The sequence below is a fragment of the Candoia aspera genome, chromosome 2 (assembly GCF_035149785.1).
Source record: "Candoia aspera isolate rCanAsp1 chromosome 2, rCanAsp1.hap2, whole genome shotgun sequence".
Classification (NCBI taxonomy): domain Eukaryota; kingdom Metazoa; phylum Chordata; class Lepidosauria; order Squamata; family Boidae; genus Candoia; species Candoia aspera.
In genome coordinates this window covers 16,807,336-16,863,559 of record NC_086154.1, presented here as the reverse complement: position 1 = coordinate 16,863,559, position 56,224 = coordinate 16,807,336, and the positions used below count along the sequence as shown (strand labels likewise).

The 56,224-nt window shown below is 44.8% G+C and overlaps 3 protein-coding genes across 4 annotated transcripts; 1 reads left to right on the top strand and 2 right to left on the bottom strand.

The window, feature by feature from the left end:
- Window positions 1-966: 966 nt before the first annotated feature.
- Window positions 967-14,984, bottom strand: LOC134488965 (cholinesterase-like). Its single transcript, XM_063291339.1, has 4 exons — window positions 14,771-14,984; window positions 7,562-9,038; window positions 4,084-4,247; window positions 967-3,043 (listed from the first exon to the last, which is right to left on the bottom strand). The coding sequence occupies exons 2-4, from the start codon at window positions 9,025-9,027 to the stop codon at window positions 3,015-3,017; spliced, it is 1,659 nt and encodes a 552-aa protein (XP_063147409.1). The 5' UTR covers window positions 9,028-9,038; window positions 14,771-14,984; the 3' UTR covers window positions 967-3,014.
- A 2,994-nt stretch (window positions 14,985-17,978) lies between these two features.
- Window positions 17,979-28,882, bottom strand: LOC134488964 (cholinesterase-like). Its single transcript, XM_063291338.1, has 4 exons — window positions 28,796-28,882; window positions 23,645-25,157; window positions 21,756-21,943; window positions 17,979-18,366 (listed from the first exon to the last, which is right to left on the bottom strand). Exons 2-4 carry the CDS (start codon window positions 25,129-25,131, stop codon window positions 18,344-18,346), a joined length of 1,698 nt encoding a protein of 565 aa, XP_063147408.1. The 5' UTR covers window positions 25,132-25,157; window positions 28,796-28,882; the 3' UTR covers window positions 17,979-18,343.
- A 17,137-nt stretch (window positions 28,883-46,019) lies between these two features.
- On the top strand, window positions 46,020-55,906 carry RPP21 (ribonuclease P/MRP subunit p21). 2 transcript variants are annotated; one of them, XM_063291361.1, is made up of 7 exons: window positions 46,020-46,111; window positions 46,273-46,385; window positions 47,198-47,246; window positions 48,470-48,570; window positions 50,396-50,478; window positions 53,629-53,775; window positions 55,192-55,906. In XM_063291361.1, the coding sequence occupies exons 3-7, from the start codon at window positions 47,199-47,201 to the stop codon at window positions 55,335-55,337; spliced, it is 525 nt and encodes a 174-aa protein (XP_063147431.1). In that variant the 5' UTR covers window positions 46,020-46,111; window positions 46,273-46,385; window position 47,198; the 3' UTR covers window positions 55,338-55,906. The 2 variants fall into 2 exon arrangements, with proteins under 2 accessions (XP_063147431.1, XP_063147430.1); XM_063291360.1 differs by having other exon boundaries at window positions 46,032-46,385.
- The last annotated feature ends 318 nt before the right edge of the window (window positions 55,907-56,224 follow it).

Below are 56,224 nucleotides of genomic sequence, written 5' to 3'. Positions count from 1 at the left end.
ATAGACTCAGACTCACAAGCAGGAACTTAATGATATCTGATTTATTAAAGAATAGTATGCAAATACAGAGAAAGCTGAGAATGAGCAAAAGCGCGCCAAATACAAACTAAAAACCCTCGGATCAAACGCAATCCCTCCCCTCGCCCCGCCGTTGCAAACTCCCCACCCCAGGTGCCGGTAACAGTTTCTGCTGATGTCCTGGGAAGGAAACCTTGAACACACGAAATAACCCAAACACATTCCAATCCAGCTGCATACAGATAACAAGCCCAGGAGACAGAATCCTCCTCCCTTCCCAAACAAAACACGCATCAGCAAAATGACATGCGAAACGTTACGATGCACCGTTAACATTGGAACGAGGGACATGACACCCCCTTAATAGAAGATATACTGGCTTATCTATTGAAATGTATTCAACCATGTATATTAATGTAATTCACCCTCCCAATGGTTGTGCTCTATCTTAGCAACAACATTCTTGATTTAAAATAAGAAAGAATCCAATTATAAAATATTCCCTTGTGCAGAGTCTGATATGAATGACTAATATGAAATAAATGACTAATAGTAAGGTTTTCCATCTTTTTTACCCTGATTGAATACCCCTGGATTTTGGAAAGCAGATTATAGTTAAAGGTAAAGGTAAAGGTTTCCCTTGACGTAAAGTCCAGTCGTGTCCGACTCTAGGGGGCGGTGCTCATCTCCGTTTCTAAGCCTTAGAGCCGGCGTTGTCCGGAGACACTTCCGGGTCATGTGGCCAGCATGACGACACGGAACGCCGTTACCTTCCCGCCGAAGCGGTACCTATTGATCTACTCACATTTGCATGTTTTCGAACTGCTAGGTGAGCAGGAGCTGGGACTAGCAACGGGAGCTCACCCCGCCGCGCGGTTTTGAACCGCCAACCTTCCGATTGGCAGCTCAGCGGTTTAACCCGCAGCGCCACCGCGTCCCGTTAGATTATAGTTACTCTTACCCAATGTCAGTTTTGGAGAACAGATTCCCACTTATAAAAATAGTGTCAATGAAGTCATAGCCAATCACTAAGCACCAATATATTCAGAAGTTTCCTGTTTATCTTGGACTTTCTTCCTTTTCTGCAGTACTTCCAAAAAATTATCTTGGGCTACAACCACTTACTATATTTGTTTTGGGACCTCTTCTTGATAAATAAAATCAATATTCAGAGGTGGCACTTTGCTTAGCAGGTTTTTAGTCTTAAAATTATTTTGTTGGTAATGTAGAAAAGTTAGATGGGTGCCAAGACCGGTCTGTTGGTGCCTGTACGTGTCATGGTGGATTATAGTTCAAATTTTCCAGTAATTTGTCTTAAGTCAGTCACATTAAGATTCCTTCAGGGAGAAAAGCTAGACATTAACTTGAGTTTCATTGCAAAAAGGCAAGCATTTGACTACCAATAAATGTTCCATAGATAAAATGACTAAGGATCTTTCATTTACTTCAATTAGGAATCTGGACAAAGTTGCATTTTGCAAAGATATATGAATAGGTAAGATGTGGTAGTTAATACAATTTTTAAACATCACAGAGCCAGCGAAGAGATAATAGACAAAACTTTCCAGATTGATAGCGGAATGGGCCCCTATTAACTATTGAGAGATAAATTATAGTATGGAAAGTAATGTGTATTTGTGGTTATTACATTATAATTAACAGGTTACTAATAAATCTTTTGATTTCTATATAGTTTTAAAAAGATTTCACAGAAAAAAAGATTGATATGCAGCTTATTTAATTTTAATTTTAGCATGCACTTTTGTTATCGTTGGTGACGATGATGAGGATGAGGATGATATGGAAAGCATTAAGATGTAAGGGAGATGATGGGGAAATGGGATTGTCCAGCTGAGCTCTAGGGTGCAATGGCATTCATAACAGTGGCCCACAGCTTTAGAGCTATTATGTGTTTCCTTCCCATGTGATTTAGATGTGAAGCTGCCCCAAAAGCACAAGCTAGCCATACTTATACTCTGCTGGTGAAAACCAAACTCACACTCCCCATCTGCCTCCCATTTTTAATTGGCCTCACTCTAAAGAGGCTGTATACATATATAGCATAAGATCCCTTTCAGGAGATGGGAATCCTGATTAATTAGGATTTCCCTTCATATAAAAAAAGCCAGTTGAGAGCCAGTTTGGTGTAATGGTTAAGGCAGTGTTTCTCAGCCTTAGCAACTTTAAGATGCGTGGAATGCAACTCTCAGAATTCTGGGAGTTGAAGTCCACCCATCTTAAAGTTGCCAAGGCTGAGAAACACTGCTCTACAGGCTTTGACCAATGGCACATTCATATGGGACATCCAGCTGTCGTGACTTTCTGGATCTTTGGCTTGCAGGGAAGCAACAGACAGGAACTTGGCTTCTTAAAGTTGGCAAGGTCGAGAAACACTGGGTTAAGGCACCAGGCTAGAAACCAGGAGACTGAGTTTTAGTTCCGCCTTAGGTACAAAGCCAGCTGGGTGACCTTGGGCCAGTCCCTCCCTCTCAGCCCTAGGAAGGAGGCAATGGCAAGCCACTTATGAAAAACCTTGCCAAGAAAACTGCAGGGACTTGTCCAGGCAGTCTCCAAGAATCAGACACGATTGAACGAATAAAGAAAGAATATATGAGCTATTCTTTAAGATGCCCAAAGCCCAGTGACTATTCCTCTAAAATTACATGAATGTAGTTGCACCCTTAGCTAAATACAGCTAGCCTATCCCCCTCAGACTATGCCACTAAAGACACACAGTCTAAGGTGGAGCTGGCGTGGCATGTGCTGGGGTGCTAAGAGGGGGACTGACAGACACCCACCACCATTGCAAACTGGGTTCACTCAGGGGTTCCTGTTGAACTCAAGCTGGCCAATTACCCCCCTGTCCTTCATAGGATTTTAGCCCTTTCCATAGGACAGCTAAATCGCGCTCATATCTTGATTCAACTTGTATTCTTTCTTTCACATTCCACTTTCCATCTTCTTGGTTTGACTCTTCACTTCTTTCCCTCCCCAATTCACGAGTCCGTGTGTTCTGAGGATTTCTCTGCCAATGGAAAAAAAGCAAGGGAAAAGTAAAAGAAACTAACTTAAAAGCCAGAGGGCCAAATAATACTTCATACAACAGATTAGATTGGTTCAATGACCAAATTGTGTTTTTAATTAAAATACATCCATAGAAACTTGCTAGCAGGATTGGTTAACCTTTATATTATTGCCAGCTGCTACTTGCCTCATAGCAAAAGTATTCTGGTCTCTAATGTGGGGCAAAAAGGGGCAGGGGGCAAATATCAATATGGTAAGTAGCATTTACAGAAGGGATAAATTCAGAGAGATATTACTGAATAAACTGGGAGGTCCTGCCGAGATATTAGAGTGAATAAAAGTGTCACAGCAGGTGTTAAGTGTACCACATGGTCATTAAGCAAATCATGGGGTTCCCCATTGATTTTGCTTGCCAGAAGCCGGCTGGGAAGGTCAAAAATGGCAATCACGTGACTAAGGGACACTGCGACGGTCATAAATGAAAACTGGTTGCCAAGCGCCCAAATGGTGATCACGTGACCGCAGGAACGCTACAACAGTTGTAACTGTGAGGACCGGTCATAAGTCAGTTCTTTCAGCACTGTCGTAAGTCCAAACTGTCACTAAATGAATGGTTGTTAAGTGAGGACTACCTGTACAGCACACTGGTTATTAGACCATTTCTCTGGCACATATTATACTATGCTAGCCATTTTTCTTACAATACCCTCACAATGAAGATGCTCCTCCTCTTTCTTATTGTCATGGTGCTCTAGCACCTCCATAAGACCACTAGGAGCTTCAGGTCCCCATTTCCTGTATTATTTGCCTGCACTCTTTCCCAAGCCCCCTTAAGGGGCAACTGGCCTTGATAAACTAAGCAGGATTGAACCTGGAACCCTGGACAATACTTGAGGAGAGACCACTAGGAAATATCTGGCCTGTAGGTTGGATGGAAAGTTGCAAAACCCTTCTGGAAGAAGGCAATTACTACTGAAGACTGAGTTGAGCTCAGCTGGAGTGAGATGATTTACTTACTCTTCCCCAAAGACCTCTACTCACCTGACTGTGTGGCATTCACAGGAAGCGTAGCCAGGAAATCACAGAGTGGGGCAGGGGATAGCTGTTTGAGCTGGGGTGCTCCTGTGCTGATGTGAAAGAAGTTCTGCTCTGTGGCATTGTACAGTGGCCATCGCACCTCATCTGACCTCGACCTCGTTGGATTCCTACAAGGGCAGTTAAGAAATTATACAAACAATCCCTTGCCTATTAGAATTACAGGTACTGGAGTCCATATCAAATGACTATTTTCAATTCTCAAGGGCCTGCCTTCCTTCCTTCCTTCCTTCCTTCCTTCCTTCCTTCCTTCCTTCCTTCCTTCCTTCCTTCCTTCCTTCCTTCCTTCCTTCCTTCTACAAGATGGTATCCACACAGTTGGTACTTCTATTGCCAAGAACCATCAGGCATGAGTGTCATACTACACAGCTGCCTTGTTCACCACAGCCTTTACTCCCATTTTTCCTGATCACTCCTCCAAACATTACCATAATGGATCACTACCTTTCCCCCATTACAGGCTATTAGGAAACAGCCATGCCAAGATTTGGGGGCAATTCTAGTCAGAGATGGTCAGGAAGTACCGTCACGCGCATTTCCTGATCGAGCAGTGGGCACTGCCTCCCACTGCCAGACTCCCATGTTCTTACGGTTGACTGCTGCTGCTATTGGAACCGCAGCGATATGTTGCTACCATTTTGACTTTTCACAATACAACTGACACAATAGTAATGGGAAATGGGAAATATAAATAGTTGCAAGACTCAGATGCTGGGTGCTGCCTGGAATGCTACAGTGGGAAAAATATTACAGGTAGTCCTCGACTTACAATCAGAGTTGGGACCGGAATTTCCATTATTAAGTCGCAGTCATAAGTCGAGTCACCATGTGACCAGACCTGATTTTACGACCATTTTTACAGCAGCTATTAAGCAAATCACCATGGTCGTTAAGCAAATCCAACTTCCCTAATGGGCATTTTTTGCCAGAAAATGGCAAAAGCATTGCAAAACACGATCACCTGACCTCAGGATACTGCACCCAGTCATAAATGCGAGCCATTTGCCAAGCACCCAAAATGCGATCATGTGACTGTGGGAGGTGGTGCAACATTTTGCGACACTCAGAATTGCTTTACAGGCTGTGAAAGCACCCACTCTGAGGCTGTCGTAACTTAGGACTGTCGTTAAATGGTCATGAGGACTACCTGTAATGGCACTCCATGGAAAATATCAGCAATAGCCAGCTTCTGAGAAAACCTTTCCCTAACTCTGACCCTGTAAAACTATCTTTAGATAGATGGCTATGTTACTAAATGGTGCTCTTGGACCCAGACTTTGAATTATTTGATGCAATTGTATAGTTTGGTCTAGTGGTTAAGGCAACGGGCTAGAAACCAGGAGTCTGTGAGTTCTAGTCCCCACAAAAGCTAGCTGGGTGACCTTGGGCCAGTCCCTCTCTCTCAGCCCAACCCACCTCACAGGGTTGCTGTTGTGGGGAAAATAGAAGGAGGAAGGAGTATTAGGAATGTTTGCTGCCTTGAGGTATTTATAAAAATAATAAAGGTGGGATCCATGTCCCTCCTGGCTGGTGAAGGCAGCTTGGGAGGTGACGTGTGGTTGCGTCCAGTCGATGGTAAATAGATCCTTGCAGGAGGGGGTGTTTCCAGCGGCCTTTAAGGACCCCCAAGTTTTGTATTGCTTATGTATGGTGCACCCCCTCCTCAAGAAACCATCACTGGACCCTACTATATTGGATAATTTTCATCCAGTCTCCCACCTCCCCTTCATGGGGAAGGTGGTTGAGAGGGTGGTGGCATTGCAGCTCCGGAGGATCCTGGAGGAAGCGGATTATCTAGACCCCTTTCAGGCAGGTTTCAGGCCCGGATATGGAATGGAAACGGCATTGGTCACACTTATGGATGATCTCTGGCGGGAGCGGGATGGTGGCAGTGCACCCATCCTAGCTCTCTTTGACCTCTCAGCAGCCTTCGATGCCATCAACCATGGTATCCTGTTGGGTCGGCTCAGAGAGTTGGGGGTGGGTGGTGTGGTTTTGCGCTGGTTCACCTCCTTTCTCCAGGGCTGGTCCCAGTCGGTGTTAGTAGGGGAGGAGAGGTCAGGCCCATGGCCCCTCCTCTGTGGGGTGCCGCAGGGTTCAGTACTCTCTCCCCTCCTATTTAACATCTACATGAAACCGCTGGGTGAGATCATCGTCCCCATGGGATGAGGTATCATCAATATGCTGACGATACTCAGTTATACATCTCCATCCCAGGGGAAGTAAGTGATGCTCTGGCTGCCCTTTCCAGGTGCCTGGGGGCTGTGGGGGTCTGGATGGGGAACAACAGGCTTCAGCTGAACCCTGGTAAGACGGAGTGGCTGTGGGTTAACGGCCCCTCAGCTCCTAGGAATTTGCCATCTTTAGTTCTGGATGGGGTTGCATTGCCCCAGACAGACTCAGTGTGTAACTTGGGGGTCCTCTTGGACTCACGATTTCTGCTCGAAGAGCAGGTGGCAGTCATGGCCAGAAGGGCCTTTGCACAGCTGCGTGTTGTGCTCCAGTTACACCCCTTCCTGGAGCGAGAGGCCCTTCGAATGGTCACTCACACCCTGGTCATCTCCCATATAGACTACTGCAATGCACTCTACATGGGGCTACCGTTGAAGAGTATCCGGAAGCTTCGGTTGGTCCAAAATGCGGCTGCATGAACAGTGATGAGTGCTCCAAGATCAGCACACGTAACACCTTTAACTGCGCGAGTTGCATTGGTTGCCAGTTTGCTTCCGGGTCCAATTCAAGGTATTGATTATCACCTTTAAAGCCCTACATGGCATGGGGCCAGGTTACCTGAGGGACCATCTCACCCCCATTACATCAGCCCATCCCACCCGATCATGCAGAGAGGGCATGCTGCGGACCCCGTCTGCAAGAGAACTCCATCTGGCGGGGTCCAGGAGGCGGGCCTTCTCTGCAGCAGCACCCGCCCTTTGGAACATCCTTCCCCCGGAAGTGAGGTTAGCCCCCTCCCTCCTGGACTTCAGAAAACAGCTGAAGACCTGGTTTTGCCGCCTTGCCTGGAATAGGGAGGGGAAGAGCCATTCTTGGGACTGGCTGATTCCCTAGATCTGCAGGGACGGGTTTTATTCCCTTATGGTTTGAATTAGATCCACCGTGACTTGGCCTTTATGGCATTTTATGCTGACTGATTATTGGTAGTATTTATGATTTTATTGAAATTTTAAATTGTTTTTATTGCGAACCGCCCAGGGTCCCTCATGTGGGGGAGATGGGCAGTGATAAAAACTTGATAAATAAATACATTAAATAGTTCGGACTATCTGGAAAATGGGGAAGTGGTGGGAAGTGAACCCCCATACCATTAAGGTTAATCAGATTCATGACTGCCCAAAATCAAGAGTATCGTTCATGAAACGGACGAGCAAAGACTGTGTTTTATGGGATGGAACAGGCAATTCCTTACCCACTTCTGGCAAACTCTGCCCAGAATCTCATCATCTGGCGGCTCAGTGCTTCCTCAGCCTCTGTGATCGATCGGTTTGTTTGTAAAGCTGACACCATGGTCCCAAACACATAAGGTATCTCTGCTCCATGGGGTGTCCCTACCCATTCAGGCCATACAGAGCCAGAAGGGTGGTGACTGAAGGAATATACATATACTGGCTTCCCAGCTTTTCTGATCTTTGCAGCAAATTCAGCCAAGGGACACACAAAGAAATAATCTCGAAAATACTGAGAAAATGCCAAACGGTATTGGTATGGCCCGTGACTAACTTCACTGAATTTCAGGGCTACGGACTCTGCAACATCGTTTTTGGTTCCCCTTTGCATAGTTCCCATCACGCCATAGAGAAACTGCTGCCACGTTAATATCCCACCATTTGTTTTTGTACTCGAATACATAAGCAGTACAAAACTAGACCCTTCATCAGCTGTGATACCAGTAAGAATTGGTTTTCCCTGAAGAATTGCGGTCTCCAGCAGCTTTGGGACTTCATCTGGGAGGAAATCACCATCTGTGGTTAATGAGTTGATGGTGGTCAGAAGAGAAAAGTTCTTGTGCCCAATGTCTATCTTCTCTAGGCAGCTCACCACAGCACTGTGATCATCTTCAGCACATCCCACTTCCTTGCTGACCATTATTGCATCTCTCTGGGCCTCTTGGGGGGTCTTCCAGGGCCAAATGGCATTGGGAACGCCACTCTGAAGCACAGCATGGGCAAAATGGGGCTGGCTCAGAGGGGAGAGGAGATGGCAACCCACTAAAGCTGCTCCTGCACTTTGCCCGACAAGAGTCAGCCGGGCTGGATCACCACCAAAGACATCTATGTTCTCCTTCAGCCACTTCAGGGCCAAATGTTGGTCCCACAAGCCCATGTTTCCTGGGGCATATGGCGGCAAATATAAGAACCCCAGAGCCCCCAAGCGATAATTCATGGAAGCCACTATGATATTCTCAGTAGCAGAGAAGATCGCTCCATCGTAGATATCTAGAGAGGCTGTGCCAGTGATAAAGCCCATACCTTGGAACCATACAAGGACAGCCACCGGTGCTGAGGGTCGTGGGTGGGGCACCCAGATGTTAAGAAAGAGACAGTCCTCTGAAAGAGGTGTATTGGCAACCCAGATGTCTTTATCAGGAAGGCCCGAAACATAGGTCTGGGGACAAGAATTGCCAAAGCTGGTGGCCTCCAATACCTCACTCCATGGCTGATGCGGAACGGGCTTTTGGAAACGGAGTTTCTTCACTGGGGGTTCGGCATAGGGGATGCCCAGATAGGCAGCCACAGGACCGGATCCAGTCAATATTTCTTTGCCTTTAATAGGGCCGCTGCTGGTGACTACCAGAGTGTCGTTTTTGGAAGTACATTTGCAAATCAGTGAGAGGAAGAAGAAAAGGCCCAAACGTGAACAGAAGAAATGAAGCATAGTGGCTATAGCTGAAAGAGTCAGAAATACAAAATGATTGGATGGATATAACTATGGTATAATGCAACATAGTTTGAATATATGAATATATGAATTCATTTAAATATATATATATACGTGTGTGTGTGTGTGTATATACATACACATACACATACATATTGGAAAGCTTAAATTGGTCTTGATGCAATTCAGCTCAACCCAAGCAAGACTGAGTGGTTCTGGGTTTTTGGACCTCCTGGTTCTGGGGGCCTTCCGTCTTTGGTTCTGGATGGAGTGGCACTGCCCCAGAAAGACCTGATGCACAATCTGGGGATCACCCTGTACTCACAGCTCCTGCTCAAAGAGCACACGGCAGTAGTGGCTAGGAGGGCCTTTGCACACCTTAGGGCTGTGCGTCAGTTGACCCCATACCTGGACTGGGGGGCTCTGCTCACAGGCACTCATGCCCTTGTGATCTCCAGATTGGACTATTGCAATGCACTTTACGTGGGGCTGCCCTTGAAGAGTATTTGGAAGCTTTGACTGGTGTAAAATATGGTGGCGCAAGCAGTTACTGGTGACAGTTACTCAGCATATGTGACACCACTGCTCTGAGAACTGCATTGGTTTCTGGTGTGCTTCTGGTGCAATTCAAGGTGCTGGTTGTCATCTTGAAAGCCCTTCATAGCTTGGGACCAGGTTGCTTACAGGACCATCTCCCTCCAATTGTTTCTACCAGTCCTATTTGATCTGACAGGAAGGGCATGCCCCGGGCTAGGGAGTGTCAGCTGGCAGGGCCTAGAAGGAGTCCCTTCTCTGCCATGGTACCCGCCCTTTGGAACATCATTCCCCCTGAGATCAGATTGGCCTTGTCCCTGTTGGCCTTTCATCAGGCCTTGAGAACTTGGCTTTGTGCTTGAGCCTGTGGCCCTGGGCGTGGGTTAGAGCCTGTCTCCTGATTGTATGGATGCTAGGTTAGAGATCATGCCCAGATGCTATGTGTTTTTATTTTTGTTTTCTATTGTGTATTTTGTGTTTTTGTTTGGTTTATTATAAGCCACCTAGAGTCACATAAAAGTGAGAAGGATGGCTATATAACTCGAGCAAATAAATAAATAAATAAATAAATAAATAAATAAATAAATAACTAAATAAAATTCTGAGATATCCTGAACTTACAGTCAGAGGGAGGGAGTGGGGAGTCTGTGGCTCCTTTGTATGAAAGTTCAAGAAACTCAAATATCAGGAAGAGTTAAAGAAATAGGGAGTTGGGAAAAGAAGAAGACAAAAGGTTCTTTGACAACGTTACTGTAAAGATTAGCTTGTCAGAGGCATCCGAATGTCAACTTTCCAGTTGACATTTTCAGCCTGCCAACATCCAATCAAGTTATTCACCCTCAGTAGCAAATAAACCTTCAGCAAAGGATCGTTACCTTGTCGTGGTGCTGGAGCTTGAGCACCTCAATGATGCCATGAGCTAAACCGTGAAGGGCCACCCAAGACAGGAAGGTCATGACAGAGAGGTCAGACTAAATGCGATCCCTGGGGAAGGTAATGGCAACCCACCCCAGTATTCTTGCCGTGAAAACTAAATGGATCAGTACAACCATCAGTACAAGATATGTCAGTATACCATCGGAAGATGAGACCCCCAAGTCGGAAGATGGTCAAAATGCTACTGGGGAGGAACAGAGGATGAGTTCAACTAGCCCCAGACGTGATGACGCAGCTAGCTCAAAGCCGAAAGGACGGCTAGCGGCCAACGGTGCTGGTGGTGAACAGCGAATACGATGTTCTAAGGATCAACACACCATTGGAACCTGGAATGTACGATCTATGAGCCAGGGCAAATTGGATGTGGTTATTGGTGAGATGTCAAGATTAAAGATAGACATTCTGGGCGTCAGTGAACTGAAATGGACTGGAATGGGCCACTTCACGTCAAATGACCACCAGATCTACTACTGTGGACAAGAGGACCACAGAAGAAATGGAGTAGCCTTCATAATTAATAGTAAAATGGCTAAAGCAGTGCTTGGATACAACCCAAAAAATGACAGAATGATCTCAATTCGAATTCAGGGCAAGCCATCTAACATCACAGTGATCCAAATATACGCCCCAACCACAAATGCTGAAGAAGCTGAAGTAGAGCAGTTCTATGAGGATCTGCAGCACCTACTGGACAACACGCCTAAAAGAGATGTTATTTTCATAACGGGAGACTGGAATGCTAAGGTGGGCAGTCAAATGACACCTGGAATTACAGGTAAGCATGGCCTGGGAGAACAAAACGAAGCAGGACATAGGCTGATAGAATTTTGCCAAGACAATTCACTCTGTATAACGAACACTCTCTTCCAACAACCTAAGAGACCGCTTTATACATGGACTTCACCAGATGGACAACACCGAAATCAGATTGACTACATCCTTTGCAGCCAAAGCTGGCGGACATCTGTACAGTCAGTAAAAACAAGGCCTGGAGCTGACTGTAGTTCAGATCACGAACTTCTTCTTGCACAATTTAGGATCAGACTAAAGAGATTAGGGAAGACCCACAGATCAGCTAGATATGAGCTCACTAATATTCCTAAGGAATATGCAGTGGAGGTGAAGAATAGATTTAAGGGACTGGACTTGGTAGATAGGGTCCCGGAAGAACTCTGGACAGAAGTTGGCAGCGTTGTTCAGGAGGCGGCAACAAAATACATCCCAAAGAAAGAGAAAACCAAGAAGGCAAAATGGCTGTCTGCTGAGACACTAGAAGTAGCCCAAGAAAGAAGGAAAGCAAAAGGCAACAGTGATAGCGGGAGATATGCCCAATTAAATGCAAAATTCCAGAGGTTAGCCAGAAGAGATAAGGAATTATTTTTAAACAAGCAATGCGCGGAAGTGGAAGAAGGCAATAGAATAGGAAGGACAAGAGACCTCTTCCAGAAAATTAGAAACATTGGAGGTAAATTCCAGGCAAAAATGGGCATGATCAAAAACAAAGATGGCAAGGACCTAACAGAAGAAGAAGAGATCACGAAAACATGGCAAGAATATACAGAAGACCTGTATAGGAAATATAACAATATCGGGGATAGCTTTGACGGTGTGGTCAGTGAGCTAGAGCCAGACATCCTGAAGAGTGAGGTTGAGTGGGCCTTAAGAAGCATTGCTAATAACAAGGCAGCAGGAGACGACGGCATCCCAGCTGAACTGTTCAAAATCTTGAAAGATGATGCTGTCAAGGTAATGCATGCTATATGCCAGCAAATTTGGAAAACACAAAAATGGCCATCAGATTGGAAAAAATCAACTTATATCCCCATACCAAAAAAGGGAAACACTAAAGAATGTTCAAACTATCGAACAGTGGCACTCATTTCACATGCCAGTGAGGTAATGCTCAAGATCCTGCAAGGTAGACTTCAGCAGTTCATGGAGCGAGAATTGCCAGATGTACAAGCTGGGTTTAGGAAAGGCAGAGGAACTAGAGACCAAATTGCCAATATCCGCTGGATAATGGAAAAAGCCAGGGAGTTTCAGAAAAACATCTATTTCTGTTTTATTGACTATTCTAAAGCCTTTGACTGTGTGGACCATAACAAATTGTGGCAAGTTCTTAGTGGTATGGGGATACCAAGTCATCTTGTATGCCTCCTGAAGAATCTGTATAACGACCAAGTAGCAACAGTAAGAACAGACCACGGAACAACGGACTGGTTTAAGATTGGGAAAGGAGTACGGCAGGGCTGTATACTCTCCCCCTACCTATTCAACTTGTATGCAGAACACATCATGCGACAAGCTGGGCTTGAGGAATCCAAGGCTGGAGTTAAAATCTCTGGAAGAAACATTAACAATCTCAGATATGCAGATGATACCACTTTGATGGCTGAAAGCGAAGAGGAACTGAGGAGCCTTATGATGAAGGTGAAAGAAGAAAGTGCAAAAGCTGGTTTGCAGCTAAACCTCAAAAAAACCAAGATTATGGCAACCAGCTTGATTGATAACTGGCAAATAGAGGGAGAAAATGTAGAAGCAGTGAAAGACTTTGTATTCCTAGGTGCAAAGATTACTGCAGATGCTGACTGCAGTCAGGAAATCAGAAGACGCTTAATCCTGGGAGAAGAGCAATGACAAATCTCGATAAAATAGTTAAGAGCAGAGACATCACACTGACAACAAAGGCCCGCATAGTTAAAGCAATGGTGTTCCCTGTAGTAACATATGGCTGCGAGAGCTGGACCATAAGGAAGGCTGAGCGAAAGAAGATCGATGCTTTGGAACTGTGGTGTTGGAGGAAAATTCTGAGAGTGCCTTGGACTGCACGAAGATCCAACCAGTCCATCCTCCAGGAAATCAAGCCAGACTGCTCACTTGAGGGAATGATATTCAAGGCAAAACTGAACTACTTTGGCCACATAATGAGAAGACAGGACACCCTGGAGAAGATGCTGATGCTAGGGAGAGTGGAGGGCAAAAGGAAGAGGGGCCGACCAAGGGCAAGATGGATGTATGATATTCTAGAGGTGACGGACTCATCCCTGGGGGAGCTGGGGGTGTTGACAACCGACAGGAAGCTCTGGCGTGGGCTGGTCCATGAAGTCACGAAGAGTCGGAAGCGACTAAACGAATAAACAACAAGCAAATAAACTCTGGCAAACAAAGTGTGGTTGCTTAAAAATGTGGGTTCTCCCTCTTACTAATTCTTCAGTCTGCCTTCTCTAAATCTGTCCTATTCTCATAGCATTCTAAGACCCATACTTTACTTCTGTCAAGGGTAAATATCTGTCCCACTAAAAGGAGATTCCATCTGTGACTAAGGATCCCCAAACTGTTTTTAACACTTTGTGTCTTATTATCTTTTTGCTTGCCCTATATAAGTCTCTTCTACTGGTTCTGGACTGGATGAAAATTTCTTTCACAGAACTTGCTAGAGGTTTGGTTTTCCTTCTCGTTATCCCTCCTAATCCATCCCGTTGTGTAAACATAATGCAAGCGTTCTGGAATATCCAGATATTTCAATGATGCCAGGGAAACTGTGTATACATGTGATATTCTGCTGGCTCTTCCTGCATTACTGTTGCCCATTAATTTGCCCCCATGAGCTCAAACAGATTATGAAGGGCAGTCTTTCAGTTCTTCACCACCCATTTGTTAAACCAGCAAACGTTCCAGGTAAGTGCTCTTTTTACTAGGTAGAAGAAATTTTTCAGAAGAAGGGGTAAGAAAACAAGGGCTAAGACTAAGCACTTCTGCTCTCTCTTTCCCTACCACCTCTCTTCAATGCTGGTAAAACACCAGGATTGAGAAAATAGTCCCGATAGCAGAGAATATCTGTAGCTCAGGGTTGAACCGTGGAGTCCTTGTTGGCTTGTAGACCCAACTAGGTAACATCACCAATGCTAGCACGGATGATGTTACCTAGTTGGGTAATGAAGCGTCTGCAAGCCAACAACCAACCTCGGAGAGCACCTGAGAAGATAATGTCCTCTACCTGAGGTAGCATGATTCATTAGGCAGAGTAACCGTTTAAGGACCATATGGTACACCCAGAACAAATAGCCAGATGGCTGTCACTGCTGCCAAATCCCCAGATCCTTGCTGTCTGAGGAGCTAACCCCATTCTGTCTAATGACAAGGTTGACCAAACACAAACCTAGAAGAATAACACCCCTGTTCTTTCCATGCCTTCATCTCCCAATGGCATTCCTATCTTGAACTCCAACCTGTCAATAATTAGAACGTACTCAGTTGTGTCGTATCATACCTGCTTTCTCATTGGCGCTTGCTGGGACTAGAGATTAGCTGGTGTTCTGTGGGCCCAAGAAAGTAAGATGTTCTTCAGTTTGCTCCTCTGTGCTCTCCCGCCAGAGTGTGTGTCAGAGAAGGAACCTGTTGTGCCCTTGTTTGCTCTTCTGCCTCCTCCTTCTGTTTGCTCTCCTCCCCTTCAAGCTTCATTCTTGTGTGTGTATCCGCAAAGAAAACTCTCCCTAACAAGCCAAGCTGCTGCTTTCCAGAGCCACTAAATCACCCAGACCAGGCTTCAGTGGAAGGCAGGCCGGTACACAGAGACCAGGACACCCCATCTCCATGAATATAGATCAGGATGTCTTCTACATCACCTTCAAAAGACAGTCCAAATAGAGTACATTATAATCACCCTGGAGGTCACTGTAAGATGTTTATGAGAGTTCCATCTAACAGCAAACTCAAAGACCTGATTCTGATTCTCTTACCACATAGCTGTCGTTCTGCACATTCTCATTATTTTTTCTGTGAAGAACAGAATCTTGTTCCGCTTTCACAATCAACCTGCCAAAATCAGATTCTGCCCTGTCCAACAGTTCAGAGATAAAAAGTCTATTTACTAACCTTGGATTCCTTCAGTAAACATTCTCTGATTATTCACCAATGTGGACTTTGGCTTCTATGGAATCCCATGGTATGCTTAATTACATTAAAAAACCCCTTGGTTACATAAAAAAGTAAATAAATTAGAAATGTGAATGGTGCGGCGGGGTTAATTTTTGTACCTCCAAGCTATGTTTTAAAATCTGAAACTTGTGGTAGTTTGGTCATAGGAACGGGGGTCAAATTGCAGAACAAATATTGCCAGACTCCACAATCAAATGATTGCTGAATCGTCTGATTGTGCTCATCTGCATGGATGAGCCAATGGGTCAAGAAGGAAGAAGGGAGGGGGGAATTGCAAGGAGTGTGAATTACTGCTGTTTGGGCTAAAAGGGGGGAGTCAAGGCTGTGCTGCCAGAGACATCTGTGGCTGGTATTGCTGACCATTAGAGCAGGGTGAGAAAGAGACAGAAAGGGGGGTGTTGGGCACTGGAATGAGTGACTTCAGGCGGGAACTTTCCTATCGCAGCTTTTCTTCTGTTTTGTGCACTTGCCTTCAATAAGCCTGCATTCTGCATATATCAATTGTGCATGAGTTGGGTCAATATTGGGACTAAGGGTGCCAGTGCTTACAAACATATAAAAGAAGACTGGATGCTTTGAGAGGAAGAGAAGGACCAAGGAAGTCTTAGTTGGATAAGTTGATGGGATTCTGAAAAAGAGAGGGCCGAGAAGTATAAAGGACAAAAAGCAGTGGTTGAAGAAGTTGGTCAGTAGGGTGGAAGCAAGAATGGTTTGCAAGGATAGAAAGGAACGAAGAGACATAGGGCAGATGTGCAATTTCTGCTTGACCACTCTCTACTATAAGGGGAAGAGCAGAAAGTGGTTCTTGAGTGCACGAACAAACAATGTCATCCTCCACCGATACACAGCCAACTGCAAATGCATCCTATGTCCTTATTTTCTATCTGTTTCCAACCAGGACTCCCTTAAGCCCTTCAGAATAGATGATCTGCAGTGCTTCCTTCCAATCTCGTGACAACCCCAGTTCTGATTGGTTACAATTCTTGGCATGCCTCCTTCCATCCAGTGGCTGATTGTTGCCCTGTGCAACCCTGGGCTTCTGGGCTGTGGTGTTCTCAGCTGGTCATAGCTGCCATTTTGTTATAATTTTGCAGTTAATACAACAACAATGGTTAAGCCAATGAACCTTCTGCACTCTGTCTTTTCCCTCACACTCTAAAACAGGGTTTTGCAACCTGGGCCACTTTACAATGTGTGGACTTCAACTCCCAGAATACCCCAGCCAGCTTGTTGAAGTCCACACATCCCACAGGGAGTTGAAGTCCACACATCTTAAAGTGGCCCAGGTTGAGAAACCCTGCTCTATAAGGTGCTTGTGCTCCATTCAACCCTTATATCTCTCAGTGTGCACACTTTGGTATCTGCATTTAAACAAGGGTGTCTGCATGGAATGATTTTAAAAAAGTCAAACGGTAGCCACATAAGTATGATCAAACTCTGCCAGTTTTTTATGTGTGTTACACCACCACGGCCACCATCTTGATTTTTTTTTAATCATACTCTGTGGATACCTCTGTGTTTTACCAATTATCAATTAATTTATCTAATTTTCTATTCTCCTCCTTAACTTCGTATGCCATTCTTTCATTTTGTTAAAAGGCAGTTTTTCAGTTGTAGACCTATCCTGCTCATCCATTCCTCCTGCAAATCATTCACGCAGTCATTTTTATCTTTTCAAACATTGCTACTTGTGATTTTCTGTCCTCTTGCAGCAGTACGTTCAGCCTGTTCCTTGGGCCCTTCTGACAAGGGTGTCTTTTATTATATTTGACAGTATTATCACTGGAATCCAGACTGAAAATACAAAGAGTGGAGATGGGTCTTCCCCAAATAATCTTCAAGAGAAATATTGGGAGTTTGGGGGGAGATGATGGAGGTGATTTCGGGAGGTAGTTGCTACGTGGAAAACTTTGAAAAGCCCAATTCTTAATGCTATGAACTTCCGCTGGCTGAGCGACAGGTGGATCTACCTTTCCAAACTAGGATGCATCTAAGATTGAGGCTGTTTTTAGGGCACATGAGAAAATATCAAACACTAACTGTGTTTCTGGTTTCTCCATATCAGGACTTATTAGAATAAATTGGAATGCAATACCCAGAGTACCGAATTTATTAAATTTAAGGAGGCTTGACCCTGTGGGGGAAAAAAAAAGATACATGACTCATTCCTGTTTTGTTTTGTTTTGTTTTTCCTTACTGTATCTGTTGGAAGTCCTGGCAAATCCAGCATGCCTCATTAGCATGTGAATCAGCATGTAAATTGAGTTGTCCCACAATGCAACTCTGAGGAAGCTGTTTGTTGCCGCTCCCACTTCCTCTCTCCTTTCCTTCTTCCACCCAGGGAGAAGCAAGCATGCTGCTCTGCTCTCTGTTCATCAGGGCCATGTGCTTGGGCCTTGATGAAGAATTCTGCCCCTTTCTTCCACACAGCTCTTGGCAGCTGTAGGGCTGAGAGTTTAGGGCAAACTACATATTAAGAAAGAAAAGGAGAACAAAGGACTTCATCTTTTCCTCCAAGATGGATGTAACAGAAGCAACAATAAAGTCAGTAAGATTCTTTTTATTTCTTAACCTAATATGTCTGAGCGTGTGATTCTTTATGCTTGGGAGGGCTGAGTGTGTAAGATCCACAACCTGTGTTTCTCTGGTATGCTCACTGAAGCTATCTAAGATAATTTTATTTTTCTGGGCCAACTTCTCAGCTGTGTTATAAGCTCTGCTCCATTCCAGTGGTTCTAGCAGGCCACTAAATTGGCTTCAGTATCAAGTTATTTCACAGCAAAGATCATGGGGGTTTTAGTTGGCTCCGTATTCATCTTCCGTGTTCCCACCAGCCAGTCCCTGAAAGGAGAGTGGATCTTTCTGGAAGGTTCTGTGGCACAGATGTCATCATTTCCCCAGGCTTTTAAGAAATGTCTTGATTGGTTCCTGAGAGAAACAAACAAACAAACAAATAAATGCTCTTCTGCAGGCCAACAAAATTGTAGCCAAACCTTGGGGATCCCATAGGGATCCTGCACATAGGTTGTATAGATGGCCCTTATTCTCCCACAAGCTTGCTTTTATTTACTTTTTCAGTTTTTAATAGCTGTGACATTGTTTTAATCGTTGGTGGTATGCATCACATTCAGTGAGATGGGTCACTGCATAAATTTGTCAAATAAATAAGTAAATAATTTCCACAGTGGAGAAAGTAATTGAGAAACTGAAAGTTCTACCACTGTAGTCCTCTCATTTTTTTTTAATCCATATAATCGTGACCGATTTTCGGAGACTGCCTGGACAAGTCCCTGCAGTTTTCTTGGCAAGGCTTTTCAGAGTGGTTTGCCATTGCCTCCTTCCCAGGGCTGAGAGAGAGGGACTGGCTGAAGGTCACCCAGCTGGCTTCATGCCTCAGGCAGAACTAGAGCTCACCGTCTCCTGGTTTCTAGCCTGGTGCTTTAACCATTGCATCAAGCTGGCTCTCGTAGTCCTCTCATAAAGGAATGCTAACCTTGATTTCTCTGAAATTCCCTTTCCATGCCAAAGTTGCTCAACCACTGAAAAGTTAATCAGCTTTGGGCCTTTCCCCTCTTGAATTTCCCCATAGTACAAACATCAACTGGTTACATTTGGATTCTGCCTTGTCCCATGATGTTGCCTTCATTTCATCCTTAGGCCTTGCATTTCACAGCCTTCCATCATCCTCAGCTGTACCAGTGTTTCGCTCATGGTTTTACCACAAACCAGCAGCAACAGCAGCAGCTTCAAGGTGTGTAGAATTTAAGACACTCCATTGCCCATGCTTTCTGCTGTGCAACTTGGTGACTTTTAAACAGGGGGATCAACCCAGCGCTTCATGTTGGCATGCCCCCTCCCCCAGCTCTTCAAACACTTTCCTCCATCACCATTCTGTTTTCCCTCCCCACCAAAACTCTAAGTACAGTTGTGGGCCACAGCTGCACCCACTGGAGGAGCTTCAGTCATTGAAGGAGGTGGAGACTGCCTGGACAAGTCCCTGCAGTTTTCTTGGCAAGGCTTTTCAGAGTGGTTTGCCATTGCCTCCTTCCCAGGGCTGAGAGAGAGGGACTGGCTGAAGGTCATCCAGCTGGCTTCATGCCTCAGGCAGGACTAGAGCTCACTGTCTCCTGGTTTCTAGCCTGGTGCTTTAACCATTGCACCAAACTTCCTCTCAAAGTCCTCTCATAAATGAATGCTTGGTTTTACCACAAATCAGCAGCAACAGCAGCAGCTTCAAGGTGTGTAGAATTTAAGACACTCCATTGCCCATGCTTTCTGCTGTGCAACTTGGTGACTTTTAAACAGGGGGATCAACCCAGCGCTTCATGTTGGCATGCCCCCTCCCCCAGCTCTTCAAACACTTTCCTCCATCACCATTCTGTTTTCCCTCCCCACCAAAACTCTAAGTACAGTTGTGGGCCACAGCTGCACCCACTGGAGGAGCTTCAGTCATTGAAGGAGGTGGAGACTGCCTGGACAAGTCCCTGCAGTTTTCTTGGCAAGGCTTTTCAGAGTGGTTTGCCATTGCCTCCTTCCCAGGGCTGAGAGAGAGGGACTGGCTGAAGGTCATCCAGCTGGCTTCATGCCTCAGGCAGGACTAGAGCTCACTGTCTCCTGGTTTCTAGCCTGGTGCTTTAACCATTGCACCAAACTTCCTCTCAAAGTCCTCTCATAAATGAATGCTTGGTTTTACCACAAATCAGCAGCAACAGCAGCAGCTTCAAGGTGTGTAGAATTTAAGACACTCCATTGCCCATGCTTTCTGCTGTGCAACTTGGTGACTTCTAAACAGGGGCCTTCTCTGCATTGCCTCCTGCCCTCTGGAACATCCTTCCCCCAGAGATAAGACAGTTTCCATCTCTTGTGGCCTTCCGAAAACAACTGAAGACCTGGTTTGGCCACCTTGCTTGGGGCAGGAAGGGAAGTAATCACCCCTGGAGATGGTCACCACCCTAAAATGGCCCTTTAGATATACATGAGCAATATTACAACTGTTATCGTCATCTGCATTTTATACTGCATTTATTGCTTGCTTTAACCATTCAGTCGTGTCTCACTCTTGGCAACTTTATTGTTATGTTATTATTTGTTTATTATAATATTATTATTATTGTTTAATAATATTGTTAAATAATATTAAATAATATTATTCTTTATTATTTGTTATTCCTTATTATGTTATCATTATAAAGATGTAATACGTATTTATTATGTATTTATGTATAAATACATACCGTATTTATACTTAATATTATACTTGTATTTGATATCTATTTATATTTATGGTATTTTAATGCTTTTATCTTTATTGTAAACCGCCCAGAGTCCCCCCTTTTAGGGGAGATGGGCGGTGGCAAAACTTAATAAATCAAATAAAATAAATAGAATTGGTTTTGATGTTTGTATTCAACAAAAGCTTAGACCGAGTGAAGGGGATGATTCATGCAGTACAGCCTAAAGGGTAAAGAAAACTGCAGGGACTTGTCCAGGCAGTTGCCAAGAATCGGACACGATTGAACAGATAAAGAAAGAATATACGAGCTATTCTTTAAGATGCCCAAAGCCCAGTGACTATTCCTCTAAAATTACATGAATGTAGTTGCACCCTTAGCTAAATACAGCTAGCCTATCCCCCTCAGACTATCCCACTAAAGACACACAGTCTAAGGTGGAGCTGGCGTGGCATGTGCTGGGGTGCTAAGAGGGGGACTGACAGACACCCACCACCATTGCAAACTGGGTTCACTCAGGGGTTCCTGTTGAACTCAAGCTGGCCAATTACCCCCCTGTCCTTCATAGGATTTTAGCCCTTTCCATAGGACAGCTAAACAGCGCTCATAGAAATGTCTTTTCCCTCACCCTCTAAAACAGGAAGCTGGCTGGGGAATTCTGGGAGTTGAAGTCCACACATCTTAAAAGTGGCCCGGGTTGAGAAACCCTGCTCTAAAAGGTGCTTGTGCTCCATTCAACCCTTATATCTCTCAGTGTGCACACTTTGGTATCTGCATTTAAACAAGGGTGTCTGCCTGGAATGATTTTTTAAAAAGTCAAGATGGCAGCCACATAAGTATGATCAAAGCTCTGCTATTTTCTAACATTCAGGTGAAATCACCGTCCCTTTATTCCGTGTCCTGAATTTCTGGACTCTAACCCACAGGTCTTGACCTTCCTCGGCGTGACATCCTTTGAGATGGGAATAAACAGGCCTCCTGCTTTGGGAAGCTGTGCATCCGTAAAGATCAGTTCGAAATAAAAAGAACGATTTCTTAGAAATATCTTTTTCATGAGCCGCTCCTCCCCTCCAAAGGCATACATACCGCGTGGGGAATGGCTGGACTTAGGTGCTTGTGCAGCCTCCGAAAAGTGCATCTTTAAAAAGTCACAGTGCCGGGGAGGCTGTTCCTCTGTATTCTGGACCGGCTCAGTATTGAGGAGGAAGACGTTCCACTCCGTGGCATTATAGAGGGGCCACTCGACCTTGGGGGCCGCTGACCCTGCGGGATTCCTATGGAGGAAGAAAGGCGCAAAAGCAGAATTCTGAGAGTTGAAGTCCACGCATCTTAAAGTTGCTGAGGTTGAGAGACACTGCCCAGGGGAGACTCCCCAACACAGGATCCTTTCTGATTCTATTTAAAAGCCTTAATTCTATTTAAAAGCCTTAATTCTAAAGCCTTAATGAGTGCTGCTTACAACTCTCCAACCAGCAAGGGGCTCTAGGGGGCATCCCCACCCCCCTCCATCCAACAGATCCATGATCAGCTTCTAGTTATGGCCAGACAGTTTTACTCTGCTACTTTCACAGAGCCAAAATCAAAAGAAAAACTCTTACTTTGCTGCTTACATCACACCAATTTCCATGCAGATCTACAACCAGTGGGTGGCATATCGACTAGAAGGATGATAACAACTGGAACTCAATGGGCTGGAAGATCAATGTCCGCAAGCTTGTTCACTGCCTTCCCCACCTCTCCCAGCAGTTTCCCGAAAGGGGCAATACATAATACATCGGCAGACTCATAGTACGTCCACAGCACAGTTCAAACTCTCGCTCTTGATATGGAGGCTTCACCACAGCAGCCTTGCAAAACAGCCTCCCATCTGGCTAGTTCAAATCTCTCCTGTCCCCTCCTTGCTGATCCACCCCGGGTCAGCTCCTCCTAGACTCTTGAAAGCTGCCAATCCCAGTCCGCTCCCCCGTTCCTCATGCCCCGGACGCCCTGCGTCTTGTGAGTTCTCCCTTTACCACTTACTCCTGGGAATCCTTCACTCATTCTCCTAATTGCACAGTCATGCTTTGTCTCTTATCTCCCTTGTGCCTTCTTTATTCTACATGTAGAGATAACATACCCCTAAATATGTGTGATACCACTGAACTGATAAGGGAACAATTGCCTATAAGTAACACAATTAAGCATCCTTAAAATTCCAGGGTTCTTCCCAGTATTAACACAACCTGTAAACGTAGGCAAAGAGGTGTTTAGCTCCTTGATGGGGCCAACAATAACATCACTATTTCCCATATTGAATTTTATATTATTTATTCTATATTACTTATTTTATATTTTTGTATTTTAATGTATATTTATATTGATATCATATCGTTTTGATGACATTTTATCCTTCTATTTCTAATTGTCTGCAAACCACCCAAAGACATCATAGTATGAGTTGGGTGGTAGAGAAATATGATAAATAAATAAATAAAATAGCATGCATTTCTTTATGGGTGCATTACTTTAGACATACAGGTAGTCCTCATCTTATCACCGTTTGTTTGACAACCATTCGAAGTTACAGCAGCACTGAAAAAAGTGACTTGCAACTGGTCCTCGCACATACAGACATCACAGCCTCCCCACAGTCACATGATCAAAATTGGGGTGCTTGGCAACCTGCATGTATTTACAACAGTTGCGGCATCCCGGGGTCATGTGATCACCATTTCTGACCTTCCCAGGGCGCTTCTGACAAGCAAAGTCAGTGGGGGAAGCTGGATTTGCTTAATGACTGCATGATTCACTTAACAACCACAGCAAACGGTGTGAAATCAGGGGTGACTCACTTAACAACTGCATCACTTAGCAATGGAAGTTCTGCTCCAAATTGTGGTCATAACTCGAGGACTACCTGTAAAGTACATTTTTTGAATGGATGGGCTTCTCTGGATTTAAAATACAAGTTCAAAGGGATAAAGTGAACCACATACCCAGTTCTGGCAAACTCTGCCCAGTAGTGCATCATCTGACGGCTCAGTCTAGTTTCAGCCTCTGTCTGATTGACAACCAACGCTGATTCCAGGGTTCCAAAGATGAACGCAATCTCAGAAGCATGGATTGCCCCGATCCATTCAGGCCAAACTGACCCTGAAGGGCGATGTGTGAATAAATACGCATATACTGGACTCCCGGTTTTTCTGATATTTCTTGCAGAGTCAATCAATGAACATGTAATTATGTAATCCGTATAGAATTGTGACAGAGCTGAGCGGTACTGTGCTGGACCATGGTTTCCTTCACTGTACCTCAGTGCAATAGCCTGAACGAGATCTTCAGGTGCATTTTGCACTGCCAGTCTTATCCCTTTCAGAAACTGCTCCTGATTGATTAGACTGTGGTTAGTGTCATGGAAAAAAAGAAGGACAAACGAAGTCGCTTCATCAGGGGTCCTACCTATAAGGACTGGTTTGATCTGAATTTGCCCCTCCTCCATGAGATTTTGTGGATCACCAAGCAAAAAATCCCCATCTGTGGTTGGTGTGAAGGGAAAATTCAAAAGGAAGCCATCTTCTTGGTACATAGATGTTTCACGCTGAATAAACTCAGAAGCATTTTTTGTCTGCAGGCAACTCACCATGCTGGTATTATGGTCCTCAGAGCAACCTAGCAAATGACCAAATTCCAGCGATATCTGCTTGGCTTTCTCAGGAGTCTTCCAAGCCCAGATAGCATTGGCTGTTCCACTCTGAATCACCGCTTGGGCAAAAAGGTCCTGGCTCTTTGGTGAGAGAAGATGGAAATTCACAGAAGATCCTCCAGCACTCTGGCCAAAAATGGTCACCCGAGAAGGATCTCCCCCAAAGGCAGCTGCATTCTCTTTGACCCACTTCAGGGCCAGCTGTTGGTCCCATAAGCCCATGTTCCCTGGAGCAGCTGGCGGTAAGAAAAGAAAGCCCAGAGACCCCAGGCGATAATTCATCGAGATCACAATGACATTCTCAGTGGCAGCTAAGGATGCCCCATTGTACAAGTCCAGAGAAGACGTGCCAATGAAAAATCCCCCTCCGTGTATCCAGATCAGAACAGGCACTCCTGAAGAAAGTTGTGGGTAGGGCGCCCAGATGTTGAGGGAAAGGCAATCTTCTGACTGTGGTGTTTTAGGATACCATACCTCTGCTTCAGGGACATCCCGAAAAATAAATTGAGGACAGGAATTGCCCAAGCTGGTGGCCTCCAATATCTGGCTCCATGGCCGATGTGGAAGCGGTTTCTGGAAGCGCAACTTCCCCAGAGGAGGCTCAGCATAAGGAACGCCTAGATAGGCTGTCACAGATCCAAGACCAGCAAAGAGTTGCTTGCCCTTAATAGGGCCACTGCTGGTTATGACCACTGTGTCACCATTAGAAGCAGAACTGGAAGCTAGTGGGAAGAGGAGGAGGAGGTGGCACAAGAGAGAAGGGAGCAGGAGACCAGGCATTGCAACAGTTGGACAAGCAGGAAGTCCTAGAAAAAGTTACAACCCAGATGAGATTATGCCATTTAGAAGCCTACCTTATGCCAATTCATCATTAATTTATTGTGATAGCGGGGTTACTTTTTGCTGAAGACACCAATTGTGGTCAGGTAATGGCTTAGTCAACTTTCTCCTTCTCCATGATGTATCTCCAACCTTCCAGAAGAACAGCTTAGAACTCCTGGCTCAGGGGATAGACAGTTTTCACACACAATTGCTAGTAGATCTTCTCCAAGGATACCAATACAGTGTTGTTATACATTGTTTGTGTTACATACATTATATCTTTCTATCTTTGTCTAAAATCCCATTCTGGAACAGGATGTACCAATTCCTATCTTCCAAATTATGGTTAAGACATAACCATAATAAATAACAATGTAAAATTACCCCAAATCAACATTTTTACTGCTCCAATCCTGTTTTAAGTCATCCAAATATACACTTGAATCACACACCTTTTTTTTTTTTTTAGAGTTCAGTATGAGAGAGGATTTTCCATCTGAGATCATGCCTATTGGTAGATATCATAGTTCTTGGCAGTGCTCTTTGGTTTTCAACATCTGAACAAATTTCCATTTTTTTTTAATTATTGAGCCATAAAATTGAAGTTGTTCACTTGTTGTTAATATTCCAAAACCCCATCCCTGTTAGCCTTTCAGAAGGCCCTAAAAATGTGGTTTTCCCAGCAACCTTGGGATCCCATGGGGAGCCTGTGCAATGGTTGTATTCTGCTTAGATGGCCGTTATGTTCCCACAAGCTTGCTTTTATTTACTTTTTCAGTTTTTAATAGCTGTGACATTGTTTTAATCTTGGTGGTATGCATCACATTCAGTGAGATGGGTCACCATATAAATTTGTCAAATAAATAAGTAAATAATTTCCACAGTGGAGAAAGTAATTGAGAAACTGAAAGTTCTACCACTGTAGTCCTCTCATATTTTTTTTAATCCGTATAATTGTGACCGATTTTCGGAGACTGCCTAGACAAGTCCCTGCAGTTTTCTTGGCAAGGCTTTTCAGAGTGGTTTGCCATTGCCTCCTTCCCAGGGCTGAGAGAGAGGGACTGGCTGAAGGTCACCCAGCTGGCTTCATGCCTCAGGCAGGACTAGAGCTCACCGTCTCCTGGTTTCTAGCCTGGTGCTTTAACCATTGCATCAAACTGGCTCTTGTAGTCCTCTCATAAAGGAATGCTAACCTTGATTTCTCTGAAATTCCCTTTCCATGCCAAAGTTGCTCAACCACTGAAAAGTTACAGCTTTGAGCCTTTCCCCTCTTGAATTTCCCCATAGTACAAACATCAACTGGTTACATTTGGATTCTGCCTTGTCCCATGATGTTGCCTTCATTTCATCCTTAGGCCTTGCATTTCACAGCCTTCCATCATCCTCAGCTGTACCAGTGTTTCGCTCATGGTTTTACCACAAACCAGCAGCAACAGCAGCAGCTTCAAGGTGTGTAGAATTTAAGACACTCCATTGCCCATGCTTTCTGCTGTGCAGCTTGGTGACTTTTAAACAGGGGGATCAACCCAGCGCTTCACGTTGGCATGCCCCCTCCCCCAGCTCTTCAAACACTTTCCTCCATCACCATTCTGTTTTCCCTCCCCACCAAAACTCTAGGTACAGTTGTGGGCCACAGCTGCACCCACTGGAGGAGCTTCAGTCATTGAAGGAGGTGGAGACTGCCTGGACAAGTCCCTGCAGTTTTCTTGGCAAGGCTTTTCAGAGTGGTTTGCCATTGCCTCCTTCCCAGGGCTGAGAGAGAGGGACTGGCTGAAGGTCATCCAGCTGGCTTCATGCCTCAGGCAGAACTAGAGCTCACCGTCTCCTGGTTTCTAGCCTGGTGCTTTAACCATTGCATCAAGCTGGCTCTCGTAGTCCTCTCATAAAGGAATGCTAACCTTGATTTCTCTGAAATTCCCTTTCCATGCCAAAGTTGCTCAACCACTGAAAAGTTAATCAGCTTTGGGCCTTTCCCCTCTTGAATTTCCCCATAGTACAAACATCAACTGGTTACATTTGGATTCTGCCTTGTCCCATGATGTTGCCTTCATTTCATCCTTAGGCCTTGCATTTCACAGCCTTCCATCATCCTCAGCTGTACCAGTGTTTCGCTCATGGTTTTACCACAAACCAGCAGCAACAGCAGCAGCTTCAAGGTGTGTAGAATTTAAGACACTCCATTGCCCATGCTTTCTGCTGTGCAGCTTGGTGACTTTTAAACAGGGGGATCAACCCAGCCCTTCACGTTGGCATGCCCCCTCCCCCAGCTCTTCAAACACTTTCCTCCATCACCATTCTGTTTTCCCTCCCCACCAAAACTCTAGGTACAGTTGTGGGCCACAGCTGCACCCACTGGAGGAGCTTCAGTCATTGAAGGAGGTGGTATGATATCAATAGATCTGCATCTGAGAACGCAATAATACAGGTCTAGTGGTCTTCCTCAACAATCCACCTCCAGAAGTCCACTGAATACAGCGGTGGCCCCACAGATACACCAAGCTCTTTTGATGGGAAGGAAAAGCAAAAGGGTGGTAGAACTAAAGAAATCAAGAACCCAGAAATCAGAAATAAAAAACATAATCCATTTACATAACCTATCTTTCTTGTTTTTTAATAAGCTATTTGCGTCTCTTTTTTAAATACTTGAAAACTACTGACATAGGCTGTTCTGCTTCCAGAGAGAGGGAAACAAAGGCAGAAGAATCCACCAACAGCTTTATTTAACCTGCCCTGCAGATGATAAATCAGGACACCCCCATTTGATGGCAAGCCAGAAAAGGGTTAAGAGAGGCAGGATTTCGATTGGCAATGGGGCGGCATATTTTATGTTGCAAGGGCTGGTTTAAACAGGTTGCAGCATAGGCAGTTGCCTTGAGCCTAAGAAAACTGGAAGACCCCTAAGTAGATGGGCCATCCATGAGTAAGCAAGGTTGTGAACAGCTGCCTGCCTCCTTCGGGATGAATAGGTTTCAAATTAAGCTAAAGGAATTTTATGGGAATTTGTTCACAGCTCTCTGTTAGCCAACAGACAGATTGGGCCAACAGGGCCATTTTGCTAAGCTCTTGAAGGCTCTGAGGACCTTTCTGAAGAAGGCCTAACTTATGATTTGTCCTTAAGGAGCAAGATATTCTGCTTCCAAAACTGAACCAACATGTCAGTCATACAGCCAGCAATATCACAGCAGAGCAAACAAAGCAAAGTAGAAAAAATATATTGCATAATGTACTCACTACATTCAATATGATTTACTCCCTAATAAGTGTTTTAAGACTGCAGACAAACACTGCAATTCTATCTGCATCTACCTAGAAGAATCTCTCACTGATTTTAATGGGTCTTGTCGCTAGACAAGGATGGGAAAAATCTGTGAGCACACGTCTGTCCCTAGAAGAAGTGGGATCCCAGTGGGGGATTTTGGTTCACTTCTTTTCATTCAACACCCTCTTTCTCTATGTCTCAAACTTTAGCAGGCATCACAAACCCTTTTCCTATTATGGCTGAAGAGGTTGTTGTCTCTTTATAAGTGGAATAGGATTAACTGGCCAGAAAAACAAGGAATTCCTGTCCCTTTCTTCCACCTCCCTGAAAAAAACGGATTTTTTTAAAATTCTGCAGACTTACCCACTTGACAGATTTAACGGGACTGCTTGTAGGTGTCGCCCTCAGCTCAGCTTCAGAGATGACCAGACTGTAACCTGCTATCTCACAAATAACTCCCATGAAAAGAGCAACGTTATATATTACAGGAGTGCGTTGACCATCTGGATTCTGCCCATGCAGGGGGAGGAAGCTTCCAGAATTGGGCAAATAGACTCCAAGGTCAAAGAGGTGGAAAAGCAGAGGCCTTCCTTGAAATGGGGTCAGGGACCTCCACAGCAAAGGGCAGCCACTCTCTCTGCTATGCCTCCCACAGCCTTGAAAAGAACTATTATGACAGCTGTCTAGATTTCAAAGCAAGTAAAGAACATGAAAGCAAAGAACAAATACCTGAGGCAGCCCTGAACTGGATCAGATCACCACCATGTTCGGTTTTCTTACTTCCTGATGGAAATTGTTCCTATTGAGAAAGGAATCTGGAAGGGTGAGTCTCCAAGTTTGTTACCGAAGGTTGACTGAGCCGAAGGCAGTGAGCCACGGACAAACATAGGCCAAATTAACCTGAGAGTACAACTTATGCTGCGGTTGCACATTTATACCATGTACTGTTGTGAATATTTAAAACAGAACAGAACAATATGACAAGAAGGAAAAGAACATGTTCAAGCAGCATTTCAGATAAAGCTTGGATAACATGTGGGTGGATGGGGAGGTAGCCCTCAACCTTAATTTGGGAGGACGTCCTACAATGAGGAGCGCAATGACCAATCTCGATAAAATAGTCAAGAGCAGAGACATCACACTGACAACAAAGGTCCGCATAGTTAAAGTAATGGTGTTCCCCGTAGTAACATATGGCTGCGAGAGCTGGACCATAAGGAAGGCTGAGAGAAGGAAGATCAATGCTTTGGAGCTGCGGTGTTGGAGGAAAATTCTGAGAGTGCCTTGGACTGCAAGAAGATCAAACCAGTCCATCCTCCAGGAAATAAAGCCAGACTGCTCACCTGAGGGAATGAAATTAAAGGCAAAACTGAACTACTTTGGCCACATAATGAGAAGACGGGACACCCTGGAGAAGATGCTGATGCTAGGGAGAGTGGAGGGCAAAAGGAAGAGGGGCCAACCAAGGGCAAGATGGATGGGTGGTATTCTAGAGGTGACGGACTCGTCCCTGGGGGAGCTGGGGGTGTTGACGACCGACAGGAAGCTCTGGCGTGGGCTGGCCCATGAAGTCACGAAGAGTCAGATGCGACTGAATGAATAAACAACAACAAACCTACAATGAAGCAGGAAGGAGAAGAAGAATGTATTTGGATTTGATGTTTGTATTCAACAAACGCTTAGACCGAGTAAAGGGGATGATTCATGCAGTAGAGCCTAAAGGGTAAAGAATGGGAGACCAGAAGTTCAAGGTAAGAACTTAGCGTGCTATGTGGCCTGTCCGACGTGTGCACTCAGGTTGTACTGGGTTACCCTGTGTCTGACTTCCAACGTTGACTAAGATTCAGTGGTTAAGTCAGTCAATTTCTTTAATGGGCAGAAGGAATAACTGTAAGAAACAGGAGGAAGAGGCTCAACCAAAACAATGGTCAAATAAAAGGAATCTGAGTCCAGGCCAGAATTGTAACCTGAGAGAGCATTTCAGACAAGTTCCTCGCTAGTTCTCATGAAGAGAAGGGCATTAAGACTCGCAAGATTCTGTTACTGTAACTTCATAATAAAAGTAGCATTAGCATTCATGACTTTGGTCCCCTGGCCTGGTCTACCTTTCAGGGCTGACAATTTCTGTATAGACAAAAGGAAGTTACCATATTTATATCAGGAGGCAACATCCCTTAGGCTAGCTGTTCTCACTTTTTTCTCCTCTGGCAACAGCTCTCCTGCCAGGTAGAAGATATGGCATTGGCCAACAACTGTGAGAATTCAGAGTGGTGCCACAGTGATGGTGGGCATAAGCATCCAATGGAAGCCATGATGATCTCTCACATATTATATCATCTGCACAATGGCATCAAGGTGTGGGTAATGTTACTTTCCCCCTTATTCCCCCATCCGAGGACACAAACTAGGCCACTCATTGAAAAAAAGGCAGTGTCACCTCCTTCCTGTGCAACCAAAATCCAATGAAGGCCCCTTCTTCCTTGGAATTTGAAGGCCAACTAGATTTCTGGCTTTGTTACTCACAGTTTGCATTCTCTTCTGCCTCAGCCTAGATCAGTGTTTCTCAACCCTGGCAACTTGAAGACGTGTGGACTTCAACTCCCAGAATTCCCTAGCCATTCCCCATGCTGGCTGGGGAATTCTGGAAGTTGAAGTTCACACGTCTTCAAGTTGCCAGCGTTGAGAAACACTGGCCTAGATGGTGATTCCCACCAAGAAGAGCTATGAAGAGATTTGGCATTAATACATTTACAACATTCCTCCCGTTCATCTTAAATGGATGTGCTCAAGTGGAGGACAGCCATCTGGTCCGGATGCTTCAATATGGATTCCTGCACATCCCCGTATAAGTGTGGTATGATATAAGATGGAGGAGTTAGCACCTAAAAGAGCATCAAACCATGACTGATTGAAGGCATCAAGCACTAGTTTGAACTTGTGTCATCACCCCCATCACTTATTTTATGTAAAATTGTTTCTCCACATTAGGATATATTAGGCTAAATTGGAATGTGCCACAGCATACCAAATCTGCTAATTAATTTGTTTTTAAGGGTCTAAGTCCTATGTAAATAGAGATCATCCTCTCCAATGTGACGTAGAACCATTAATGCTGATGCTCTTGGTATGGTTAGCCATCCAGGTGTGGACTCACCTTACTGCACTGCCATCCAAACCACATTTCAACTGCTTGTCAGTGAGACTGTCACGTGCAGCCTTATCAAAAGCTTTACTGAAACTGAGGTACGTTACAAGCATTTCCCTTGCCCACTAAAGTAGTTACCTTGTCAAAGAAAGAGCCAAGATTTGTTTCACATAATGGTTTTGGACCATGTTTTATGAGATGGGCCAGAAAACAGTTCACAGATCTTTTTTCTAAGGATACGCATGTGTATCTTTTCTGCATTTTCCCAGGTTTGTCTGCCTAATCTTTCCTGTAACGTCTACTACAGTTGTGCTCTAGTAGGGTAGAAGATGTCATATTTGTCTCACATATAAGGAGTTCCTGGTTCATCACAGGGCAGAAATAACTTTTTAGAAACGAGAAAAGGGAAAGGAGGGAGGGAGGGAAGAAGAAGGAAGGAAAGAAATGGGAAGAAGAAGGAAGGGAAGGAGGGAAAGAATGAAAAGAGAAGGGGGAAGGGGGAAGGGGAAGAAGAAGGAAGGGAAGGAGGGAAAGAATGAAAAGAGAAGGGGGAAGGGGGAAGGGGAAGAAGAAGGAAGGGAAGGAGGGAAAGAATGAAAAGAGAAGGGGGAAGGGGGAAGGGGAAGAAGAAGGAAGGGAAGGAGGGAAAGAATGAAAAGAGAAGGGGGAAGGGGGAAGGGGAAGAAGAAGGAAGGGAAGGAGGGAAAGAATGAAAAGAGAAGGGGGAAGGGGGAAGGGGAAGAAGAAGGAAGGGAAGGAGGGAAAGAATGAAAAGAGAAGGGGGAAGGGGGAAGGGGAAGGGAAGGGAAGGGTCTAGCATTTCAACTGAACAATGATGCACTGGTTTAAAAAAATGTGTGGAGGAAATCTGGGTAGCTCAGGAAAAGAAAAATAGTAATTAAAAAAGTTATTTCTGTCCAGTTTTGAACCTGTATGTGAAAGAAGTGTGAAATAAGTGCGATAACCACTATATTATTAGAACAGTACTGTAATAGCAGCTGCAGCACTAGAGATTGGGAAGCCAAACTGGAGAAAATGCAAGAAAGCAACATTTATCTGAAAGCTGTTTGCTGTCCATGCATGTGAGGGCAGTGCGATGCATTAACCTTGTAAATGGCTTTAAGTTTTTCAGAAAGAATACATAAGCAATGAACATAAACCAAGGCATTTGCTGGTGCAGAAATGATCACCACAACATTATGAAAGGAAAGCAATTGGCGACTTGCTTTCCTGGCACTGGCACAGAGGAATCCACCAACTGGGGGCCACGTTAACTGTGAGCTAGACAGAGCACCATTGCCAAAGTGGAGGAAGAAATTGAAATCCATTAAGGGATTTCTTGAGCCAGTTTCATTTCCAATTGGTTTACGCATAAAAGACAAGCAGCCAAACTCTGCCATGCAGAACCCTCTACCTCTCTCTGTCAGTCCCTCCTCTCTGTCTCTCTCATTTTGTGTAATACATAGTTCCTATGAAGAGCAGGAATTTGGATGCAGTTGGCGGTTGGCTCTTCCCGATTTATGGAATACTATTTCTTTTCTCTAGGTATCTATCAACTGCATACAATCCTCTCCCTTCATTAGGGCCATTTTGTTTGTTAATGTGTGGACTCTGATTAACCTGCCCTTCAGCTTTGCAACCCAGAGAAATGTCCAAATAAATGTTTTGATGGGCAATAAAACTGAAGTTGCATTTTCTGTAAGCATTTCAACACAGTACTTCCAGTTTCAGGAAGGTCAAACCCCCAATTCTGCAGATACTGATCGGCAGTGTTTTGTGGCTAGGAAGATGCCATTTATCTCTAAAGCTACAATGTGGACTATTGTGAAATAAATGCTTTAAAAAATTTTTAAAAGATTGCTGAAAAACTGACTTTTCTTCCACTGTAGTTCTCACTGAGATAAATCCTAACTCAGGTCATTTTGAAATTCCCTTTCTATAACCAAACTATCCCACAGGGTTTTTTTTACTTTTTTACTAAAATCTGGTTGGTTTTATTGCTATCATGAAATCTTTAAAATGATTCACAGTTTCAATCTTATGAAAACACTGAAGAATTGCAGTTTTACTATTTGTTACTAATAGTAGCCCAGCAACTATTGATACTATAGCAAAGCACAGGCAAACATAAATAAAAATAGTGTCTCTATTAGTTAATATTACTCTAAAATAGTGATGTTATATATATACAGTGTATCATTGCATTCTTCAGCAAAGGATCGTTACCTTGCCGTGGTGCTGGAGCTTGAGCACCTCAGTGATGCCATGAGCTAAACCGTGAAGGGCCACCCAAGACGGGAAGGTCATGACAGAGAGGTCAGACTAAATGTGATCCCTGGGGAAGGTAATGGCAACCCACCCCAGTATTCTTGCCATGAAAATTAAATGGATCAGTACAACCAGAGATATGTCGGTATACCATCGGAAGATGAGACCCCCAGGTCGGAAGATGGTCAAAATGCTACTGGGGAGGAACAGAGGATGAGTTCAACTAGCCCCAGACGTGATGACGCAGCTAGCTCAAAGCCGAAAGGACGGCTAGCGGCCGACGGTGCTGGTGGTAAACGGCGAATACGATGTTCTAAGGATCAACACACCATTGGAACCTGGAATGTAAGATCTATGAGCCAGGGCAAATTGGATGTGGTTATTGGTGAGATGTCAAGATTAAAGATAGACATTTTGGGCGTCCGTGAACTGCAATGGACTGGAATGGGCCACTTCACATCAGATGACCACCAGATCTACTACTGTGGACAAGAGGACCACAGAAGAAATGGAGTAGCCTTCATAATTAATAGTCAAGTGGCTAAAGCAGTGCTTGGATACAATCCAAAAAATGACAGAATGATCTCAATTCAAATTCAGGGCAAGCCATCTAACATCACAGTGATCCAAATATACGCCCCAACCACAGATGTTGAAGAAGCTGAAGTAGAGCAGTTCTATGAGGATCTGCAGCACCTACTGGACAACACGCCTAAAAGAGATGTTATTTTCATCACAGGAGACTGGAATGCTAAGGTGGGCAGTCAAATGACACCTGGAATTACAGGTAAGCATGGCCTGGGAGAACAAAACGAAGCAGGACATAGGCTGATAGAATTTTGCCAAGACAACTCACTCTGCATAACAAACACTCTCTTCCAACAACCTAAGAGACGGCTTTATACATGGACTTCCCCAGATGGACAACACCGAAATCAGATTGACTACATCCTTTGCAGCCAAAGGTGGCAGACATCTATACAGTCGGTAAAAACAAGACCTGGAGCTGACTGTAGTTCCGATCACGAACTTCTTCTTGCACAATTTAGGATCAGACTCAAGAGATTAGGGAAGACCCACAGATCAGCTAGATATGAGCTCACTAATATTCCTAAGGAATATGCAGTGGAGGTGAAGAATCGATTTAAGGGACTGGACTTAGTAGATAGGGTCCCGGAAGAACTCTGGACAGACGTTCGCAACATTGTTCAGGAGGCGGCAACAATATACATCCCAAAGAAAGAGAAAGCCAAGAAGGCAAAATGGCTGTCTGCTGAGACACTAGAAGTAGCCCAAGAAAGAAGGAAAGCAAAAGGCAACAGTGATAGGGGGAGATATGCCCAATTAAATGCAAAATTCCAGAGGTTAGCCAGAAGAGATAAGGAATTATTTTTAAACAAGCAATGTGCGGAAGTGGAAGAAGAGAATAGAATAGGAAGGACAAGAGACCTCTTCCAGAAAATTAGAAACATTGGAGGTAAACTCCAGGCAAAAATGGGCATGATCAAAAACAAAGATGGCAAGAACCTAACAGAAGAAGAAGAGATCACGAAAACGTGGCAAGAATATACAGAAGACCTGTATAGGAAATATAACAATATCGGGGATAGCTTTGACGGTGTGGTCAGTGAGCTAGAGCCAGACATCCTGAAGAGTGAGGTTGAGTGGGCCTTAAGAAGCATTGCTAATAACAAGGCAGCAGGAGACGACGGCATCCCAGCTGAACTGTTCAAAATCTTGAAAGATGATGCTGTCAAGGTAATGCATGCTATATGCCAGCAAATTTGGAAAACACAGGAATGGCCATCAGATTGGAAAAAATCAACTTATCTCCCCATACCAAAAAAGGGAAACACTAAAGAATGTTCAAACTATCGAACAGTGGCACTCATTTCACATGCCAGTAAGGTAATGCTCCAGATCCTGCAAGGTAGACTTCAGCAATTCATGGAGCGAGAATTGCCAGATGCACAAGCTGGGTTTAGAAAAGGCAGAGGAACTAGGGACCAAATTGCCAATATCCGCTGGATAATGGAAAAAGCCAGGGAGTTTCAGAAAAACATCTATTTCTGTTTTACTGACTATTCTAAAGCCTTTGACTGTGTGGACCATAACAAATTGTGACAAGTTCTTAGTGGTATGGGGATACCAAGTCATCTTGTCTGCCTCCTGAAGAATCTGTATAACGACCAAGTAGCAACAGTAAGGACAGACCACGGAACAACGGACTGGTTTAAGATTGGGAAAGAAGTACGGCAGGGCTGTATACTCTCATCCTACCTATTCAACTTGTACGCAGAACACATCATGCGACGTGCTGGGCTTGAGGAATCCAAGGCTGGAGTTAAAATCCCTGGAGGAAACATTAACAATCTCAGATATGCAGATGATACCACTTTGATGGCTGAAAGCGAAGAGGAACTGAGGAGCCTGATGATGAAGGTGAAAGAAGAAAGTGCAAAAGCTGGCTTGCAGCTAAACCTCAAAAAAACCAAGATTATGGCAACCAGCTTGATTGATAACTGGCAAATAGAGGGAGAAAATGTAGAAGCAGTGAAAGACTTTGTATTTCTAGGTGCAAAGATTACTGCGGATGCTGACTGCAGTCAGGAAATCAGAAGACGCTTAATGCTTGGGAGAAGAGCAATGACCAATCTTGATAAAATAGTTAAGAGCAGAGACATCACACTGACAACAAAGGTCTGCATAGTTAAAGCAATGGTGTTCCCCGTAGTAACTTATGGCTGACAGAGCTGGACCATAAGGAAGGCTGAGAGAAGGAAGATCGATGCTTTTGAACTGTGGTTTTGGAGGAAAATTCTGAGAGTGCCTTGGACTGCAAGAAGATCAAACCAGTCCATCCTCCAGGAAATCAAGCCAGACTGCTCACTTGAGGGAATGATATTCAAGGCAAAACCAAACTACTTTGGCCACATAATGAGAAGACAGGACACCCTGGAGAAGATGCTGATGCTAGGGAGAGTGGAGGGCAAAAGGAAGAGGGGCCGACCAAGGGCAAGGTGGATGGGTGATATTCTAGAGGTGACGGACTCGTCCCTGGGGGAGCTGGGGGAGCTGACGACCGACAGGAAGTTCTGGCGTGGGCTGGTCCATGAAGTCACGAAGAGTCGGAAGCGACTAAACGAATAAACAACAACAATCATTGCATTAGATATGGTTTATTCCCTAGGACTGGAGCCAAACAATGCAATCTTCTCTGTGTCTACATAGAAGAACATCCCCTTGAGTTGACTGGGGCTTGCTTGCTTGCTTGCTTGCTCATTTATTTATTTATTTATTTGATTTCTATAGCCGCCCATCTCAGCGAGTGACTCTGGGCGGCTTACAACAATAAAACTATTAAACAATTAAAACAATTACAATTAAAACAGTTAAAATATAAAATAAATACAAAATAAATATACATGCCTGCTAAGCGAGCAATGCATGAATGTTAATACAGCCAAGAGATGGGACCATCCACACATTTGAGGCCCCAGGCCTGGGCACAAAGCCAGGTCTTCATGGCCTTACGAAAGGCCAGCAGGGTCGGGGACATTTCTGGAGGGAGGACGTTCCAGAGAGCAGAGGGCAGGCGCTACGGAAGAGAAGGCACACCTAGTTCCCGCCAACCGACACTCCCTGGCTGACGGGACCCGCAGCATACCCAACCTGCTAGATCAAATTGGACGGGCAGAAACAACTGGGAGAAGGCGGTCCCTGAGGTAACCTGACCCCAAGCCATGAAGGACTTTAAAGGTGACAACCAGCACCTTGAATTGCACCCGGAAGCACACCGGCAACCAGTGCAGCTCACGTAGCAGTGGTGTTACATGTGTCAAGTACCTGACACCATTTAGTATCCATGCAGCTGCATTCTGCACCAGTTGAAGCTTCCGAATGCTCTTCAAGGGCAGCCCCATGTAGAGAGCATTAGAGTAGTCCAGACGGGAGGTCACGAGGGCATGAGTGACTGTGAGCAAAGCCTCTCGGTCTAGGAATGGGCGCAGCTGGCACACATCCTGAAGGTAGGCAAAGGCCCTCCTAACCACGGCTGCCACCTGCTCTTTGAGCAGGAGCCGTGAGTCTACGAGGACCCCCAGATTGCGTACCGGGTCTGTCTGGGGCAGTGCAAGCCCATCCGAGACCAAAGGTGGAAAAACCTTAGCACTGGGAGGCCCACAAACCCAAAGCCACTCAGTCTTGCTTGGGTTGAGTCGAAGCCCATTGCACCCCATCCAGGCCCTTACAGCCTCCAGGCACTGGGTCAGGACATCCACGGCATCACTCAGGCGGTCTGGGGTAGAGATATAAAGCTGAGTATCATCAGCATATTGATAGTATCTTACCCCAAACCATCGCATCACCTCCCCCAACGGCCTCATGTAGATGTTAAATAGGAGAGGGGAGAGAACCGAGCCCTGAGGCAACCCACAGAGTAGGGGACGTGGGCTGGACCTTTCCCCCCCTATCAACACCAACTGGAACCGACCACAGAGGAAGGAGAATGAGCACAACACTGTACCGCCCACCCCCAACCTCTTATTGCCAGATAAGATTGGTATACAGGTTTTGTTGTTTATTCATTTAGTCACCTCCGACTCTTCGTGACTTCATGGACCAGCCCACGCCAGAGCTTCCTGTCAGTCGTCAACACCCCCAGCTCCCCCAGGGACGAATCCATCACCTCTAGAATATCATCCATCCATCTTGCCTTTGGTCGGCCCCTCTTCCTTTTGCCCTCCACTCTCCCTAGCATCAGCACCTTCTCCAGGGTGTCCTGTCTTCTCATTATGTGGCCAAAGTAGTTCAGTTTTGCCTTGAATATCATTCCCTCAAGTGAGCAATCTGGCTTTATTTCCTGGAGGATGGACTGATTTGATCTTCTTGCAGTCCAAGGCACTCTCAGAATTTTCCTCCAACACCACAGTTCCAAAGCATCAATCTTCCTTCTCTCAGGCTTCCTTATGGTCCAGCTTTGTCAGCCATATGTTACTATGGGGAACACCATTGCTTTAACTATGCAGACCTTTGTTGTCAGTGTGATGTCTCTGCTCTTAACTATTTTATCGAGATTGGTCATTGCTCTTCTCCCAAGTGTCTTCTGATTTCCTGACTGCAGTCAGCATCTGCAGTAATCTTCGCACCTAGAAATACAAAGTCTTTCACTGCCTCTACGTTTTCTCCCTCTATTTTCCAGTTATCAATCAAGCTGGTTGCCATAAAATTACTTTTTTTGAGGTTTATCTGCATGCCAGCTTTTGCACTTTCTTCTTTCACCTTCATCATAAGGCTCCTCAGTTCCTCTTTGCTTTCAGCCATCAAAGTGGTATCATCTGCATATCTGAGATTGTTAATGTTTCTTCCAGCAATTTTAACCCCAGCCTTGGATTCCTCAAGCCCAGGATGTTGCATGATGTGTTCTGCGTACAAGTTGAATAGGTAGGGTGAGAGTATACAGCCCTGTCGTACTCCTTTCCCAATCTTAAACCAGTCTGTTGTTCCGTGGTCTGTCCTTACTGTTGCTACTTGGTCGTTATACAGATTCCTCAGGAGGCAGACAAGATGACTTGGTATCCCCATACCACTAAGAACTTGCCACAATTTGTTACGGTCCACACAGTCAAAGGCTTTAGAATAGTCAATAAAACAGAAATAGATGTTTTTCTGAAACTCCCTGGCTTTTTCCATTATCCAGCGGATATTGGCAATTCGGTCCCTAGTTCCTCTGCCTTTTCTAAACCCAACTTATCTGGCAATTCTCACTCCATGAATTGGTGAAGTCTACCTTGCAGGATCTTGAGCATTGCCTTACTGGCATGTGAAATGAGTGCCACTGTTCGATAGTTTGAACATTCTTTAGTGTTTCCCTTTTTTGGTATGGGGAGATAAGTTGATTTTTTCCAATCGGATGGCCATTCTTGTGTTTTCCAAATTTGCTGGCATATAGCATGCATTACCATGACAGCATCATCTCGCAAGATTTTGAACAGTTCAGCTGGGATGCCGTCATCTCCTGCTGCCTTCTTATTAGCAATGCTTCTTAAGGGCCACTCAACCTCACTCTTCAGGATGTCTGGCTCTAGCTCACTGACCACACAGTCAAAAGCTATCCCCGATATTGTTATCCTTCCTATACAGGTCTTCTGTATATTCTTGCCACCTTTTCTTGATCTCTTCTTCTTCTGTTAGGTCCTTGCCACCTTTGTTTTTGATCATACCCATTTTTGCCTGGAATTTACCTCCAATGTTTCTAATTTTCTGGAAGAGGTCTCTTGTCCTTCCTATTCTATTCTCTTCTTCCACTTCCGCACATTGCTTGTTTAAAAATAATTCCTTATCTCTTCTGACTAACCTGTGGAATTGCATTTAATTGGGCATATCTCCCCCTATCACTGTTGCCTTTTGCTTTCCTTCTTTCTTGGGCTACTTCTAGTGTCTCAGCAGACAGCCATTTTGCCTTCTTGGTTTTCTCTTTCTTTGGGATGTATTTTGTTGCCGCCCCCTGAACAATGTTGCGAACTTCTGTCCATAGTTCTTCTGGGACCATATCTACATTTCCAGTCCCTTAAATCTATTCTTCACCTCCACTGCATATTCCTTAGGAATATTAGTGAGCTCATATCTAGCTGATCTGTGGGTCTTCCCTAATCTCTTTAGTCTGATCCTAAATTGTGCAGTAAGAAGTTCGTGATCGGAACTACAGTCAGCTCCAGGTCTTGTTTTTACCGACTGTATAGATGTCTGCCACCTTTGGCTGCAAAGGATGTAGTCAATCTGATTTCGGTGTTGTCCATCTGGGGAAGTCCATGTATAAAGCCGTCTCTTAGGTTGTTGGAAGAGAGTGTTTGTTATGCAGAGTGAGTTGTCTTGGCAAAATTCTATCAGCCTATGTCCTGCTTCGTTTTGTTCTCCCAGGCCATGCTTACCTGTAATTCCAGGTGTCATTTGACTGCCTACCTTAGCATTCCAGTCTCCCGTGATGAAAATAACATCTCTTTTAGGTGTGTTGTCCAGTAGGTGCTGCAGATCCTCATAGAACTGCTCTACTTCAGCTTCTTCAACATCTGTGGTTGGGGCGTATATTTGGATCAATGTGATGTTAGATGGCTTGCCCTGAATTTGAATTGAGATCATTCTATCATTTTTTGGATTGTATCCAAGCACTGCTTTAGCCACTTGACTATTAATTATGAAGGCTACTCCATTTCTTCTGTGGTCCTCTTGTCCACAGTAGTAGATCTGGTGGTCATCTGATGTGAAGTGGCCCATTCCAGTCCATTTCAGTTCACTGACGCCCAAAATGTCTATCTTTAAACTTGACATCTCACCAATAACCACATCCAATTTGCCCTGGCTCATAGATCTTACATTCCAGGTTCCAATGGTGTGTTGATCCTTTGTTGTTGTTGTTGTTGTTTATTCGTTTAGTCGCTTCCGACTCTTCGTGACTTCATGGACCAGCCCACGCCAGAGCTTCCTGTCGGTCGTCAACACCCCCAGCTCCCTCAGGGACGAGTCCGTCACCTCTAGAATATCATCCATCCATCTTGCCCTTGGTCGGCCCCTCTTCCTTTTGCCCTCCACTCTCCCTAGCATCAGCATCTTCTCCAGGGTGTCCTGTCTTCTCATTATGTGGCCAAAGTATTTCAGTTTTGCCTTTAATATCATTCCCCCAAGTGAGCAGTCTGGCTTGATTTCCTGGAGGATGGACTGGTTTGATCTTCTTGCAGTCCAAGGCACTCTCAGAATTTTCCTCCAAAACCACAGTTCAAAAGCATCGATCTTCCTTCGCTCAGCCTTCCTTATGGTCCAGCTCTCGCAGCCATATGTAACTACGGGGAACACCATTGCTTTAACTATGCAGGCCTTTGTTGTCAGTGTGATGTCTCTGCTCTTAACTATTTTATCGAGATTTGTCATTGCTCTTCTCCCAAGTGTCTTCTGATTTCCTGACTGCAGTCAGCATCTGCAGTAATCTTTGCACCTAGGAATACAAAGTCTTTCACTGCTTCTACATTTTCTCCCTCTATTTGCCAGTTATCGATCAAGCTGGTTGCCATAATCTTGGTTTTTTTGAGGTTTAGCTGCAAGCCAGCTTTTGCACTTTCTTCTTTCACCTTCATCATAAGGCTCCTCAGTTCCTCTTCACTTTCAGCCATCAAAGTGGTATCATCTGCATATCTGAGATTGTTAATGTTTCTTCCAGAGATTTTAACTCCAGCCGTGGATTCCTCAAGACCAGCTTGTCGCATGATGTGTTCTGCGTACAAGTTGAATAGGTAGGGTGAGAGTATACAGCCCTGCCGTACTCCTTTCCCAATCTTAAACCAGTCCGTTTTTCCGTGGTCTGTTCTTACTGTTGCTACTTGGTTGTTATACAGATTCTTCAGGAGGCATACAAGATGACTTGGTATCCCCATACCACTAAGAACTTGCCACAATTTGTTATGGTCCACACAGTCAAAGGCTTTAGAATAGTCAATAAAACAGAAATAGATGTTTTTCTGAAACTCCCTGGCTTTTTCCATTATCCAGCGAATATTGGCTATTTGGTCTCTAGTTCCTCTGCCTTTTCTAAACCCAGCTTGTACATCTGGCAATTCTCGCTCCATGAACTGCTGAAGTCTACCTTGCAGGATCTTGAGCATTACCTTACTGGCATGTGAAATGAGTGCCACTGTTCGATAGTTTGAACATTCTTTAGTGTTTCCCTTTTTTGGTATGGGGATATAAGTTGATTTTTTCCAATCTGATGGCCATTCTTGTGTTTTCCAAATTTGCTGGCATATAGCATGCATTACCTTGACAGCATCATCTTGCAAGATTTTGAACAGTTCAGCTGGGATGCCGTCGTCTCCTGCTGCCTTGTTATTAGCAATGCTTCTTAAGGCCCACTCAACCTCACTCTTCAGGATGTCTGGCTCTAGCTCACTGACCACACCGTCAAAGCTATCCCCGATATTGTTATCCTTCCTATACAGGTCTTCTGTATATTCTTGCCACCTTTTCTTGATCTCTTCTTCTTCTGTTAGGTCCTTGCCATCTTTGTTTTTGATCATACCCATTTTTGCCTGGAGTTTACCTCCAATGTTTCTAATTTTCTGGAAGAGGTCTCTTGTCCTTCCTATTCTATTCTCTTCTTCCACTTCCGCGCATTGCTTGTTTAAAAATAATTCCTTATCTCTTCTGGCTAACCTCTGGAATTTTGCATTTAATTGGGCATATCTCCCCCTATCGCTGTTGCCTTTTGCTTTCCTTCTTTCTTGGGCTACTTCTAGTGTCTCAGCAGACAGCCATTTTGCCTTCTTGGTTTTCTCTTTCTTTGGGATGTATTTTGTTGCCGCCTCCTGAACAATGCTGCCAACTTCTACCCAGAGTTCTTCCGGGACCCTATCTACTAAGTCCAGTCCCTTAAATCTATTCTTCACCTCCACTGCATATTCCTGAGGAATATTAGTGAGCTCATATCTAGCTGATCTGTGGGTCTTCCCTAATCTCTTTAGTCTGATCCTAAATTGTGCAAGAAGAAGTTCGTGATCTGAACTACAGTCAGCTCCAGGCCTAGTTTTTACTGACTGTACAGATGTCCGCCACCTTTGGCTGCAAAGGATGTAATCAATCTGATTTCGGTGTTGTCCATCTGGTGAAGTCCATGTATAAAGCCATCTCTTAGGCTGTTGGAAGAGAGTGTTTGTTATACAGAGTGAATTGTCTTGGCAAAATTCTATCAGCCTATGTCCTGCTTTGTTTTGTTCTCCCAGGCCATACTTACCTGTAATTTGAGGTGTCATTTCACGTGTTGATCCTTAGACCATCGGATTCGCCATTCACCACCAGCACCGTCGGCCGCTAGCCGTCCTTTCAGCTTTGAGCTAGCTGCGTCATCACGTCTGGGGCTAGTTGAACTCATCCTCTGTTCCTCCCCAGTAGCATTTTGACCACCTTCCGACCTGGGGGTCTCATCTTCCGATGGTATACCGACATATCTCTGGTTGTACTGATCCATTTAATTTTCACGGCAAGAATACTGGGGTGGGTTGCCATTACCTTCCCCAGGGATCGCATTTAGTCTGACCTCTCTGTCATGACCTTTCCGTCTTGGGTGGCCCTTCACGGTTTAGCTCATGGCATCATTGAGGTGCTCAAGCTCCAGCACCATGACAAGGTAACGATCCTTTGCTGAAGGGTATACAGGTAGTCCTTGCTTAATGACCATTCATTTAGCAATGGTTCAGACTTAAGACAGTGCTGAAAAAACTGACTTGCAACCAGTCCTGTTATGAGTACTGATGGTGAGCAGGAGGGGGCCCCTATCCAGGGGGGAAAATGCATGCATAGTAGAGAGAATTTGAGCTGTCATTCAAAGAGAACCAGAACAGACCCGCCTTGACTTTTGGGGTTTATCTGTCTGGGTTTTCACACGCTTCAGTTTGGTAGGATTTTCTGTCTACTGTAGCAGTAATAAACACTAGAGACTCATTCCTCGTCTCAGCGTGGTTCCTGCTTGTCAGGACAGGTCCTCACACTTACAACCATTGCAGCATCCCCATGGTCAAATGATTGTGATTCGGGCACTTGGCAACCAGTTTGCATCTATGACTGTCACAGCGTCTCACAGTCACATGATCACCATTTTCACCCTTCCCGGCCAACTTCCGGCAAGCAAAATCAATGGGAACTGAGTGATTTGCTTAATGACCAGAGTGATTCACTTAACAACCCCCACAAAAAAGGTAATAAAATAGGGTCGGATTCATTTAACCACCGCATTGCTTAGGGGACCAAAATTCCGGTCCCAATTGTGGTTATTAAGCGAGGACTACCTGTAAATCTGTACCACACATTTGAACTCAGGGTGACTGCTACTACAGATGAGTATTGCATTAATACCTCCTCTCTCTGCATCTCAGATTCTAGCAAGGGATCACAAGCCCTTTCCCCTGTGAATGGGGTAGGGGTGGGAATTGTTATTTTCTTAACAGTAACAATAATATATATTCTAGAGGTGACGGACTCGTCCCTGGGGGAGCTGGGGATGTTGACGACTGACAGGAAGCTCTGGCGTGGGCTGGTCCATGAAGTCACGAAGAGTCGGAAGCAACTGAACAAATAAACAACAACAAACAATAATATATTAGATATAATGTTCTACAGATGGTATACAGCTCCATCAATAATATATAAGATAGACAAATCATACAGTAATAAATGTTGGAAATTCCACAAAACAGAAGGAATGTTTTACCATACTAGTAATCTATTTCACAGAGACAGTTTGGTGCAATGCAGTGTTTCTCAACCTTGGCAACTTTAAGATGGGTGGACTTTAACTCCCAGAATTCCCCAGCCACGCTGGCTGGCTGGGGAATTCTGGGAATTGAAGTCCATCCATCTTAAAGTTGCCAAGGTTGAGAAACACTGGTGTAGTGGTTAAAGCACCAGGCTAGAAACCAGGAGAATGAGAATTCTAGTCCAGCTTTGGGCACCAAGCCAGCTGGGTGACCTGGGCCCAGTCCCTCTCTCTCAGCCATAAGAAGGCAAGGGCAAACCACTCCTGAAACTTTGCTAAGATAGCTGCAAGGACTTGTCCAGGCAGTCGCCAAGAGTCAACGCTGTCTCGAAGGCACGCGCTAAAGCGCGCTCGTGCACGCACACACGCGAGCCAGACTTCATTAATGCATTTGAGTTTCTGAATTCGTGGGCAAGGGGGCGCTCTGCAGGCTTCGGCTCATTTTGCCGCAGATGCCCTCGTGCAGAATTCAGAGCCGAAGCGGAAAGGGGTTTTGGCTGGGTGGCGGCTCTTTAAAAAATGGATTCCCTTTTCTGTGCTCTCAGCGGTAGGCCCGCTCCAGGGCAATATGCTTTTGGTTAAGTAGGCGGGACACGTTTTTCCTGGGGCCACGAGGCTACCCGAGCAAGTTACAAAAGTTTCAGCAGAACTTAGAAAACTTTCTTAAACTTAGAAAAGTTTCTTAAACGAGCAGCCGACGGAGCATGCGCAGCTACGCCGACGCCCAGGCCCCTTTCCCAATTCCGAACCCGAAAGCTATCTCCCTATTGAATTGAATTCAATGGAATGGGAAGGGACTACATTTCCCAGATGCCTTTGTGCCACGAAACCGGAAAAAGATGCATTCCGGCAGCTTCGTTTGCTAAACGCGAACGAGCTGGAGAGGTTCTTTGGCAAAATTGGAAACAGGTTTTCTGGCACTCTGATCAGATGAACGGGCGCAAACACAGCGTGTGAGCTTCAGACGGAAAGGGTAAAATCAGATGTGGGCCATCAAAGGCTAAGCCCCGTGAAGGGGTAATAATAGCCTCATTGTATCCTGCGTGCTTCCGTACTCTTAGCATGGAGCTTGCAGGAAGGCAGAGAATTAAACCTCAATTCCTAGCAGGGTTTTGCTTTGTCTTGTTTCTGTAGCCACCAGGCTCCCTCCTCTTTCCACGGTCAAGACTTCATCCTCCGTCTGCTAAAAGAGCGCGCTGCTTTAGCTAGTGCAAAAAAAGAGAAGAAAGCTAGTCTCCAGATCACAGGTGGGTGAATGGAAATGAACGATTACGCTTCATAACCTTTTGATACCCATGAGGTTGCATTTTATATATAGCAGTGTTTCTCAACCTTGGCCACTTAAAGATGTGTGGACTTCAACTCCCAGAATTCCCCAGCCAGCCATGTTATTGTTACTATTGTCTTATTTGTATTATTATCTGTAATTGCATAGGGTCTGTTAAGGATTAAGATGGGGATAAATCTCATAAGTAAGTAAGTAAGACTGCCAGATCTGGGCTGTAAAAATCCAGATAACTATATGACAACAGAGGCATACAAAAAATTCTGAACTCTTTGACACCATTTAGTGGTTATCTAAAATTTTGCAGCCCTAATTTGATAGCCTTAATAAATGTGTCTGCCATTAAAGAAAAAAGGAAAATTTGGATTAGATAGTAAATATTCTCAGGATCTAGAGGAGGTGATATGGAACAACCTCCCGGGTTTTCCTTCTAGTTTAATTAGAAAGACTGGACACCCTGACTGTAGTTCTGTGAATGGCAGAGCTCCCCATGACAACTATTTTATTCAGCACCTATATAATATGCCCACTGGATCAAAAAGATTGGGGACTCTAGTATTACGATATCCCTCCAACTCTAAGAATACAATCACATCTAGCCAAAACTTTAAAAAATTAGTGTTGCTGATCATAGCCCATTTATTGTTTGTTTTTTGCACATTGTTGTTGGTTATTTCTTCACTTAAATAATTTAAGATCACTTAATTAATTATCCATAAATTCAATATATTAAATCAATAGTTTAATTTAAGATCACTTCATTGTTTTTACCAGCATGATAAAGGACAAAGAAGCCTTTCAGAGACTGAATTTCCTCTACCAGGTGAGAAGAATTTCCCTGCATAGGAATTAATGTCACTAGGCTGTTTGAAATGGGGGTAGTAGGGATGCGTGACCATTAGCTATGTCCCTGTTTCCAATTTGCTCACAAATGCATGTGAAATCCCTGTTTTTCCTATGAGGAAAAACAATCAGAGGGCCAAGTCCCTTAAAAACAATGTAGAGAAAGCATGCAGAGCCTGGCTTCTGGAATCCTTGCCAACCCCTTTCCAGCAGTGTCTATAGGAGGCATCCATTTTTTTCTGTAACACAATTGTCCATGTATGTGTGCATGTCCATGTTTCTACTCTCAGAACATGTTACGTCTGTATGCGTGTACATTTTCCCCAGAGTTAAACCAGGGCATGTGCATATGTGTTAGTTGCTTGGGTTGTCTGTATGTTCCTGCTGAACCCTCCTATGTATATGTAAACTGAGAAGCACAGAGTGGGCTGCAAATACATCAGGCTTGGTCACATGACTGGGAGGGAGGAGAGGTTAAGAATGGAGCAGTTGGCAGGATTCTGTAGGGTTGCATTGGGGTGATTTTTCCTGGATTCTTCACAACCCTAAATTTGCTTTTTCCAACTTCTCCCTCCACCCGCACAACAAATTTGATCTGGTTTTCAAATCATGATCCTATAAACCAGTGTTTCTCAACCTTGACAACTTTAAGATGTGTGGACTTCAACTCCCAGAATTCCCCAGCCAGGAAATCGGACCTGATTTTACAACCTTTTTTGTGGTGGTCATTAAGCAAACCATGTGGTCATTAGGCAAATCACGCAGTTCCCCATTGATTTTGCTTGCTGGAAGCCAGCTGGGAAGGTCAAAAATGGCAATCACGGGACTGTGGGATGCTGCAACAGTCGTAAATGCAAACCGGTTGCCAAGCACCCGAATTGTGATCACATGACCTCAGGGATGCTGCGGCAGTCGTAAGTGTGAGGACCGATGGAAAGTCGGTTTTTCAGCACTGTTGTAAGTCCAAACCGTCACTAGACAAGTAATCATTAAAGTGAGGACTACCTGTATGCTACTCAAGCTGTGAAGTCTGTCCCAAGAAAGTTGATGTAGCTTTGAAGATGCTCTGAGATGTTTTACAGCCAAAGACTTAATAGGACCAGGATCATTCCCTATAAGATCTATTTGATATGAGGCAGCCAGGAGTGAGTAGGATGCCTTTGGTCTGGGAGATGGTAAGGATGTTTCTTTTTCTTGCAACAGGCAGCACATTGTGTGCTTGCACAAAACCCAAATAACCAGGAGTTGGCTCGTTTCTATTGTCACACCCAGAACAGCATCAGCCGGCGGCTCGTCTTGAGACAGTGAGTACCCATCTTTTGCGGGAGGCGGTTATAAAAAGGCTGTAAAGTCTCTAATTTCTAGGGCGGTGTTTCTCAACCGTGGCAACTTGAAGATGGGTGGACTTCAACTCCCAGAATTCTCCAGCCAGCAAGGCTTGCTGGGGAGTTCTGGGAGTTGAAGTCCACCCATCTTCAAGTTGCCAAGGTTGAGAAGCACCGTTCTAGGGTCAAGATACTGTTTCTAGTCCAGCAACAGATGGAGCAATTTTTCTTCCCATTTCTGAACCTACCTGCTCCTTGTTCCCTAAAGAATCTTTCTTAAACCCTACTTGTAATCTGACGTGGATCATTAATGCTTTATTTATTCTCATACTCTTTATGGGGAACATTTTGTAAATATTAACATTCCATCCATATTTAGGAGTGAGACTGGATTTGGTGAGACCTCAATACATAATGTAAGGTTTGTCTGTAAAGAGCAAAGTATTTCATAATCCACAGCCGTTCAGTACGTGGCTGCCTTGAGACTTCAGCCGGCTTTTGGCATACAGTGCCGTACAATTTTTGCTCTTAACTACAGAATTCTCACTGTTTTTGCCCAATTAGCTCTTTCTCAACTCCTGCTCTTACAAGACTTTTGACTCATAATGTTTGGACTTCAACTCCCAGAATTCCCCAGCCAGCATGCTGGAATACTAGGAGTTGAAGTCCATACATCTTGAAGTTGCTGAGGTTGTGCAACACTGATCTAGAAGATATTAAGAGTCAAACAAGAGCTGGGAGGTTTTTGATTGTTATCTCATTTTGGCCATGAACTCAGAGATTCTCTTCATACCTCTCATTATAGCACAACTTCGTTAACCAAAATGTTACATTTGGCTAGAGTCATACATTGCCCTGAGCCATGATGAAGCTCCCATATCCCATTAAGGCAAAACTAGATCTCCTTTTACCAGAACCACAGTATAGCTTAGCCTGAGATGAACACCCTTCAGGGGTTGGCTAGAAATGGAGGTGCAGGTAGTCCTTGGTTACCAACTGCATTGATTAGCGATGGCAATCCCGGCAATTCCCATTGCTGTCATTAAATGAGGATCACGGGTCATTAAGCGAGTCCCAGGTGGCTTGCAGGCAGGCAGGCAGGTAAGGTGTGGTGCAAGCACAGCAGGGGTGCGATTGGCTGCTGCTCGGCAGGGGTGTGTGCAAGCAACTTACCAGAGCGACTTACAACCTTCCCTGCCATCTTCCCCATTGACTTTGCTTGTGGGAAGCCGGGAGGGAAGGTCGCAAATGGCGATCATGTGACCGCAGCTCCCTGCAATGTCATCATCATGAGCCGAGCGCCCGGATCACGATCACATGACTGCGGGAGTGCTGTGACGGCCGGAACTTTGAGGATCAGTTGTAAATCTCCTTTTTCAGCGCCGTCATAACTTCAAATGGTTGGTAAGTGAGGACTATTTGGATCCAGAGAGAGCAAAGTGCTAAGTATAGCAGTGATGCTCATGTAGAATCCAAAGCACCGTTGCCCCAATCAAAAGACTTCCCATCTCTAATTGTAAACAATGCCGGCATCATATCAAGTCAGTTTATGAAATAACTCTGCGCATCTGTGTCTGACACATCCCCACATGAGTGCCCATTTGGAAAACATGGTACGCTACAGCAGGTATGAAGAGTAAAATACAAGTAAATGAATGAAAATAAATTGGCTACAGTGCTTTCTCCTAATGAATAAATTAGTGATAATGTCTTGTCTGCCAGGAGGAAGGTCTTATCTATGTAAAGTATTTTGGCCACTTTTCTAAGAGCTACAAATTGATGGATTGCCTGATTCTGTGTGCAGGGACCCCTCTGTGAAAAGGACCATCTGCAAATCTTGCTTCTCTCTTCTTGTCCCTGGAGTCAGCTCAACCGTTCGCCAAAGAAGTCAGTATTAGCCCTTTTTCCTCCTCTTTTGCAATGCTGTCTGGATGCTCCTTGGTGTTGTTCTTGCCCTAGAGGAGGTTGGTGAATGTGGAGATTGGCAGTCATCCCCTCTTGGGGTAAATGGATCTAAGGGTAAGGTGGGGAAGAGAGACGTCCCAGGCTCAGGGTCTGCCCAGGGCCATCTATAGATGTGGTTTGCTCTGAGCTTCTTCTGAGGGACCACATAAAGATAGCACTGAGCCTTGGGATGTCTCCCTTCTCCACCTCACCCTTAGATCCATTCCTACTGGCAACTTGTTTCACACAGAATAGGTTGGCATCTGCACGAGAGAGGGAAACATCTGGACTCTTCATGTGGCCTTTCTGCATCTACCCGCTGTTCTACTAGTGCCTCTTCCCCTGCACAGTTGGAAGCCCACGGCAGGCTTTATAGGATCAGCTCTTTGGGAGCAAAAAGAGGAGACTTAGGGTTGATTCTATCTTTATGTATAGATGTATAGAACGTACAGAATTGTTGGGAAAAGCGGTAAGGAGACAGTGGCTGTGTTCACACAAGATTCTTAACTGGGTCAGTTAAACCAGGTTAACCTAGTGCCCAACTTAGTAAACTTGAGAATTTGGGGAGTGTCTGGGGTGGGTTGGCTGGCTGGCTTGGGGTTGTGCAATCCCAATTTAGTAGATTGTGTGAATCCAAGAAAATGGGTTAATTCAGTCCTCAAGGTAAACATGTTTTGGGAATGCAGTCTCTAAAACTGTTTCTCAACGTTAGCAACTTTATATGGACTCCAACTCCCAGAATTCCCCATGCTGGCTGGGGAATTCTGGGAGTCGAAGTCCACGTATCTTAAAGTTACTAAGGTTGAGAAACACTGCTCTAAGATGTATGCAAGCAGGCCACGCTAACTTCAAAATCAACATCAGCTCTGCAGAATCCCCCAGTGCTTCTCATAGCCCAGCGACACTCGGCCTCTTCCTTTATGTAAACCACTAGATTATCATCAGAAGTTTTTGCAGATGATCATATAATCAAGCCATTTTAAACATCCTTTATTGTCAGCTGTAGGAGGTAGACCACATCAGGAAACAGGCTCCATAGGAAGACTAGAACTAAACTTTACTGAGACAGGCTATAGTAACAGAATCTTGCCAGTCTGATTATGTTTTTCCTCCCTTCCCTCTTTTACCCCCTTGAGTCAAGGGGGAGCCAGCCTGAGCCTCTTTCTAAAACTGCCTCCTTTCCCAGGGCTTAAAGAAGGTTAATAATAATAATAATAATAATACAACAACAACAACAACAACAACAACAACAACTTGTATGCTGCCTGACTCCCAATGACTCTGGGCAACTGACAACAAACAAAGAAATTACAATAAAATCAATAAAAGATAAAAGATGGCAAGTATGACAGACCAGATGGAATGAAGCGAGGGGCCTCAATCTCCCTTGCCAAAGGCCTGAGAAAAGAGCCACGTCTTCATGGCTCTACTAAACAACAGCAGAGTGGGGGCCATCCGGATCTTGGGTGGGGGACCTCGTTCCAGAGGGCAGGCGCTGCTACAGAGAAGGCCCACTTCCAGGGTCCCGATAGGTGCCATTGTTTAATTTAGCCTTTCTCAACCTTTTGACCCTGGAGGAACCCTTGAAATAGTTTTCAGGCCTCGGGGAACCCCTGCACATTCAGGCTCAGATACAGGCCAGAAGTTACAAAATTATTATATTCTTTTCATGGGTAGGCCTGTGTAGATGCATGAACAGGGTTCTTAAACTGAAAATAAAGAATGAAGCTTACCTCTTTCATGTGAAGTTGCCCAAACTGGAAATACTTTTTTAAATAAATTGTGATCTCCCAGGGAACCCCTTAGTGACCTCTCACGGACCCTAGGGCACCACAGAACCCTGGTTGAGGAACCCTGGTTTAATTGATGGAACCCGGAGTGCGCCAACTCTGCACAATTGAATCCACCAGGCAGATACGATGAGAGATGGGTGGTCTCTCAAGTAACCAGACCCTGTAAAAGCTTCTGAATATCTCCATGGCTGTCTACATTAATATAATGTCTGGTGGGTGGGAATCAAAGATTGGAAGATGTTAAAATGCGGCTAAGAACTTATGTTTATTCACGAATTATTGTATTGCTCATAGTACAGCTTGTTTAAAAGCAAATTACAATGGAAGTAGTAATGTAACATCAAAAGAACTACACAAGATCACATTAGCTTCATCCCCTAAGCCCCAGTGGATGACAGTAATCCTTAGACCACAAGTTGGGAACCCCTGGGCTAGCCAAAGGATAGTTCCTCTTTGGCTTTTCTACACAGGTTGACTGTACTTCCATGTTACTTTGTGTTGATCCCTCCTTAGCTGGTGGGTGCGACCTGCATTTCCCACTTAAATTTCTCTTTTCATCTGATGGCCCGAAGCCATGTCTTCTCTAGTGGCCTGACATTTCGACTCAACAGCGTTATTCTGCTGAAAACGATGATGGCTGGAAACCCTCCTATGTTTGCATGTCTTCCAAAGCCATCCTGTTTGTTTTCTTAGCTTTTGTCAGTTTCACAGCCCAGACGTGACACCCGCAGTAAATAGTTCACATTCTGTTTTGAAACCATACAATACAGGTAGCCCTTGACTTACAACCATAATTGGGACCTGAACTTCCATCGCTAAGTGAGGCGGTTGTTAAGTGAGTCATGCCTGATTTTATGACCTTTTTTGCTGCAGTCGTTAAGCAGATCACATGGCATTAAGCAAATCTGGCTTCCCCATTGACTTTGCTCGTTTGAAGCTGGCTGGGAAGGTTGCAAGTGGCGATCACGTGACCCTGGCATGCTGCAGCCGTCATAAATACAGTACATGCTGGTTGCCAAGTGCCTGCATTTTGATCATGTGACCGCAGGGACACTGTGATGGTTGTAAGCGCGAGGACCAGTCACAAGTCACTTTTTCCAGTGCCGTCATAACTTGGAACGGTCGCTAAACGAATGGTCATAAGTCGAGGACTACCTGTACAGTCTTTTTGACTTAGTGAAATGAAGCTTCTGGGAACTTGCCTGGTGATTCAGTTATGTTTGGGGAACAATGGGGAGGGAGGGCAAGTCTTCTGCTCCAGGCTGCCATAGGTGGTTCATTCCCCCATGTTTCCAACTAGAGTGCCGTCATCAGCGGTGGACTGTTGTGCGGTGCTTGAACTGTGGCCTTACAAAGCGTTTCCTCAGCAAGCCTGACTATAAGCTGTGGTCGGAGCAGCCTGAGTCCTTGCTGGAGAATCAGACGTCAACTGGTGCAGGCACAGCAGGTAAGCCGATGCAGAGAAGGATCTGAAAGGGAAGAGCTGCTGAGAATGGAGGGAAATATCCTGCTTGCCTTGTTCAGAAGGCCCCTCATGAGCAACCTCTGGTGCCTGAGGACTGAACGTAACATCTGAGTTGTAACAGCAAGGGTTGTGGTGAGCAGGGTGAAGAGGCAAAGAGGACAAAGGGGAAGCTTTTTAAAATTTATCCTAGATTTGGGAGGAACATTAGGGTGTTTCTCTCTAGACGTGAAATTTATTTTAGGACTTACTTATTTTCCTTGTTGATTTTCAGCAGTTAGGTTTGGAAGAGAGAGCCAGTTGTAAAGGTCTGGCACCAGGCTAGAAACCAGGAGATGGTGAGTTCTAGTCCTGCCTTAGGCACAAAGCCAGCTGGGCGACCTTGGGCCAGTCCCTCTCTCTCAGCCCAAGAGCCAATCAGGCGTGGTAGGAGAGTTCTAGTCCCGCCTTAGGCCTGAAAGCCGGCTGGGTGACCTTGGGCCGGTCCCTCTCTCTCAGCCCTAGGAAGGAGGCAATGGCAAACCACTTCTGAAAAACTTGCCAAGAAAACTGATCCATGCAGTCATCAGGAGTCAGGGTTGACTTGAAGGACCATAACAACAACAACAAAACCAAACTGGCTGAGGTGACTGTAGAGCTAGTTATGAACATCTGTGAGCACTGATATATGTGAGAGACAGAATTAGAAGATCTTGCAACCGGGTTATCAGGAAAAGGGCCAAGAGATCTAAAAGGGAACTGATTGTGATGTGAAAGCAGAACTTCTGAACCTTTAGAGATAGTGTCAGAATGGACTGGAGACCATTGTCCGTGAACTGAAGTGAGACAAATTAAATTGGACTGAGCACCCTCCCTCCCTCATGAGGATGGGAGGGGAATAGCTTGGTTTTGAATCCCAAGTACTCAGAAATATGTTACCCTTTTTGAGTAGAGAAGCAAAGAATAGAATTCTGAGTTGATTAAAATAAAGTTTGAGAAGACTGACCAAAGGGAGCAAAACTAAGGACAACCTGTTGGTGCTTCCAGAGGGGAGAGGTTAGGCCACCGAAAAGAAAATGAGATGAGGAATCAAATTCCTATTGCTACATCACAGCTGTACTGTTTCTAGTCTGCGTAAATGCCATGCAGCCATCCTTTATTATCGTTAAAATCCTGTCAAAAGAACATGATTTTATCGTAGATATGTCTTAAAGGCATTGGCTGCCTGTGATTCCTTGTTCTAGATTCGCCATTGGAAATGCTTTGAGTTGGAACAAGGAGGAAAGAGAGAAATTTTCTTTACAAAAGGAAAAGAGTGGGAGCAATTTGCATAGAACGAGGGCAGGAGAGGGGCAGATAGCCGTTTAGCAATTGGCATCAACAGAAATTACCTCAAAACCTTCTCTTTGTTTCCCACTTTAGGCCAGACACCCAACCCAACACAAAAGCCACGCAAGGCCTCCCAGATGGGAAAGGCAACGGTCCCAAGTTCCAGTCCATGCGGCCTTCTTGCCTCTGAGGAGAGCACGGTGGGCACCGAGCCAATAGGAGAAAAGAGCAGGAAGTGACCTGTCCCTTGGGAACATTCCATTTCCAGGAAGGCAAGTGGCTATAGCACAGTGGTGAATCACCTGCCTTGGGTGGAAGAAGCCCACAAGAAAAAGTTCCGTGCGGATGTGGACATGGAGTATATTTTCCAAAACCAAAGTCCAACTCGCTCCTTGCAGAACTTCGATGACTTGGTGACCTTAGTTTTAGGATAAATAAACACACACTGTATATGACAACTAGGCAGAAGGGAGAGCAAATGCCTTTCCTGCAGCCCACCCCATGCTCTAGTCATGGAAGTTCCTTCAGTTTAGCTTCATTGTGTCACCTTACTTTTGCCACCACTGGCTAAGAATGTGTCCCCCATTCCACCTCTGTCCCCAGATGGATGCCTCTTTCCCAATTCTGCCAGTTGTGATTTCAGTGTCTGGCTCTATGTAGCTGGGTACACCTCAGATCTGAAGCCCTGCAGGTGTTGCTATCAGAAGAACTTAGTGAAAAGGTGACAAAGAGAAGAGAGTTTCAGTCCCGGATCACTTTTGTGTACCAGATAAATACATGAAACTGGAAATAAAGTTCTGTTTTTAAAAACGTGTACTTGCTTTATGATTTCTACCTAGTTGGTTCAGTTTGTCCTTTTTCCAGTTAGTGGAAGAGAGAAAGCAGAGTCGCTTGCAAGATGGGGGGTGCAGACGTATGAGAAATAAATAAATAAAACTGTAGACTTTGGTTTAAAACTATGCAACTGTCAGCCTTTCAAGGTCAGGAAACAGACGTGTCAACAATTACTGGAATTCTACTTTTTGTTGTCAGGTATAATAACAGAATTGAAAACCTGCCGGTTTCCCTTTGCACCCTGTTCTACCGTACAGAATCAGCGTGGGGTTTTTCTGAGCTGCTTTCATGC

What these genes read in the sequence shown, in the direction of transcription:
- RPP21 (XM_063291361.1), top strand. Translation starts at nt 47,199, where the DNA reads ATGATAAAGGACAAAGAAGCCTTTCAGAGACTGAATTTCCTCTACCAG. An exon ending in CTCAACCGTTCGCCAAAGAA is followed by an intron (nt 50,479 to 53,628) that starts GTCAGTATTAGC and finishes GTTTCCAACTAG; the next exon opens with AGTGCCGTCATCAGCGGTGG. An exon ending in AACTGGTGCAGGCACAGCAG is followed by an intron (nt 53,776 to 55,191) that starts GTAAGCCGATGC and finishes TTCCCACTTTAG; the next exon opens with GCCAGACACCCAACCCAACA.
- LOC134488965 (XM_063291339.1), bottom strand. Translation starts at nt 9,027, where the DNA reads ATGCTTCATTTCTTCTGTTCACGTTTGGGCCTTTTCTTCTTCCTCTCA. An exon ending in GCAGAGTTTGCCAGAAGTGG is followed by an intron (nt 4,248 to 7,561) that starts GTAAGGAATTGC and finishes CTGCCCTTGTAG; the next exon opens with GAATCCAACGAGGTCGAGGT. An exon ending in TGTGAATGCCACACAGTCAG is followed by an intron (nt 3,044 to 4,083) that starts GTGAGTAGAGGT and finishes TTCCATTGGCAG; the next exon opens with AGAAATCCTCAGAACACACG.
- LOC134488964 (XM_063291338.1), bottom strand. Translation starts at nt 25,131, where the DNA reads ATGCCTGGTCTCCTGCTCCCTTCTCTCTTGTGCCACCTCCTCCTCCTC. An exon ending in GCAGAGTTTGCCAGAACTGG is followed by an intron (nt 21,944 to 23,644) that starts GTATGTGGTTCA and finishes CTTCCTCCATAG; the next exon opens with GAATCCCGCAGGGTCAGCGG. An exon ending in GTCCAGCCATTCCCCACGCG is followed by an intron (nt 18,367 to 21,755) that starts GTATGTATGCCT and finishes TGTTTCTCTCAG; the next exon opens with GAACCAATCAAGACATTTCT.